This window comes from Balaenoptera musculus, chromosome 1, assembly GCF_009873245.2.
Source record: "Balaenoptera musculus isolate JJ_BM4_2016_0621 chromosome 1, mBalMus1.pri.v3, whole genome shotgun sequence".
NCBI classification, from domain to species: Eukaryota; Metazoa; Chordata; class Mammalia; order Artiodactyla; family Balaenopteridae; genus Balaenoptera; species Balaenoptera musculus.
The window spans coordinates 162,091,051-162,163,139 of NC_045785.1; the positions used below are offsets into that span (position 1 = coordinate 162,091,051).

The 72,089-nt window shown below is 39.1% G+C and overlaps 1 protein-coding gene and 2 pseudogenes across 1 annotated transcript; 2 read left to right on the forward strand and 1 right to left on the reverse strand.

The window, feature by feature from the left end:
- Nucleotides 1-14,503: 14,503 nt before the first annotated feature.
- On the reverse strand, nt 14,504-38,175 carry DNAH14 (dynein axonemal heavy chain 14). The gene is made up of 4 exons (XM_036827686.1): nt 38,164-38,175; nt 33,539-33,729; nt 28,544-28,704; nt 14,504-14,700 (listed from the first exon to the last, which is right to left on the reverse strand). The coding sequence occupies exons 2-4, from the start codon at nt 33,706-33,708 to the stop codon at nt 14,504-14,506; spliced, it is 528 nt and encodes a 175-aa protein (XP_036683581.1). The 5' UTR covers nt 33,709-33,729; nt 38,164-38,175.
- An 18,699-nt stretch (nt 38,176-56,874) lies between these two features.
- On the forward strand, nt 56,875-60,004 carry LOC118905350 (annotated as a pseudogene).
- Nucleotides 60,005-68,037: 8,033 nt separating this feature from the next.
- On the forward strand, nt 68,038-68,838 carry LOC118882271 (annotated as a pseudogene).
- Nucleotides 68,839-72,089: the final 3,251 nt, after the last annotated feature.

Consider the following 72,089-nt stretch of genomic DNA (forward strand, 5'->3'; position numbering starts at 1 on the left):
GGGCATTCAAAAGTATAGAGTTCTGACTCTGTTTGCTTAGAAGCATTTGGTCTTTCAGCAGAAATCTGAAAAAAAAAAAAAAAAAGTCCAATAGTCAAATTGTATATAGTTCAAGTAAACCCGTGGCTCACATTTTCTTTACACTAGATTTGGGGGGTTTGTTACAAATTGAATACTTTTAACTTTAGATGATTATGTGGTTATGTAACTGCATATGGAAATTATGCCTGAAGAATTTAATATTTTAAAGAGTAACTAGTATGGCTTTATGGTACATATTCTTAAGAAATCACACTGGATGTTGGTGTAGCATCTATTTTAGATTTTAGCAGTATTTGGGGCTATTTTACCTGTTTGTAGTCTGAAGTATATCAGCCAATCTCCCTAGTGAAATCATAAGAATGGGAAGTAGAAGGAAGGAATGTTTTGTATTACTGAGGGAAAACTCAGTGGTTTAAGACTTCGTGATAAACATTTGGGTGGTTACCTTTGTTGGCAAGAAGTATATTTCAGGAAAATCACAACGTATCTCACAAGGCAGCGAGTCTTCTAGTATTTTTTCTTCATGATTCCACCTTGCCCCCTCAATGAATAAACCAAAGACGTGAACTCCAATGTGTGTGGGGTCTGTGCCCTAAGATCAAAGAGAGGTGTTGTCAGTGGGTCCCAGATAGGACCTTTCCTTTAATAGAAGCTGCATCTGGAGGAAGGTCAGGGAGGAGGTCAAAGAAGAGGAGGTGCGCTTCTCTGCCATTGCCGTGTGGGACCACCCCGTCCCAGGCCTGTTTTCCCAGGTTCTAGGGTGAGTACTTCATTCTTTTCCTACTCTGAGAGCATAAACAATTTGTAGTCTTTGGTCTATATATGATGATCTGGGATTGACAAGTATTTCAAATACAGTAAAACTCCAAATTTCTGGAATTATAATCCCTTAGGCCAGCGTTTTAAAAGACAGCAAAAACAGTTACAGAACGAGTCAGTCTTCTAGCAAGATGGAAGAGTAGCAAGACCCTGCGCTCACCTCCTCCCATGGCCACACCATGTTTATAGAGCAAATGTTGATGAGAACGACCAGAGGACTAGCAGAAAAGATTCTCCACAACTCAAGATACAAAGAAGGAACCAAAATGAGACAGGTTGGAGGGACAGAGATGCAGTATATAGGTAAGACCCACACCCCAGGTAGGCAGCCCACAAATGGGGGGATAATCACAACTGCAGAGGTTCTCCCCAAGGAGCGAGTGGTCTGAGCCCCACATCAGGCTCCCCAGCCTGGGGGTCCTGCACCAGGAAGACAAGCCTCCAGAACTTCTGGCTTTGAAGGCCGGTGGGGCTGATGTATGGGAGAGCCAAAGGGCTGCAGGAAACATAGACTCCTCTCTTCAAGGGCTCATGTAAAATCTCACATGCTCTGAGATCCAGCCCAGAGGCAGTAATTTGAAAGGAGCCTGGGTAAGACCCACTTGCTGATCTTGAGGAACCTCCCTGAAGGGAGGAGGCAAGTGGGACCCCCCCTGGGGACATAGGTGCTGGTGGCAGCTATTTTGGAGAGCTCTCACTACCATGAGGGCTCTGGTGCTGGCAAGTGGCATTCTGGAGCCCTAGTAATAGCTTATTAGTGGCGGTGGCTTACCTGCCCACCAGCAGACTGCCCCAGGACCCAGACCCGTAGGCTTGGGGCCAGTTCTGCCTACCAGTGCCCAAAGCAGTCAGCCCCACCACAGTAGAAGGGCCCAAGTGGCCACCTAGGGGGCACCCCTAGAGAACACAGCTCTGGTGACAAGAGGGGAGCGTGCTGCTGCGCCCCATAGGACATCTCCTACATAAGGCCACTTCTCTAAGAACAAGAAATGTAACCAATCTACCAAATGCGTAGAAATTAACACGAAGAATTAAGCAGAATGAGAAGACAGAGGAATGTGTTCCAAATGAAATAAGACAAAACCCCAGAAAAAGAGCTAAATGACATGGAGAGACGCAATCTACCTAATAAAGAGTTCGAGCTAATGATCATAAAGAGGCTCAACAAACTTGGGACAGGAACTGATGGACGCAGTAGAAATTTAACAAAGAGTTAGAAAATATAAAGGAGAGCCAAACAGAGCTGAAGAATACAATAACAAATAAAAAATACCCTAGAAGGAATCAATAGTAGATTAGATGATGCAGAGGAATGGATCAGTGAACTGGAAACAGAGTCGTGGGAAATCCCCCAAGCTGAACAGAAAAAAGAAAACAATTTTAACAAATGAGGATAGTTTAAGAGACCTCTTACATCAAGTACAACATCAAGTGTACTAACATACATATTATAGGGGACACAGAAGGAGAAAAGAGAGAGAAAGGGGCACAGAACTTATTTGAGGAGATAGAGATAATAGCTGAAAATTTTCCTAACCTGGGAAAGGGAGCAGACATCCAGGTCTAGGAATTTACAGAGAGTCCCAAACAAGATCCACCCAAAGAGATCCACACCAAGACATATTGCAATTTTAATTGCCATATTAATGGCAAAAATTAAAGAGAGAAAGTTAAAAGTAGCAAGGAGAAAGCAACTGGTTATGTATAAGGGAACTCCCATTAGACCATCAGCTAAATTTTCAGCAGAAAAAAACTGCAGTCCAGAAGGGAGTGGCACAATGTATTTAAAGTGATAGGAAAAAATCTACAACCAGGAGCGCTGACTGGTGACGCTCTCATTCAGATTTGAAGGAGAGATCAAGAGTTTTACAGACAAGCAAAACTAGAAGAGTCCATCACCACTAAACTGGCTTTACAAGAAATGTTAAAGGGACTTCTTTAAGTGGAAAGGAAAAGACCACAACTAGAAATACGAAAATTATGAATGAAAAAATCTCATTGGTAAAGGCAAACATACAGTAAAGCTATTAGCAGAAGAACCACATAAAGCAGGTAGGAAGGTTAAAAGACAAAAGTAGTAAAATCATCTATATCCACAACACAGCCAAAAATAAATTTAAAAATAAATAAATAGCTATGTATTACAAAAAAACAAAACAAAAACGGAAACAAAAAAAACCCCCAAAGTTAGTAGAAGGAAAGAAATAAAAATCAGAGCCGAAATAAATGAAATAGAGACTAAGAAAATAGAAACGATCAATGAAACTAAGAGCTGATTCTTTGAAAAGTACCACAAAATCAATAAACCTTTAGCCACACTCATCAAGAAAAAATGAGAGAGGGCCCAAATAAATAAAATCAGAAATGATAGAGAAGTTACAAATGACACCACAGAAATACAAAGGATCATAAGAGATTACTATGAACAACTATATGTCAATAAAATGGATAACCTAGAAGAAATGTATAAATTCCTAGAAATGTACAGTCTCCCAAGATGGAATCAGGAAGAAACAGAAAATATTAACAGACTGATTACCAGTAATGAAATTGAATCAGCAATCAAAACACTCCCAACAAACAAAAGTCCAGGGCCAGATGGCTTCACAGGATGTTAAAGAAGAGTTAACACCCATCTTTCTCAAACTCTTCCAGAAAATTGAAGAGGAAATAATGCTTTGGATCTCATTCTACCAGGCCAGCATTACCCTGAAACCAAAACCAAAGATATCACAAAAAAAGAAAATTACAGGCCAATATCACTGATGAACATAGATGCAATAATCCTCAACAAAATATCAGCAAACTAAATTCAATACATTAAAAGGATCATATACCATGATCAAGTGGGATTTATCCAAGGGATGCAAGGATGGTTCAATATCAATCAATATATATATATAGTGGACTATTAGCCATAAAAAAAGAATGAAATCTCATCATTTGCAACAACATGGATTGACCTGGAGGGTGTTATGCTAAATGAAATAAGTCAGAGAAAGACAAACATTGTATGACTTCACTCATATGTGGAACCTATAAAAACAAATGAACAAACATAGCAAAATAGAAAGAGACTCACAGATATGGAGAACAAACAGATGGTTGCCAGAGGGGACGGGGGTAGGGGTTGAAAAGAAAATAAATGTAACTATGTGCAGTAATGAATGTTAATTAGCTTATTGTGGTGGTCATTTCAGAATTCATATTTATCTGAAACCATAAGGTTGTATACCTTAAATATATACAATTTTTTGTCAATTATGCTTCCATAAAATTAAAAAAAGAGAAAAGATGAACCATGGTAAAAACAAAAAAAAGATTTCACTCTGTTCAAACTTTCTTATTTACTTCTACCATTGTGGCTACAATGATTCATTTAGGCTCTTGAAATTTTAAAAGGTTGGGAAGGGTTCTGTATCATATCTTTGAATGGTATGAAAAAGGCTAAATGAGTTTTGATAAGTAGAAATTTTAGTTGCTAGCAGCTCCAATTCTGGGTAACTCCAATTGTGTGTTTGTTAGGAAGGCTCTTACTTCTCTGGTCAGGCAGGTCACGTGGGAGAAGGGATGAGCATAGCTGTCCTAAGCTCAACACTCCAGGCCCCTGGGCCAGCTCCTTTGCAGGTGAGCTGCAGTGTGGAACAGCCAGTGCTGTACTCACTGACATTATCTGAGCTCAACTCTGTGGAACACAACTGTATCTGAAGGTGCAAACTGAACTTATAGAAAACACCTTGAAATCGTCTTATTCTATAAAAGACTCTTACTGGAGATTGCTTTGTATAATGACTTTCACTTCTCTTTAACTCTCATGTAAATCCAAAGTTTCTTATACTGCATTTGCTCTAGTATTGTCCTTTCATATAAATCTTGGAAGAAGTTAATATAATGCATTTGACAAAGTGACTTCCATTTATACTTGACTTGTATCACTTGGCCATGGCATATGGGGGGTCTTTCCTCTTGAAAAACTCAAATCATAGGTAATTTGTAAATAGCTCAGATTTAACTCTCCAAAGAGCCACTCAGAATAAATGGAAGTAATCTTACTTTACTTAAATCGAAGCTGGTTCTTGGTATAAAGCAGAAATAACTGAGAACATTATTGTGAGGTTAGAGACAAATGACAAAGTTGGGAGGTCAGCACATACTCCCTTCTCACCCTCTGTGAGGCGTAAGAAAAGGCACCAGCAAACACCTGCTTCTCTGCAACATTTGCATGTCCAATGGGCTGTGTAGAAGAGGTTAGGATATGGGCTATCGAGTCAGCTAGACTTGGGTTCAAGCCTTATGATCTGAGCTCTAGTGATCTTGAGAAGGCCCTTCACCCTCTTTGAACCTTAGTTTCCTGATCTATAAAATGAGGATACTTTTTGAGGATTAAATAATACAGATAAAGAGCTTAGCACAGTATCTGGCACATAGGAGATACTCAGTAAACGTTGGCTAATAAGCATCAGTGCCATCAATCACAGATAGATAGATTGTGATCTTCTGGAGGGCAGGAGCCTTATTTTGTTCATCTCTACATTTGCACCACCTAGCACAGCACTGGACACACACACACACGCACACACAGGTATATGACATGATACATGTATATATTGCAAAATGATCACCACCAATAAGTCTAGGTAACATTCATCACCATATATATTTATAATTTTTTCTTGTGATGAGAACTTTTAATATTTACTCTCTTAGCAATTTTCAAATATGCAATACAGTATCATTAACTATCATCTCCATGCTGTACATTACATTGCAGGGCTTAATTCATTTTATGACTGGAAGTTTGTACTTCTTTGACCACTTTTACCCATTTCACTCACCTCCCTATCCCAGCCTCTGGTAACCACCAATCTGTTCTCTGTATCTATGAATTTGGTTTTTTTTTTTTTTTTTTGGATTCCACATATAAGTGAGAGCATACGGTATTTGTCCTTCTCTGTATGACTTATTTCACTTAGCATAATGCCCTCAAGGTCCATCCATGTTGTTGCAAATGGCAAGATTTCCTTATTTTTTATGGGTGAATAATATTTATTCCATTGTATATTAGAGAGTAGATCCCAAGAGTTCTCATCACAAGGAAAAAAACATTTTTCTTCTTCTTTTTGTATCTATGGGTGTTAACTAAACTTTTTGTGGTAATCATTTCACAATATATCTAAGTCAAAAAGTCTGAGAAAACCATAATTCAAAAAGAGTCATGTACCACAATGTTCATTGCAGCTCTATTTACAGTAGCCAGGACATGGAAGCAACCTAAGTGTCCATCGACACATGAATGGATAAAGAAGATGTGGCACATATATACAATGGAATATCACTCAGCCATAAAAAGAAACGAAATAGAGGTATTTGTAGTGAGGTGGATGGACCTAGAGTCTGTCATACAGAGTGAAGTAAGTCAGAAAGAGAAAAACAAATACTGTATACTAACACATATATATGGAATCTAAAAAGAAAAAAAAAGGTCATGAAGAACCTAGGGGCAAGACGGGAATAAAGACGCAGACCTACTAGAGAATGGACTTGAGGATATGGGGAGGGGGAAGGGTAAGCTGGGACAAAGTGAGAGAGTGGCATGGACATATATACGCTACCAAATGTAAAATAGATAGCTAGTGGGAAGCAGCCGCATAGCACAGGGAGATCAGCTCGGTGCTTTGTGACCACCTAGAAGGGTGGGATAGGGAGGGTGGGAGGGAGGGAGATGCAAGAGGGATGAGATATGGGCATATATGTATATGTATAGCTGATTCACTTTGTTATAAAGCAGAAACTAACACACCATTGTAAAGCAATTATATTCCAATAAAGATGTTAAAAAAAAATCAAATCATTGTGCTGTATACTTTAAACTTATACAGTGCTGTATGTCAATTATATCTCAGTAAAACTAAAAAAAATATTGCATTCTATGCATATATACCACATTTTCTTTATCCATTTATCCATCAGTGGACACTCAGGTTGTTTCTATATCTTAGCTATTGTAAATAATGTTGCTATAAACATGGGAATGCAGATATTTCTTAAACATAGGGTTTTTGTTTCCTTTACGTATATTCCCAGAAGTGGAATTGCTGGATCACATGGTAGTTTTATTTTTAATTTTTTGAGGAACCTCCGCATTGTTTTCCATAGTAGCTGCACCAATTTATATGCATTTAAATAAATGTTTAAGATCAACATAAGCTACAGAAGTTTTAAAAGATCTAAATAAATATTCATGATTGAAAGTCTCAATATTGCTAAGATATCAATTCTCCAAAAATCAAGACAACTTTAAGGAAAAAGAGAAAAGTTGGAAGACTTTATACTACCAAACATTAAGAATTAGTATAAGCTACAGTAATTAAAAGAGTGTGGTGCTGGCACAAAGATAGGCAAATAAATCAATGGAACAAAATTGAGACTCAAGAAATGGGCCCAGGCATATAAAATTACTTGATCTGTGACAAAGATGAAGTAGGGTAAGGATGACCATTTCAATAAAAAGGAAAAGGTGCCAAGTCAATACTTGGATACTCATATGGAAAAAATGACTTTTGACCCCACCTCATTACACACAAACTCAATTCCATGTGGATCATAAGCCTAAATGTGAAAGGTAAAGCAATATATAGCTTCTAGAAGATAACATAGGAGAATACTTTCATGACCCTGAGATAGGCAAATATTTCTTAAAAAGGACTCTCAAAAATACTAACCCCCAGGGCTTCCCTGGTGGCGCAGTGGTTAGGAATCTGCCTGCCAGTGCGGGGGACACGGGTTTGAGCCCTGGTTCAGGAAGATCCCACATGCTGCAGAGCAGCTAGGCCCAAGCACCACAACTACTGGGCCTGCGCTCTAGAGCCCGCGCGCCTAGAGCCAGTGATCTGTGGCGGGAGAGGCCACCACGGTGAGAGGCCCGTGCACAGCAATGAAGAGTGGCCCCCGCCCACCGCAACTAAAAAAAGAAAGCCCACGTGCAGCCACGAAGTCCCAACGCAGCCAAAAATAAATAAATTAATCAAAAAAAAAAAACTAACCCCCAAAGAAAAGATGGTTATACTGGATTTTATTAAAACAGAGAAAAAGAAGACATCATAAACAAAGTAAAAAGGAAAGCCACATACTGGCAGAAGAAACTTCTGATACATATATCCATATATATATCTGACAAAAGACTTATGTCCAGAATATATAAAGAACTACTGTAAATCAATAACAAAAAGACAGCCCAATTAAAACGTGGGCAAAAGACTCAAACAGGAATTTCACAAGAGAGGATATTCACATGTCAATAAGCATATTAAATGGTGTTCAACTTCATTAGTCACCAAGGAAATGCAAATTAATACCATGAAGAGATATCAATACATACCCACGAGAATGACAAAAATTAAAAGATAAACAATACCAAATGTTGGCAAGGATGTGGACTAATCTTACACATTACTGATAGGTCTGTAGATTGGTACAATCACTTTCAAAAATGATTTGGTAGTATCTACACTTAAGCTAAATATGTGACCCTCAATTTAATTCCCAGGTATATATTCAAGAGAAATGAGTATTTATGCCCATCAAAAAGACATATACAATAATGTTAAATCACCTTTAATCATAATAGCTCTAAACAGAAAACAACCCTAATGTCCATCAGTCAGAGTACAGATAAGTTGTGGAACATTAACACAGTAGAATACTACAGAGTGATGAAAAAGAATAATTACTGTATGCAAAATAAGGATGAACCTCACAGATGTAATGTTGAGCAAAAGAAACTAGACACAAAAGAGTACATGCTGCATGATCCCTTTTATAGGAAGTTCAAGATAGGAAAAGTAATTGATGATGATAAAAGCCGGAACAGTGATTACCCTTGAGGAGAGCATTAACTAGGACGGGATGTGAGGGAGCCTTCCGAGGCGGTGACTGACAGTAGTCTTATAGCCTGATCTGAGTAGCTGAGTGGAATACTTAATATTTGTGACCTTTACTCTGTATATGTTATACCTCAGTGAAAACAAGCAAAAAGAAACAAGTAAAAGAGCAATAAACCCAAAGAAAGCAGAAGGAACTAAAAAGATAAACAGAGGTTAAAGAAAGGAAAGCAAATGAACAAGACACCATTAGAGTTAATTAATAAAGGCAAAATTTGGTTTATATGAAAAAGTAAATGAAATAGACAAACTTGGCCAGTTTAAATTAGGAAAAAAAAAAAAAAGAGATGAGTAAAAGGATGTATAATAAAGAATTTGGCTAGCCTATGTCCCTGGTTCCTGGAAGGTGACCTCTAAACCCTTGGAATTTGTTATTCATGGTGGGCTCCTGGGACTACCCCTGAAGGTTTATGCTAATGAGATGACTCAGGGTGGGAGTTGGTTATGCCAGAAAGAGCCACTGTAATATTAGAGGTTTGTGACATTGAGCCAAATGATAGCAGCGCAACCTCTGGGGTTGAGAGAAGACTGAAGATTGGATTCAGCCATGTGAGCAGTGATTCAATCAAACATGGCTACATAATGATACCCCAATCGAAAACTGAACACTGAACAACCCAGGTGAGCTTCCTGGGTTGGCAATACTCCATACACACCTAGCTACACCTCAATACCAGGAGGGTAACACATCCCTGAAGATGTGGAAGCTTTGTATTTGGAACCCTCCCAGTCCTAGACTCTGCCCTATGTGTCTCTTCCTTTGGCTGGTTCCGATTTGTATCCTTTTGCTATAATAAAACTGTAATTGTGACACTTTCCTGAAGCTCTATGAGTCTTTCTAACAAATTATTAAGCCTAAGGGTGGTTTTTCATTTGGTGTGAGGAGTCTTGGGCAGAATTAGTCTTAGACAACTGTGCCCTTAACCTCAAGTTTGGCTAACCCCAGGTAGAGGACAAAGAGTAATTTGGAGGGCATTAAAAATCCTATTCACAAGGGCGCCCCCCTACACTGATGATGGGAATGTAATTTGGTGCAGTCACTATGGAGAACAGCACAGAGGTTACTTAAAAAGCTAAAAATAGAGCTACTATATGATCCAGCAATCCCACTCCTGGGCATATATCCGGAGAAAACCATACTTCGAAGAGATACATGCACTCCAATGTTCATAGCAGCACTATTTACAACAGCCAAGACATGGAAGCAACCTAAATGTCCATCAACAGAGGAATGGATAAAGAAGATGTGGTACATATATACAATGGAATATTACTCAGCCATAAAAAGAATGAAATAATGCCATTTGCAGCAACATGGATGGACCTAGAGATTATCATACTAAGTGAAGTAAGTCAGACAGAGAAAGACAAATATCGCATGATATCACGTATATGTGGAATCTAAAAAAATGATACAAATGAATGTATTTACAAAACAGAAACAGACTCACAGACTTAGAAAACAAATTTATGGTTACCAAAGGGGAAACGTGGGGGGTGGGATAAATTAGGAGGTTGGGATTAACATCTGCACACTACTGTATATAAAATAAATAATCAACAAGAACCTACTGTATAGCACAGGGAATTGTACTCAATACTCTGTAATAACCTATATGGGAAAATAATCTGAAAAATAATAGATATATGTATATGTATAACTAAATCACTTTGCTGTACACCTGACACTAACACATTGTAAATCAACGATATTCCAATATAAAATAAAAATTAAAAAACTCCTATTCACAATAGCAACAATTATAAACCACTTAGGAAAACAATCTAACAAGAATTTTCTAAGACCAATGTGAAGAAAACAAAACTTACTAAAGAATACAAATGATGACCTAAGTAAATGGAAAGACAAACTATGTTTCTATTTGGGTTGGCCAAAAAGTTCCTTTGGTTTTTTAAGTAAAAATAAAAGACATATTTTTCATTTTTACCAAGAACTTTATTGAACAGCGTATTCACCGTTTTGTTCCACTACCTTCTGTCATCTTTCAGGCAACTTCATAATTCCATCTTCCCAAAACTTTTTATCTTTTTGAGCAAAGAACTGTTCCAGGTGCCTTTTACAGTCTTCCAGGGAATTGAAATTATTTCCATTAAGAGAATTTGTAAAGACCAAAATTAATGGAAATCCCAAGGTGCAATACCTGGTGAATAGGGTGGTTGAATCAGAACTTCCCAGCCAAGCTGTAACAGTTTTTGCCTGGTCTTCAAACAAACATGCGGTCTTGCATTATCCTGATGGAAGACTATGCGTTTTCTGTTGACTAATTCTGGACGCTTTTCTCCCAGTGCTTTCAGTTGGTCTCACTGGGAGCAGTACTTGTTGGAATTAATCGTTTGGTTTTCCAGAAGGAGCTCATAATAGAGGACTCCTTTCCAATCCCAGCATATACACAACATCACCTTCTTTGGATGAAGACCGGCCTTAGGTGTGGTTGGTGGTGGTTCATTTCGCTTGCCCCACCATCTCTTCTGTTCCACATTATTGTACAGTATCCACTTTTTATAGCCCATTACAATTTGTTTTGAAAATGGAACGTTTTCATTACGTTTAAGTAGAGAATCACATGCGGAAATACGGTCAAGAAGGTTTTTTTCGCTTAACTTATGTGGAACCCAAACAGTCAAAGCGATTAACATAGCCAAGCTGGGGCAAATGATCTTCAGCGCTTGATTTGGATATTTTGAGTATGTTGGCTCTCTCGCGCGTGGTATAACGTTGCTTGTTCTCAATTAATGTCTCGATCTGATGGCTATCAACTGGTCTACCCGACTGTGGAGCATTGTCCAGCGAGAAATCTCCAGCACGAAACTTCGCAAACTACTTTGCCACGTTTGATTAGTCACAGCACCTTCTCCATACACTGCACAAATCTTTTTTTGCGTTTCAGCTGTGTTTTAACCTTTCTTGAAATAATAAAGCATAATAAGCCAGAAATGTTGCTTTTTTTCTTCCATCTTCGATATTAAAATGGCTACACAAAAATTCACCAATTTTGATGTTTTTTAAAAAATGCACCCTGATATGACAGCTGTCACAATACAATCTAACAAAATTAAGCACTACTAGAGCCATCTTACGGAAAAAACCAAACTTTTTGGCCAACTCGATATTGGAAAAACTCAATTTTAAAAAGATAGTAATTCTCTCCCAGATTTATAGGTAAATGTACTGTAAGCTGATCAAAATCCCAACAAGTTGTTTAAAAAGTGAAATGTGGTTGGCCTATTCTCAAATTCACCTAGAAGAGAAAGGGTACAAAAGTCAAGATAGTTTTAAAAAGGAACAATGAGTTCATGGATTGGATGACAACACTGATGCCAATACTACCCAAAGTGATCTACAGATTCAACATAGTCTCTATCAAAATCCCAATGATGTTTTTGGTAGAAACAGAGAAATCCATCTTAAAATTCATATGGAATCTCAAGGATAACTGAATAAACAAAGTAATATTGAAGAACAAAGTTTGAGGTCTTACACTTCCTGATTTCAAAGCTTATTACAGAGCTACACTAATCAAAATAGTGTGCAACTGGCACAAAGACAGACAATAGAACAATGGAACAGAATAGAGAATGAACCCAGAAATAAGCATGTATATGCTCAAATGATTTGCAACAAAGGCGCAAATATTCAATGGGGAAAGGACAGCCTCTTCAACAAATGGTGTTGGTTAAATTGGATATCAATGTACAGTATGGACTGTTACCTTACACTATACACAAAAATTAACTCACAATGGATCAAAGACCGAAACTGAAGAGCTAAAACTATAAAACTCTTAGAAGAAAACATAGGGGAAAAGCTTTATGACACTGGATTTGTTAATTATTTCTTGGTTATGGCACCAAAAGCATAGACAACAACAATAAAAAATAGATAAATTGGGCTACCTCAAAATTAAAAACTTTTATATATCTAAGGACACTATCAACAGAGTGAATTGGCAATCCACAGAATGGGAGAAAATATTTGCAACTCATATATCTGATAAGGAATTAACATCCAGAATATATAAGGAACTCCTACAATTCAACAACAATAACCAAAAAATCCTGATTAAAAATGGGCTGAGGACTTGAATAGATATTTCTCCAAAGAAAATATACAAATGGCCAATAAACACATGAAAAGATTTCAATACCACTAGTCATTAGGGAAATGTAAATCAAAAGCACAATGAGATACCACTTCACATCCTTTGAGATGGCTACTATCAAGAGCCAGAAAATAACAAGTATTGGTGAGGATGTGGAGAAATTAGAACGCTGTGCACTGTTGGTGGGAATGCAAAATGGTGCAGCCACTACGGAAAAGAGTATGGCATTTCCTCAAAAAATTTAACAGAATTACCATATGATCCAACAGTTCCACTCCTAGATATATACCCAAAAGAACTGAAACAGGGACTCAAACAGATATTTGCATACCCATGTTCATAGCAGCACTGTTCACAATGGCCAAAAGATGGAAGTGACTCAAGTGTCTATGGACAGATGAGTGGATGAACAAAATGTGGTGTTATGGACTGAATAGTTATACGCCCCCCCACCCCCACCAATTCATATGTTGAAGCCCTAACACCCAGTGTAGCTGTATGTAGAGATTGGGCCTCTAAAGAAGTAATTAAAGTCACATGGATGGGGGTCTTGATCCAATAGGATTAATGTCCATACAAGAAGAGACATCAGAGAGCTTGCTCCCTCTCTCCACACATGCACACCAAGGAAAGGTCATGTGAGGACATAGCTAGAAGGCAGCTAGCTGTCTGCAAGCCAGGAAGTGCTCTGCAACAAGAGAAGCCACTGCAATGAGAAGCCCACGCACTGCAACAAAGAGTAGCCTCTGCTCGCCACAACTAGAGAAAGCCTGTGTGCAGCAATGAAGACCCAGCACAGCCAAAAAAAAAAAAAGAAGTAGTTAAAATGGTAAATTTTATGTTATGTATATTTTACCACAATAAAAAATAGTAAAAATGTAATAAAAATTTGATTAAAAAAAAGGAAAAACGAGGACTGACTTGCTCTACCAAGTCTCCACATATAACTTTACAGCTTCTAGACATGTGTGGTGTTGGTCCTGGAATAGACAAATAGATTCCTAGAACAGATTGGAGTTTAGTAAACAACAACAATGGCCTTCAAACCAGTGGGGCAATGGTGGGAGAGTGACTGGGCTGGGGGTGGCCTCGGGCATCTGGCTGTCTGCACACTCACACTCCCCGCCTAAACTGCCTCTGTTCATAATCAGCACGTTGCCCAGTGCCCTGAGTTTCACTGCAGGCTGGCTGGGGGTGTCTCCTTGAACCCAACTGAACTCTGGAATGAGTAGGTTGCTGGGTGGCAGGCAGTTCCGCTGAGCCACCCTCAGGAGAGGTTTGCCCCACTGGTTTGAAATACCACCTTCAAATCCCAACCTAGCAGCGTTCAGTCTTCATTTGTGTCAGGGAGAGTTATAAAGTTCATTTATTGTACTTATTTAAACCTTTTATTCCTTTAACTTCTTTATAATTCTCTCCCACCCCCTAGAAGAAGAGTGGGAGAGACGGCATTTGATGGCATTTGGATTTGATGGGGACTGCACCGTGCTTCAGTGCCTAGTATAGGGCGGGGCATGTGGTAAATGAGGAACGAAGGTTTGTTGAGGGACTGATTGATGGATTGATTGAATGAACGAATGATTACTCTTTCCAACTTTTGAAGTACTCCAGTACCTTAAAGGCTCTCCTGACTATGCTGAGTTTCTTCTGGATGATTATGGAGAACTCCTCATCTTTCATGTCAGTGGTGTCAGAGATCACATGATAGGTAAAAGTCAGGTCATCTGTAGAGATTCCTTGGGACCTTCCATAGTCTTGAAGCACAGCAATAAGAAAGGCTTTGGAGAAAAACATACACCAAGTTCCTTGTGAGTCTCAGGGATTTCAGGGTTGTGCACATCCCAACGTTTCCCTTGGGAATTAGCAACATTGATATCTCATGGGAAGGGAAGAGTGGAGAAGAAAGAGTAAGGAAATGCAAGAGGTGGGTGTGAGACTGGGCTGGGGGGGAGGAGAGTGTAAATCCAGCTGCCTCGCTTGGGCCTTGGTGATATCAGTCTGGCCAGCAGCATGAGCTTCCTGGGGAACTCAGGTTCTTTTGTAGGACCAGTGCCCCTCCCATATTCAATATGGGTGTTGAGGGGCTATGGGTCCTGGGACCTTACCCACTTTTGACCCAATCTTGGCAACAATCATAGTACCTCATCTTCCTGGCAACAAACATGGATCCCAGGGGCAAGGCCAAGACCCATGTGTGTCAGAGCCTTTCTCAAAATGACACATGGGTATTGGGAAAAGGAAGGCTCTTTTTCCTCTGGAGTTGCTAAACTGCTTGTGGCCATTTATTGCCTTGGTTGCATGGAGAAAGGCTATGTACAGCAGCAAAAAAAACAAAAACAAAACAAACAAACAAAAATGAGACCAAGATATAGTGGAAACAGAGCTAAGATATGAGGAGGCAGGCTGAGAGTGACATGGAGGATGATTGACTACCTGAATCCAGCCATGCCTGAAGCCAGACCCCCTTGGCTTCCTTTCCACTTATATGCACCTATAACTTGCCCTCTTTTGCTTAAGCAAATTTGGATTACATTCTGTAATTTGATATCAAGATACCTAACACAACTCTAAACTGTTCTCCTTGCCATCAGTTCCTCTTTCCCTTGTTTAATCCATTCTGCATAAATTGCCAGTTGAGTTAACTCCATTCTACTTTTTTCTTTTTTTTTGGCCGTCCCGCATGGCATGCCAGATCTTGGTTCCTCAACCTGGGATCGACCCGTGCCTCCTGCAGTGGAAGCATGGAATCTTAAACACTGGACCGCCAGGGAAGTCCCTCAAACTACTTCTTGATCATGTAATGCCTCTGCCTAGAAGCCACCACACCAGTGCACACGGAGTGAATTTTAGTTTCCTTAACTGGGTAATTAGCACCCTGCCAGACTGGCATATCTCCTCTACTCTGCTGCTACCGAAATACCCACTAAGACAGTGAGCCTGACTTAGTGTCTTTGCTCAGCCATCTGCCTTAGATGATCTTTCTCAAATTTCCCTACAATTCTTCAAGGCCCAAGAATCTATCTCTACTGGCCCAGAGAGAAGTGACCTTCTCCTCTGTGCCCCTCTCAGAAGGCTAAAGGCTCCAGGAGACAAGACCTGGGTTTCGGCCGCCTCTGTGCCTGTGGCAGCAGCTGTCGCACTGCGGCCCTGTCTGGGTGCTCAGTGACTGCTGGCCGCACTGTCTCTGTCCAGCCAGACGTATGTCCTGAGCTCCAGGCCTGTAAAACCAACTGCTTACTGGACATGGTGTTGGTGTTCTCCAAACATCTCAAACTTGACATGACTCTCATTTATCAGTTTGCTCCTCTCTCTGAGTTCCCCATTTCAGTCAATGACATCAGCCTCCACCCAGCTTTCCAAGCCAGAAACCTGGAGTCATGCTTAGCTTCTCCCTCCCTCTCACCCCATCCTCTCAAACATGGAGTCCAGCTGGTTCTGCTTCCTAAATGTCCTTCTAGTCAACGACTTCTCTTCGACTCCACCACCACTGTCCACATCCAGGTCACCACCAGCTTCTGATTGGAGAATAAAGCAGATGCCTAAGTGACCAGGACCCAGACTCCGGTCCCGAGCTTCTGCAGTCCGCCTCGCCCTTCTTCCATGCTGCAGCCACCAGACCACGGGCTCCTCGCCTGGAGCGCGGCAGCGGTTCCCACTGCCGCTGGAGGGCGCAGGCTCCCTGGGAGCCGGCCTGCGCTCATCTCTCCAGCTTCACCCTAACCATTCTCCCTTTGTCGGTCTTTGGCTCTGGTCATGATGAACATTTGGTTTCTCTAGTGTGCTTTTTTTCTCTCTCACCTCTGGGCCTTTGAATGGTATTCTCTCTAATAAAAATACAATTCCCAGTTTAGTGCAGTGGTTAAACATGTGAATTTCCAAGTCAGGCTAAATTCAAATCTTGGCTCAGTCCCTTAGTAGCTGTGTGACTTTGGACAAATTACTTAACTTCTCTCTGCCAAGGTTTTCTTGTCTGAAAATAGGGATAATAATAGTAACAACACCATAAGATTGTCATGAGAATTGAATGACTTAATATATCCAAAGTCCTTAGAAGAGTGCCTGGCACCTGGTAAGTACTCTACAGTAAGTACTAAGGGTGCTAATTACTCTCCTCTTATTTGGTCTCCACCTGGATAATGCTTAACTGGTAACAATCTTCAAGTCTCTTCTTAGAAGTTATTTCCTTAGTGGCCTTCCCTGACCCTTAGTTCTGGTCCCCCTGTTTCAGGCTCCAAGAGTATTCATCTATTCTTACATTCATTCAGAAAGTCATTTGCTCTTTCTTCAAATGTTGAATATTTATTGAGAAGTTTTTTGCTGGTGAGGGCTGCATTAGGTGCTTGGAATACAATAGGGAGTAAAAACAGACCTGGTTCCTGCCTTCATGGAGCTTACAGTCTAGTGCTGCCCCTTTACAACACCCATTATACCCCAACCATACATTATTGTAACAGGCTCTTGCTGGATATCTGCTGGATGTTTGTGCCAAGCTGGTGGGGCCTAGGACCCGGCAAACATTTATTTATTAATTCTTATTAAATGAATAAATGAATGAAGTGGCTGAAGCACAGAATCAATCCCTTGGGTGGGTGCCCATCTCCAGGAGTCCACTCTTTTTTTTTTTTTTTTTTAATACATTTATCTAATTTTTGAACTCCCTGTCTTCCTGGGGTTTTTTGTTATTTATTTATTTATTTATTTATTTATGGCTGTGTTGGGTCTTTGTTTCTGTGCGAGGGCTTTCTCTAGTTGCGGCAAGCGGGGGCCACTCTTCATCGCGGTGCGCGGGCCTCTCACTATCGCGGCCTCTCTTGTTGCGGAGCACAGGCTCCAGACGCGCAGGCTCGGTAATTGTGGCTCACGGGCCTAGTTGCTCCGCGGCATGTGGGATCTTCCCAGACCAGGGCTCGAACCCGTGTCCCCTGCATTGGCAGGCGGATTCTCAACCACTGCGCCACCAGGGAAGCCCCAGGAGTCCACTCTTAAACTGTAGGCGCCTTTGGGAGGAATCTAGTGTTGTTGGTCTCTGACCTCATAGAATTAACGGCATAGAGGTGAGAAAGTGAGACACCTGCTGGGGTGCAGGTGAGGTCTGACAAGGATGTGGGTTTATTTTGGTTCATGAGGAGATAGGGCGAGGGAGGGATGTGGGTGGGGAGGGAGAAGAGAGACTGCTCTAGTGCAGGCAAGAGGTCTTGGTACCTGTTGGGGGGCGGGTAGGGATGTCATAGGGGCCTCTAATCCTAGAGGGGAGGAAGACATGGGGGAGTGCTGGTGGAGGGACTGGAGACAGACTTGTCTGGACCAGGTGTCTCTGGTCCTAGTTCTCATGCTCATCTTGTGGAAAGAAGAAAGCTGGGAGCCAATATCTTGCAGGAAATCCTTCAAAGAACTCCTTCTTTTGATCAGTGGGTTGTTGGGGGTTTTGGCTAGGTGATGAGCTGGAGTGCTTCCAAGCTGTGACAAGTCTCATATACCTATTGGAAGGCAGATCACAGGTTGGTGTAGTTAAGGGCATAATAACTGCACATTTTCAGATGATCTGAGCAATTTCTTCCAGCCTCTCCTAGATTTCTCCTTTCCTTTTCATCTCAAGCTCTCCCCCTTCTCTGGACCCTAGTCCTGTACTTTAATGAAAACCAGCTATGGCTTTAAAGCTTTTGAGACCACAAAACACTGGAACACATTGGATTTGGGTAATAAGGGATGTTTTTATTACAGTAGGAATCCTGGCTGGGCCTTGTGGAATCTTGTGGATTGGTTTTGAGTTACTGCCTTCAAACAGTAACACTTACTTACTGTTCAGTGGTGTAAGAGACAGTTTGGTACAGACTTTGGAACTAGATTTTCTGGGTTCAAATCTCAACACTTCCACTTTCTAGCTGTGAAACCTTGGGCAAGTTACTCCATGCTTTTGTATCTCAGTTTCCTCGTCTCTAAAATGAGGATGATAAATAATAGTACCTACTTCATATCATAGGGTTACTATGAGAACTGAGTTAGCATGAGTAAAGCACCTCGAAAAATGTTTGATACCCTGTGAGGTACCCCTTAAGTGTGAACTACTCTCATGCCTTTCAAATTATTTGTATTATGTATTAAATACACTTAAAAATTACATGCGACTATTTTTTATTTCTTTTCACATTTCTTCCTGCTAGCGTCACAAACATAATAGAAAGAGGAAAGTACCAGGTTTTGTTTCTACCTCTGTCTCTTAGGGCAGAGTGACCTTGGAAGAAACTCTCAACTTCTTAGGTCTCCATTTCCTCCTTCTACACTGAAGATAAAAATCCCTCCTTTGCTTAAATTCACATGTTGCTATGAGAACCCAAAGAGGCCAAGCATGGGAAATTATGCTGTAAAACCATTAAGCTCAAAACAAAAATGAAGAAGAAATGTAAAGCAGCTTTCATACATACGGTATTAAAGAAATTCAGCCTCTGGATGAGATCATTAACCCAGGAACTTAGGGGTTTACTTGACTTGTAGGCATGTTTCTGTTGGGATTTAGAAACAGGCACATAATTTTTAAAAGATTTGTCTTTGGGATCATTAAGAACATATCTGCAAACTTTGGTGACAGTCTCAATTGCCAGGGTTAAATAACTTGGCAAGAGGATGCTGTTTTCCAACTGAAAGTACTTAATGAGAAATCTAAAGACTAATACCAAGGCAAATCAGCATAATCTTAAAAGTGCTTTGGATAAAACACTTGCAAGTTTCCATCCTGGCTAGTCTTTTATCATTTTTCTCAAGTTCTTTAATCCATCTTCTTTCCTGCCACCACTCTTCCTACCCATCTTTTTCCCCTTATCTGGGAAGATTACCTTCACAGGCCATTAAGTATAAGCAATCTCAACTTTCTGGCCTTCCTCTATACAAAATTCTATAAATCTCCATCCATTGCCTCTTTTTTCCCCTCTTTTCCTTCCAGTTCTGAGTCAAGTTGATTCCTGCCCCTGTGCTCTGCATAGCTCTTTTGGAGTAGTTTTTCTTTTCTGTAGCTTCAGCTTCCCATTTTCCATCCCTTTGTTTATTAACACACTCTTCTATCTTAAATACACAAACCACCTAACACTTAATCTTACTTGTTTGATTCTCAAAAAAATAGCAAACTAAATTCAAGAATACATTAAAAGGATCATAAACAGTGACCAAGTGGGATTCACCCCTGGGATGTAAGGATGGCTAAACATATGAAAATCAAAAAATGTGATATACCACAATATAAGTATGAAGGATAAAAATCCTATGATCACTTCAATAGATGCTCAAAAAGCAGTTGACAAAATTCAACATCTTTTCATGATAAAAACTCTCAATATTTGTTTGTCTGTCGATGGGCATTTAGGTTGCTTCCATGACCTGGCTATTGTAAATAGTGCTGCAATGAACTTTGGGGTGCATGTGTCTTTTTGAATTATGGTTTTCTCTGGGTATATGCCCAGGAGTGGGATTGCTGGGTTATATGGTAATTCTATTTTTAGTTTTTTAAGGAAACGAATGGATAAAGAAGATGTGGTACATATATACAATGGAATATTATTCAGCCATAAAAAGGAATGAAATCGGGTCATTTGTAGAGACGTGGATGGACCTAGAGACTGTCATACAGAGTGAAGTAAGTCGGAAAGAGAAAAACAAATATTGTATATTAACGCATATATGTGGAATCTAGAAAAATGGTACAGATGAACTGGTTTGCAAGGCAGAAATAGAGACACAGATGTAGAGAACAAAAGTATGGACACCAAGGGGGGAAACCAGGGGTGGGGGTGGTGGTGGTGGTGGGATGAATTGGGAGATTGGGATTGACTAATACACTAATATGTATAAAATAGATAACTAACAAGAACCTGCTGTATAAAAAAAATAAAATAAAATAAAATTTTAGAAAGAAACCTCTCAACAAATTATGTACAGAAGTAATGTTCCTCAGCATAATAAAGGCCATATATGGCAAGCCTGTAGCTAACATCATACTCAATGGTGAAAATTTAAAAGCCTTTCCTCTAAGATCAGGAATAAGACAAAGACTCCCACTTTCACCATTCCTATTCAACATAGTACTAGAAGTCATAGTCATAGCAATTAGGCAAGAAAAAGAAATAAAGTCATTCAAATTGGAAAGGAAGAAGTAAAATTGTCTCTGTTTGCAGATGACATAATCTTATATGTAGAAAATCCTAAAGATCCCACCAAAAAAATGTTAGAATAAATGAATTCAGTAAATTTGCAAAATACAAAATTAACATACAGAAATCAGTTGCATTTCTATACAGTAACAACAAACTATCTGAATGAGAAATTAAGAAAGCAATCCCATTTATAATAGCATTGAAAATGATAAAATACTTAGGAATAAATTTAACTAAGGAAGTGATAGACCTGTACACTGAAAACTGTAAGACATTGATGAAAGAGCTTGAAGAAATAAATGGAAAGTATTGTGAAAATGTCCATACTACCCAAAGTGATCTGCAGATTCAATGCAATCCTGATAAAAATTCCAATGGCAGTTTTTACAGAAATAGAAAAAGCTATCTTAAAATTTGTATGAAACCACAAAAGACCTTTAATAGCCAAAGGAATTTTGTGAAAGAAGAACAAAGCTGGAGGCATAACACCTTCTGATTTCAAGCTATATTACAAAGATGTAGTAATAAAAACAGTATGGTACTGGCATAAAAATAGTCACATAGAATAGAGAGCCCAGATATAAACTCAGGCATATACAGTCATCTAATTTTTTTTTACTTTCTTTTTCTGGCTGCGCCACATGGCATATGGGATCTTAGTTCCCTGACCAGGGATCAAACCCACGCCCCCTGCATTGGAAGCTCAGAGTCTTAACCACTGGAGCACTAGGATAGTTCCCATAGTCAGTCAACTAATTTTTGACAAGGGCACCAAGAGCATGAAATGGGGAAAGGATAGTCACTTCAGTAAATAATGTTGAGAAAACTGGATATCTACATGCAAAAAGAATGAAACCAGACTCACAAAAATTCAGCTGAAATGGATCAAAGACTTAAATGTAAGGCCTGAAACCATAAAACTCAAAGAAGAAAACATATGGAAAAAATCCTTGATTTTGGTCTTGGCAGTGATTTCTTAGACACCAAAAGCAGAGGCAACAAAAGCTAAGATAAACAAGTGGAACTATGTTAAAGAGGTTCTTCACAGCAAGGGAAACAATCAATAAATTGAAAGTCAACCTACAGAATTGGAGGAAACATTTGCAAACTGTCTATCTGATAAGGAGTTAATATCCAAAGTATATAAGGCACTCATACAACTCAACAGCAAAACAAACAAACAAACAAACAAACAATCTGATTAAAAAATGGGCAAAGGATCTGAAAGAACATTTTCCCAAAGAAGACACACAAATGGCCAACAATACATGGTACATGAAAAGGTGTTCAGTATCACTAATAATCAGGGAAATGCAAATAAAAGCTACAACGAGATATTACCTCACACCTGTTAGGATGGCTATTATCAAAAAGACAAGAGATAACAAATCTTGGTGAGGATGTGGAGAAAAGGGAACCCTTAAAAATTGTTGGTGGGAACGTATATGGTAGAGCCATTATGGAAAACAGAATGTTGGCTCCTCAAAAAATTAAAAATTGAACTCCCATATGATCCAGCAATCTGACTGCTATAAATGTGAAGGAATTGAAATTAGTATCTTGAAGAGATTATGTGCAATTCCATGCTCATTGCAGTGTTATCCACAATAGCCAAGATATAGAAACAATCTAAATGTCCTCTGATAGATGAATGGCTAAAGCAAGTGTGGTATATACATACAATCAAATATTATTCAGCCGTAAAAAAGAAGGAAATCCTGCCATTTGTGGCAACATGGATGGATTTGGAGGATATTATGCTAAGTGAAATAAGCCAGACAGAGAAAGACAAATACTGTATGTATCATTTACATGTGGAATCTAAAAATAAAAAAGCCTATTTTACAGAAACAGAGTAGAATGGTGGTTGCCAGAAGCAGGGAGGGAGGGGGAAATGGGGTAATGTGGGTCAAAGGGTACACATTTTCAGTTATAAGAACAACTTCTGAGGATCTAAAGCACAGTGACTATAGTTAATAATATGGTATTTTATACTTGAAAGTTGCTGAGAGTAGATCTTAAGCAGTCTCACCACCATAAATAAAAAAAAAAAGTTAACTATGTTAACTATGTGAGGTGATGGATGTGTTAATTTTCTTGATCTTGGTAATCATTCTACAATGTATATGTATAACAAATCATCATGTTGTACACTTTAAATATATACAACTATAATTGTCAATTTTTCCTCAATAAAATTAAAAAAAAAAAACCCTACTTGTTTGTTGCAAGGGAGGCAAAAAAAAAGACCCCTTGTAGCTCTCTAGGCTTGATCTTCTTTTCTTTACTCAGGCTTCTTGAAGAAGTTCATTGACTCCTGTCCCCTCTTCCCATTGCCTGCCAAACCTATTGTCATTTGGTGTCTTTGTTAGAAGTCATCAGTGACCTTCTACTTTCCGTATTCATGATCCCACCCTATACTCATCTCTCCCACTTGTCTTATTTGTATTCTCTGCAGCTTTTGACTAAGTTGATTACTTCCTCCTTCTCTCTTGCCTTGGCTTCTGTGTCCACACTCAATCCTAATTTTCTCTTGAATTCTCTACTTCTTAGGTCTCATTCCTTGACTACTCTTTTCCTTCCCTTCCCTCCTTTTTTTTTTAAAAAATTTATTATTTATTTATTATTTTTTTATTTTTGGCTGTGTTGGGTCTTCGTTTCTGTGTGAGGGCTTTCTCCAGTTGCGGCGAGTGGGGGCCACTCTTCATCGCGGTGCGCGGGCCTCTCATTATCGCGGCCTCTCTTGTTGTGGAGCACAGGCTCCAGACACGCAGGCTCAGTAGTTGTGGCTCACGGGCCCAGTTGCTCCGCGGCATGTGGGATCCTCCCAGACCAGGGCTCGAACCCGCGTCCCCCGCACTGGCAGGCAGATTCTCAACCACTGCGCCACCAGGGAAGCCCCCCTTCCCTCCTTTTAAGGTGGTGTTGCCTAGAACTCCTTCAGCCTTCTTCTCTCCCTACTTTACATTCTCTCTCTCAGATCTAATCCACAGCTGTGGTTTCCACTACTTTGTCTAGGCTGATGATACCAAAATCTTGCTTTGCATTCTTACCCACTTTCTCTTGGATAGCTTCACTTGGAAGCCCCTCTAGCTCCTCGAGATGTTTCATGTCCAAAACAGGATGTCAGCATCTGCCCTCAAACAGCCTCTGTTTCTGCCTGTTCTGTCTCTGAATGTCACTACTGCCGAATTGTCCAAGCCAGACATTTCTCCCTGGCTAATTTCAGCTCTTGCTTTTCAGTCAGGTATGCCTTCACCTCAGCCACATGTAACTATACTTAGAAGATTCCAACTGGGTCATATTCTCCCAACTTAACTTTGAACTCATGTGACTCCCAGCCCTTTCACTAATTAGCTTTCTTAGTAAGTCATGAAGCCTCTCTGTTCCTCAGTTTCCATATCTGTAAAATAAGGGTATTTGAGTAGAGGATCCCCAAGATCCTTTCAAGCTCTGAAGTCTTACGATTCTAAGTGTGTGAAGCTTGCAGACACAACATCTCAATTTTCATCACAGTTTGCATTCAGTGTTTAAGTATTATAATTGTCATTGCTTTCTCTAAACTGTATGTTTTCTACCATAGGTTTTTAAAATAGCTTTATTGAGATATAATTCACACACAATTTATTCATCAGGATTTTGTCCATTCTTCAGGAATATTTGAGTTGCCTCCATCTTTTGGCTATTATGAGTAATGTTGCTGTGAACAATCATGACAAGTTTTTGTGTGGGTACAGTTTTAACTTCTCTCGGGAATATACCTAGGATTGGAACTGCTGGGTCAAATGGCAACTCTACGTTTCACTATTTGAGAAACTTAGAGACTATTTTCCCAAGTAGCTACATCATTTTATCATGAGCAGTATATGAGGGTTCCAATGTCTCTGTATCCCTGCAATGTTTATTATTATCTGCATTTTTGATTCTAACCATCCTAGTGGGTGTGAAATTAGATCTCATTGTGGTTCTGATTTGCTTTTCCCTGATGATGAATGATGTTGAGCATCTTTTCATGTGTCTGCATACATTTTGGTTACAAATAAATTTTAGCAAGTAGGCAAATTCACAAAGATGTAATTCACGAATAATGAGGATTGACTGTGTGTGACCGTGTGTGTGTGATTTCATCATTATTTGTAAGCATTATCCTGCTGATGCTTGTAGCTGTAGTTCATTTACTTTCACTACTTGTATAGTGTAATGTATGAATATACCATGTATTTTTCCATCCTATTGTGGATGACACATTTGTGTCTCCAGCATTTTACCATTATAGATAATGATGTTCTGAATATTTCTGTACATGTCTATTGATACTCATGTGCAGGGGTTTACATACTTTTTATGTAGTTGAGATAATACTGTATATGCCATTTTGAGTTTTTAAAAAATTCTTTAGTCACAAAACAATATAACAAGCATCTCTCCCTCCTCTGCAATTGTGGAAGTTATGTGATTTGTTTCAATTGTTTTAGTGGTTACCCTAAAAATTACAGCATGCATACTTAATTTGTAAAAGTCTATGGGTTATTATTACTTTTAACTTCCTTCCTTAAGACCTAAAAAGTCCATATACTCCCCAACCCTGGCTCATATGGTATTGTTGACTGTTTTTATTCTTGGTCTTTCCATTTCAAAATGTTCAATATTCTATTCTTCTTTAAAAAAGAATCCCACTGGACATTAATATTGCTGTTGTTTTTTATTTTTGTCAGAATTTATTTACCATCTCATTTACTACTTTTTTCCCCTCTTCGTTCCTTCTCACATCTCAGAGTTTCCCCCTCATCTCTTTCCTCCTGCCTGATGGAAATGAGGAAGGACATTCAGGGTTTCCCTTAGCATTTGCTAATGATGAACTCTCTCTGCTTTTTCTCTTTTTGGTCTGTTTTATTTCATCTTCATTTTTGAAACAAAAGTTTGTATATACAATTTTAGTTTAACAGTTCATTTCCTTTGACACACTGAAGATACCATTTCCATTCCTTTGAAAGTTACCTTTTTTTTTTCCCTAGCTGCTTTTAAAAAGATTTTTTCTTTGATTTTCTGCAGGTTCATTAGGATGTATCCATGTATAAGTTAAAAAAGCTGTATAATGCTTGGGTTTCATTGAACTTCTTGCATCTATCAATTCTGGAAAATTCTCAGCTCTTACTCCTTTAATTATTGCCTATGCTTTATCCTCTCTCTTCTCCCCCTCTGAACATCAATCAAACTTATGTTGGACAGTCTGTTTGCCCTCTGTGAATCAATAGCTCTTTCATATTTTCCATTCTTAGTCTCTTTGGGCTGCATTCTGGATATGTTCTTAGGATCTTTTTTTTTCTTTTTTGCCTATAGAATTTTTTTTGGCCTATAGAAACAATTTATTGCCAGGGGGCAACAGGGGCAAGAGAGGCCAGAATTTTGCAGCCAGTACACACATCACCCCCAGCTCCTACTTTACAAAAGAAATTTTTACAGCCGCCAGCCCTCTGCACAAGCTGCATCCCGTCACCCCCCGTCTCACTGAATACAGCTTCCTGGTTCCCTCCAGTTCCTGGTTCCCAGCAGACCTGGGCCTGCAGCCACCTGACCTTGGAGTTGACCTGGGCCCTGAGCTCACCTTGGTGCTGGGTACCAGCTGGCCCCTACCAGGCCTGTCCTCTCCTTGTGGACCTGTCCTCAGCCCCATCTCCCTTGATGAGCCTCTTGGAGGCCCTAGTGGGGACAGAATGGGCTGTCAGCCCAGTTCTGCTGGCTTTTTTCCAAAATTTTAACTTGGGTTTCTTGAATCTAAAACATATGTGTTTTTATAAACACTTATGCAAGCATGTGTTTTATAGAAGTATATATATGTTTTTATAATCCTTAAAAATGAAATATTGTTCTAAAACTTAAAAAAAAATTTAACAATACATCTTAGAGATCTTTCCAGTATATCAGCACATACCTTATTATTTAGATATTTCCTAATTTATCTAACCAGATTCCTGTTAATAGATATTCAAGTTGTTTTCAGCTTTATGCTATTATAAATAGCCCTGTGATAAACATCTCTTAGATAAATTTATTTAAGTAGAATTGCCAAATTGCCCTCTAAGAGATTTTATTAATACATACTCACACCAGAAGTATGTCAGCATCTTTTAATGGATACATAATATTTCATCATGTGGATATACCATAGTTAACTTACCCCTTCCCTAGAACTGGGACATTTATTTCAATCAAGCCAGTGACTAGGAAAGGATAATTGCTTACCTGCCACAATTTTGGCACTCTTGTATTAAGAAAAGAGTCATATATTTCCTCTAATTCTTGGGTGAGGATGATCTCTCCTTTTACAGCAAGTTGAAGATCTTTCAGAGATTTATGTATAATCGATAATAACTTATCAAATCTTTCAATTTCTTGGATCAAAAAGTTTAGCAAGACGCAGTGGATGAGGGGATCATAGCCTGGATTTAAAAAAGAGATGAAATTGTGCTATCTTTCAGATATAATGAGGCTTTACTTGGAGAGATATAGGTTTGGAAGTTAAAGGAGTTTCATGTGTTGAGTCCAGGGGTTGAAAAATATTTTCTGCAAAAGGCCAGTTAGTAAATATTTCTATTTACTAACTTTGTTAGTAAATAGGCTTTGTGGGCTGTACTATCTCTGTCACAGCTCAACTCTCCCACTGTAGAGTGGATGCAGGCACAGACATGTGAAAGCAAATAATCATGGCTGTATCCCAATAAAGCTTTATTTGTGGGCACTCAAATTTGAATTACATAAAATATTTGTGTGTCACAAAATATTATTCTTGTTTTTTTTCCAACCATTAAAAAGTGTGAAAACCATTTTAGCTTGTAGGCTGTACAAAAACAAACAGTGGGTTGGCTTTGGGCTGCAAGCCCTAGTTTGCCCACCATTAATCTAGACTTAACCATAATAACTATTTCGACAGACTATTGCTCAACTTTTGGCTCCAAAATGAATCTTTTTAAAGGGCTAAAATCTGGATGTTGAAAATGTAACAGGGCAAATAGCTGGGCATGAAACTAACTCTGGACAATGAGGTTTGCTCATCTCCTCTGGACCTGCCCTCCCTCCCTCCCCTTGGTTCTGTAGACTCAGGACCTCTCCTATCAGAGGGCCCATCTAAACCTCCCTGCCCAAAATGCTGTTCCAGAAGGCAAAGAAGCAAAAAGTACAGAGATCTAGAAGCTCTGTGGAATCTCTCAAGCAGAGTCTCTCCTTTCTGGTTTGCTACATTATCACTTCTTCACTTTTTGTCTTGGGGTCATGGACCACCACCACCCCCCCCCATCCGCCCCCATCCTTTTCTCCTCTGCTCCTCATCTTCCAACTTGGAGACAGAAGAGGGTGTTAGGGCATTAGCTTTCCCATCTCATGTCAGCCTTTTTACTTCTGCCGTAACTTTTGTCCTCCTGATGCCACAGTCCTTCTCTGAGGAGACTGGGGTGAGGGGGAGAAGTTCATGGCCCATGTTTACCTTTGAGATCTTTGTTAAAAGACTCCCAAATGGGGCTGAACATGATGCACTTCAACGTGCTTGGAGTTCCAGCACATTCTTCCTTCTCCACAGATAGTGGCAGCCGTTTTACCACGTCAGATAAAATTTCCATCACCAGCTCATCCTCACTCTGCTCCCGACTGAAAAAGAAATCAAGAGAAAAAGGAGATACAGACCTGTCTAATCCGGGAGAACCCTCTATTTAGGTCCCATCTGAAGGTAAACACAGCTTCACAGAACCACAGAACTGCACAACTCACATTAAGATGACATCTGATTGGATTCTGGCTATGGCTTTGGTTATTTGGTCATAGCTGCCAAGGTCATTCTATTGGCACAAAATAGACCAGTGAACTCTCATTTCACTGACTGAATGAACATATACTATCTGTGACATAGAAGGAAAGCTGACATGTAGAGAAAGAAGAATACCCAATTGGGAGACCATGGAGACTTACAGAGACCACGGAGTTCATTTCACTTTACAGGTGAGAAAACGGTCCAATGCACTTCAGACATTTGCAAGGAAGTACATATTTTAAAAGTTTTCTTAAGATTTCTTTGAAAACTATTTGGCCAAATGCATCTGCATGAAGGAAGAACCAAGACTGAAATGGAAAAGAGGAGGCAACCAGACAGAGGATGCCTCAGTAGCTTTATAGGTTATTCAACTGCGTGTCAAATTCCTCTGTGTTCACACACAGGGTTTCCTGGTAACACACTCAGTGGGTGGTGGTAGAAGAACAGTGTATGTATGGGTTGGGGTGATATAAGCAAAGTCACAAAAACACTAGAGCTGGAGGAGCTCTTTGGAATCCTTTCACAGATGAGGAAACCAGGGTTCAGGGAGTGATAGAACCTCCCTAAACAGTGGATGAGGAGGGAATGGGGCCCACCTCTTTTGAGTTCCCTCTCTCTGTTACTCTCTATACTAGTAGGAACTGGTTTTCCAGCAAACATCCCAGGTTTCACACGGCCAAATGAATTTTGTCCTTCAAAGTAAGTGATAATCTGGTGATAAGGTGTGTATTTAGGTTCATAGCGCTGCTTCTGAGACAGCTTATAACTCACATGAAATAATACATTTGCTAACTTTGTCATTACACTTTGTTTTTGACTTTAAAGTAGGGTTACTCAGTGGAATTCATCCAACATGGCTTCAAATGATTCAAAAGATCAAAAGATTACAAAAATCAAATATATCTTCAAAGTGCAAAGATTTGCTTCCACTGAAGACATTACCTTGAATGTGAGAGATCTTTCAAGTCCCACAGACAAGTTTCTTTTTTAAATTTTATTTATTTTTTATACAGCAGGTTCTTATAGTTATCTATTTTATACATATTAGTGTATACATGTCAATCCCAATCTCCCAATTCATCCCACCACCCCCACCCCCACCACTTTCCCCCCTTGGTGTCCATACGTTTGTTCTCTACATCTGTGTATCTATTTCTGCCCTGCAAAGAGGTTCATCTGTACCATTTTTCTAGGTTCCACATATATGTGTTAATATACGATATTTGTTTTTCTCTTTCTGACTTCACTCTGTATGACAGTCTCTAGATCCATCCACGTCTCTACAAATGACCCAATTTCACTCCTTTTTGCGGCTGAGTAACATCTTCTTTATCCATTCATCTGTCAGTGGACATTTAGGTTGCTTCCATGACCTGGCTATTGTAAATAGTGCTGCAATGAACATTGGGGTGCATGTGTCTTTTTGAATTATGGTTTTCCCTGGGTATATGCCCAGTAGTGGGATTGCTGGATCATATGGTAATTCTATTTTTAGTTTTTAAAGGAACCTCCATACTGTTCTCCACAGTGGCTGTATCAATTTACATTCCAACCAATAATGCAAGAGGGTTCCCTTTTCTTCACACCCTCTCCAGCATTTGTTGTTGGTAGATTTTCTGATGATGCCCATTCTAACTGGTGTGAGGTGATACCTCATTGTAGTTTTGATTTGCATTTCTCTAATAATTGGTGATGTTGAGCAGCTTTTCATGCGCTTCTTGGACATCTGTATGTCTTCTTTGGAGAAATGTCTATTTAGGTCTTCTGCCCATTTTTGGATTGGGCTGTTAGTTTTTTTTAAATTGAGCTGCATGAGCTGTTTATATATTTTGGAGATTAATCCTTTGTCTGTTGATTCGTTTGCAAATATTTTCTCCCATTCTGAGGGTTGTCTTTTCATCTTGTTTGTAGTTTCCTTTGCTCTGCAAAAGCTTTTAAGCCCACAGACAAGTTTCTAATAGGTTTTGAGCAAAGGCAGCATAACTGTGATAATAATACCCTCCCAAAATGACCAAAGGGACATTAATACACATATTTGGTTTGCTTATTAAAAGTATTCCTTAATAATCATCTCATCTCTTACTGGTGTATTTGTTGAATGCTAAAAGTGCAGAATTGGACTTCCCTGGTGGTCCAGTGGATAAGACTCTGCACTTCCACTGCAGGGGGCACAGGCTTGATCCCTGGTGGGGGAACTAATACCCCCCACATGCTGCGTGGTGCGGCCAAGAAAAAGCATTGTTGTCAACGTCATTTAAAAAAAAAAAAAGAAAAAAGAAAAAAAAGTACAGAATTAACCTTTAGAAGTGTAGGGCCTGCAAGGAAATTGAACCTGATATTCTGGGGACATACTGGGGGATTTCCAGTTGGGTACTTTTCTTTGTCTACATGTGCAGCTTTCCTTCTATGTCACGGATGATTAGTATATTTTCATTCCGTCAGTGAAATGAGAGTTCGATGATCTTATTTTGTGTCAGTAGAATGATCTTGGAAGATATGACCAAATAGCCAGCCAAAGCCATAGCCAGAATCCAATCAGATGTCATTTTAATATGAGTTGTGTAGTCCAAAGAGACAGGAAGACTGTAAAAGAATGCAGGATTTCAGTGGGTTCAGAGGTTTTAGAGGTAAGTGGAAAAAAATGTACATGTATGTGTAGGTAAAGACATGTAAAATCTGATCTATGAGTACACAGAACTCTTAGGTAATGTATAACTGGAAACTAGGGTGATGTGGGCGTCACGACCATCACCTTATGGAGTTGTTGAGTTATTATCTTAAGGACAACTATAAACAAGGTTCAAAGCATCCTGTGAGTGTTGCCAAGAATGGATTCATGTTTTGGTTAAAATCTCTTTTTTGTTTAGTTTATTTGCTTGGTTTTTTCAGCCTCAAGCAAACTGAGAAGGCAAACTCAAAAATCATGGAAAGCGATAAAATTGGTCCCTGGTAAGCATCTTTCAATTCTGGGAAGATTTAGAATTAGATATAGATAGGGTTAACAGAATCAAAATCATCATAAAAATTTTTTTGTGTTGAGAAATCTATACATGTTGGTATTTTAAATATTTGTTACATTTAAGAGAACTGGGGCTCTTAAAGCCTTGTGACTCCAATTTAAAACAGATAATTGAGAAATTGGTTTAAATTTATGATTTTAAGTTGAAATCTAGCTTAACTGATATAACATATTGAAAAATATGGGAAAATTTAAGACTTGTCATATTTATTTGTTCAATTATTATATTTATAAGAATTACTATAAGGCTTGAAAAGTTTTGGCAGCCAGATAGCTGAAGTATATTAACTTTATAATGAATGTTAATATATTTGAAAGTGTTTAAGTTTATAAATGGAACCAAACACTATTCAAAGCCTTTTTAAAGTGACTGTTGGTCTTCCCTGGTGGCGCAGTGGTTAAGAATCTGCCTGCTGATGCAGGGGACATGGGTTCGAGCGCTGGTCTGGGAAGTTCCCACATGCCGCGGAGCAACTAGACCGTGTGCCACAACTACTGAGCCTGCGTGCCACAACTACTGAAGCCCACGTGCCTAGAGCCCATGCTCCGCAACAAGAGAAGCCACCACAATGAGAAGCCCGAGCACTGCAACAAAGAGTAGCCCCCCTCGCTGCAACTAGAGAAAGCCTGCACACAGCAACGAAGACCCAATGCAGCCAAAAAAAAAAAAAAAAAGTGTTATAGTTTGTTGGGCTTATAAATTGAAAAACTAGATTTCTACACTGAACTTAAATGCATAAGGAAACAACTGTATTCTTAACACTGCCCTGTGAGGAAAGTACTGTTATTATCTCTGATTAAAAGGTGATGAACCTGAGACAGAAAAACTTAATTGACTTCCCCTAGTTCACAAAGTCAAGTGATAGATAGAGCTGGGATTTGAACCCAGACATAACAGGGTAAGCAGAGACAGAAGTGTGCATGTGTGTGTTACTTTCTTCCTGAGCAGATATGAATGACCACTTTGGGAGATGTTTAGAAATAGCAGGAACACACTTTGTTGGGGCAGGAAGAGTAGGAACATCCCTTTGGCAGTCAAGCCATTGGGGGTTTAAGCCATGTAGTTCTGGCATTAAACATGATCTTATTTTATAGTCACAGGCTGAGGGGCCCTGAAAATTTGGGTGATATGTGCTGCATCATTTAAACCTCACAATAGCCTTGAAGGGCAGACAGATATTATCTCCACTTATGGATAAGCAGGATAAGGATACTGAGGCAGTGTGACCTTGGATACAGAGCTAATAGAAGGTGGTTACAATATGTTGGTTACAACATAGGTGTCTAAAAGTAGGGCCAGCTCCTCTTGACTGCACTGTCCTCTTACTTATTATGATGGCTATTTTTTTCCTGTCCTGTAGAAGTAAGTATAACATTTCACATTTATACAAATTCAGTTAAAATACACCACTCATCAGGTACAATTCAATCACTCACTCAACAAATATTTATTGAGAACCTACTACATGCTTGGTATCAATAATTACATATATATGTGTGTGTGTGCTCCTATGTGTATAAACTTGCTTCTCTGTCATTTGGAGAATTTAGTTTCTGTATTTTTAGACTGTATTTTTCTATAAGTTCTATACTGTATCTCTTCAAATGGATATTTAATAATTTTCACCTAATATTTTTTCCTAGTGCGTTCTTACCTGAACATGAGGCCGGTTGTGGTAGGTCTTGGTTGCATGGCAATGAGTTTATCAATGAACTTCTGGCCCTGGATCTCCCTGAAGCCCCTTGTGGTCTCAGGGTGTAATTCCAAGAGCTCAGGAGGGTCATCGTCAGGTAAGGACTGGAAAATGTGTATGTAACCCTTCATGCTTCCAGATTTTGGCACTGGCTGACATGTGTGAAAATTTAAACACTGTTAGTTTTTGCCTACATATTTACTTTTCGTAATGTATGAAGATGATATTTCTCCATGAAATTTTATACATTATTTTATTCTTATTTGTTGGTGCTATATTCTAGACACTTCTGTCAAAAGCTGCATTTGGGCTATATTGTAAAGTGCAGTTGCATAATAGGCACATATAACTTTCTCACTGGGAAAAGAGAGAAAGAAAAAAAGAAAGGAAAAAAACACATTTCAAAGGCTAGCGTGATTCTGACTACCCATTGCCTCAATGAACTACACCCACAGATAATGGATGCAATCAAGTTTAACAAATCATTTTACTTTGGTAAAACCTATACAAGAAACATGAGAATTATCTTAAGAATAACTGACCACTGAGGGGATGGGGGGTGGGTGGGCAAAACTGGTGAAGGTGGTCAAAAGGCACAAACTTCCAGTTATAAAATAAATAAGCAAAAAAATAATAAAGTAAAATAAATTAAAAAGTTATCTAATAGGGAAACAAAAAGTTCTTTCTTCCTGTTTACCAGCTATATCTCCCACTTGATAAGTTATAACTAGGTACTGATTGGATAAAAGCTCTGTAAGAGCAGTTATTCCTTTGGCTGATCCCCAAGGTCACAACTAATTAGGAAAAAATATGGCTTCAAAAACCATTAAGTGATAATGATAAATGTGGCTGTGCTGGTTAAAAATATGTCAAGTTCTTTAACATTCCACCCTTCAAAAGATGGAGTCTAATTCTCTTCTTGACTGGAGGCTGGACTGAGCGACTGCTTCTATCAAACAGAAATAAAATGGAAGGGATGGAGTGGGACTTTTTTTTCTTAAACTTTAAAATCAAATTTTATTTAAAAAAATTCAGCTCATAAAGTATATATTATTCTACCCTCTGTCTTTTTTTCCCAGCTTTATTTAGGTATAATTGACAAATAATACTATATATATATATTTAAGGTGTATAACATGATGATTTGATATAAATATATGTTGTGAAATAATTACCACAATCAAATTAATTAATACATCCATCACCTCATATTCTCTAGCATATTTCAAGTATACAATACAGTATTATTGTTAGGGGAACCACTGACTGAAGACACCCGCCCTGGCCAGGCCCAATAGCAGCCACTAGCGTGAGTCATCTTACAACAGGAGGTCCTGGTAAGGAACACGGAACTAACAAGCTATCACTAATCGGAAGAATTCAGGAAAGGTCAAAAGGAGAGAGGAGATTCCAGTCCATATATCCTACCAACCTCCCAGAGTCCTCCTCGCTGGAAACCATCTTGGCTGAATGATGTGCGGTACCACCAGGAAAGACCCTGAGTCAGAGTGATTGGCCAGAGGCAACCTGGAAACTAACCCCATCACCATGAAACCTGAGACTGCAAGCCACGTGGCAGAGCGGTTCTCCTGGGGTCCCTTACCCTGCTGCTCTCCGCCCGGGCGCCCCTTCCCAATAAAGTCTTTTGCTTTGTCAGCACGTGTGTCTCCTCGATAATTCATTTCTGAGTGTTAGACAAGAGCCCACTCTCGGGCCCTGGAAGGGGTCCCCCTTCCTGCAACATTATTAACTGTAGTCCCACGCTATACATTAGATTCCCAGAGCCTCTTTATCTTATAACTGAAAGTTTGTACCCCGTGACCAATATCTCCCCATTTCTCCCTAAAGTGGGACTTTGGAGACTAGGTCTTAAAAGGCACTGCAGCTTCTTTTCTCTCTCTTAGTTAACTCACGCTGGGGAGTGACAGTTGCCATGTTTTGAGGACAATCAAGCAGCCCCGTGGTCCTTAATGTTGAGGCACTAAGACTTCTGGCCAACATATGAGCTTGTGGGTTTGGGAGTAGATCCTCCTGCCTCAGTTAAGCCTTCACGACAGCAGCCCCAGCTGATATCTTGACTGTAACATTACGAGAAACCTTGAGCCAGAACAATGCAGCCACGCTGCCCCAAGGATATATGTTGGTGCAGTTTTTGTTTATTAGATTATAAATCGATTCATAAGGAACCCACAGTGTTTAAAAATGAATTGTATCAGCCTGGACTAAAAGGAACAGAGACAGTAAAACATGAAGAGAGGGCACTTCAGATAGGAAGTACAACTACAGACAGGAAGCAGCTGAGAAAACTATTTAGCTGCAAACATGGGCTACTTCCTATGGAATTGGAAGGCTAACTCAGAGGGTGGAACCAAGATCCCAGTGGAGGGAGGCAAGAGCCTCTGAGTCCTCCCAGGAAGTAAGACTGAGTCCTAATCAAGGAACTGCAACATTTACCCATTTGGATTTCAGAATTTCTGTGGACTAGTGAGGGCTACGTGCCTTCCACTTTCCCCTCTTTGAAGGGAAATGTCCATGGAAGCACAGTCCTATGCTTCTCCCATCACTCCCTGTGATATATATGGTGGTGGTTGGACCAGATCAAGTGTCTTTAATTCAAAGATCTTCATATGAAGAGGAACCACTTAAGGAGTTACACCCAAGGACCTGCACCAAAGAGTCTCATCTGCTCCAGGACCTCACAAGATCCTTGACCTTAACACTGCAATGAAATGAGAACTTGCAGGTGTCTGAGAGGAGGTGAGCATTTTGCATATGGAAAGAATGTAAAACATTTGTGGCTAGAGGGTGGATTCTGAAAGTTTAAAAACCTTGCGCCAAATTCTTTAACTCTCCTCCTCTCTATCTGATTCTGTGGTTGCTTGACTAATAGAACACTGTACAGAATACTCATTCTGTGTCATGTCTGGTCCTAGGCCTTAAGTGTTAGAGAGAAAAAAAAAAGAATAACTGATCACTGACAAAGAAGACAAATGTTCATAGGGCCAGGAAAGTGGGTAGAAGTGGCTTTCTTGATATCTTCAAGGAAAACATTGACCAATTAATGAGGGCCACAGGGAAACATCAACTAACAAGCAGAATCATTGATAAAAAAATTTATCTGCAGAAACTAAGATTTTGACAAGGAACAGGAAGAGGTGGCAAGTTGGAACTGTCATAAAATTGCCAATGTTTAAAGCAACTAAGTAACTGAAATATACGGTTTCAGAATCCCATTCTGTAGTCTGATAGAATTCTGCCAATGGAATTGTATGCTGCATGTTACTGTATTTCTTATTCTCTTGTGCATACTCAAAGTAACAGCCTGTATACAAAAACCATGCCCACTGCACTTTTTTTCTTTTTTGCATTTGAAAGATTTTCAAGGATAATTTTACCTTAAGGGTTGACTTTAGACTCTAAACAACTAAAACGTTAAACAGTTTTTTAGAATGGAAATCTTAAAAGCAACAACTTCTAGCTTTTCCTGCCTTAACAGGAATGCTCACCCAGATGGCGTCGTCTTCCTTCTCATCTTCCATCACCTCCCCTATGCAAATTCCCACCCATCACACTGATGTCAAGTCCTCCCTCCACGTTTTCAGGCCAGAGGTCTGCAGGATTTGTGCCTCTGCTAGCAACCATCTGCCAGGGGCACAACTGCTGTGTGTAAACTGGAGTTTCTTGCTCCACAAAGATGGAGGTCTAGATGGAATTTAAACACTAAGTAGAGAGAGGACAAGGGAAGATGCAGAATTGCATCTTCTTGGGTGCTTGGGGTTGGGGTAAAATCCTTGAATCCCAGCTCTCCTTACTGTATGTGGCTGCACCCTGAGAACCTCAGTTTCCTCATCTGAAACTGGGGATAACATCTGTTTCACATAGTTGTTTTGAGCATTAAATGAGAAACAGACATCAATTGACAAGCGTGGATCAGATCAATACAAGTTAGCTTTCTTCTGCTTCCTTGTGCTCTGTATTTTATACTCTAGGTTCCTGGAGGGCATGAACCATTTATCATTCTTTTTATTTACTGGCCAGCATAATGCTGTATTTAATACTGTAGACTCCAGGTTGTGCCCCTGTGGAGGGTCTTGAGAGTATGGATGGGTAGACGAAATGGTAATTAGTAGAGTAATGGCAATTTACTTTTGTAATACTGAAAGTTAATAACAGCCATTAAAAGTGAACATTAAGGGGGCTTCCCTCGTGGTACAGTGGTTGAGAATCTGCCTGCTAATGCAGGGGACACGGGTTCGAGCCCTGGTCTGGGAAGATCCCACATGCCGCGGAGCAACTAGGCCCGTGAGCCACAACTACTGAGCCTGCGCATCTGGAGCCTGTGCTCCGCAATGAGAGGCCACGATAGTGAGAGGCCCGCGCACCGCGATGAAGAGGGGCCCCCGCTTGCCACAACTAGAGAAAGCCCTAGCACAGAAACGAAGACCCAACATAGCAATCAATTAATCAACCAATCAATAAATAAATCTTAAAAAAAAAGTGAACGTTAAATACAGATTTTAAATAATGCAGCAATATTTAGTTAAAAAATAATCAAGTAATGTTAAGAAATGAAATCCTTTTCTTACCTCATCAGTAGAGAAACGGAAGTCATCTTTCAGCACTTCAGGATTGCAAAATTTGTAGAGAAGGGTGTTTAAACATCTCCTGTCCCAGCTGTCAGTCACCCGGCCACCGTAAACCACCTCCCCAATCAGGTAGCGCAGTGTCTGCCACGGAATATTGGACTGTGCGCTCAGGAAATTTTCCAACACTTTTATGGCAACCTTTAGAAAATCCACTAGTTTTCATTATTTTAGTACGTGTTTTCAGGTTGCTTTCATGATTTAACATAAAATCAACAACTCAAACAGCTACACATATTTTCACTTTAACAATATGTGGAAATAAAAAGAGGAACAAAAATATTAGGCTATACATTTTTATCCATTGATTCTTTTTTGTTGTTGAACAAACACTGAAATAGTTAATTGATTAATATTATTATTTTTTGAACAGACAAAACAAGCATGTAGTACTGAATTCAGAAGATACAAAAGGATAAACAAAGGAATGTAAGTTTTCTCCTGCCCCCTACTCTAGCCATCAGATTCCCTCCCTTGAGGCCATCACCGTTAACAATGTCTTTGGTACCCTTACATAGATATTCTATGTAACTTTATGCACATAAATTGATTTAATTGTTCCTTTTCTCCCTCCTTACCTCACCTCCTCTCTCCCTCCTCCTTTCTACCCTCCCTCTGTCCTTCAACTATCTCTCATCTCTCTTTCTGTCTCATCCATCTTTTTTCTGTTTTCTTGTCTTTATACGCACTGTCCTGCAATTGAACAATATATCTTGGCTATTGTTGTTCAATGACTGCAACAATTCATATTTCCACTAACAGTGTGTGAAAGGATTCTTTGCTATGGTTCTCTCTTCCCTTCCACTACTAGGAGGTGTTGCCCTATGTAATTTTTTGTACTTTGCTGTTAGTTTAATTTGTATTTCATTTGCTACTGGTTATTTTTAGCATCTTATGTCTATTGGTCAACAGTTGATCTGTACATTTACCTATTTTTCCTTTGGATTGTTTGTCTTTTTCTTGTTAATATGTAAGAGCTCTTGGTATATTATAGACATTAACTCTTTGATAGTTATTTGCATTGCAAATATTATCCTAAATCTGTGATTTGTCTATTGACTTTATTTTGTCACCATTTGCCATATAGAAGTTTTTATAATCAAATATGCCTATCTTTTCTTTTATGGTTCTGGGTTTCCAATTTTAGTTAAGTTGTCCCTAACTCCATGATTGTATATGTAATCTCCCAAATTTATTTTTAAAGATTTTTATTGTTTTATAAGACATCTAAAATTTACTCCATTCTGCAATTTATTTTTGTATATGGTATAAGATAAAGGGCCAAACTAATTTTCTCCCAGCTGGATGGCCAATGTAACCAGTAACTTTTACTTTTTAAAAAAATCCTTCATTACTGAGTTAAAATACTTTCTATGTCGAATATTAAAATTTCATATAAACAGATATTTGGAGAATACAGAATATTTCTGTATTCTCCATTATGTCCCACTGATTTATTGTCTACTTCTGCCAAACACTATTGGATTTAGTATAGTGGATTTTTTTTTTTTTTGGTATGTTTTGATATCTGGTGAAGGAAGACTCTTGCAGTATTTTAATTTTTTGTACATTTCTAGTTTATTCTTCAGTGTGTCTTCGTCCGTGTGAATTTTATCAATTCCAAAATCTCCCTAATAGGGTTCTGATGACATTAAATTTATTCGTATTTTTGGAAGAATTGGTAGTTTATGATATGGGAAGTCTTCCCATCCAAGAGAGAAGGCAGGATTAAAAAAAAGAGCTGTGGAATCAGACTGCCACAACTGTGTAACTTTGGTGAGTCTTTTAAGTGTCCTGTGGCTTCATTTCCTTATCTTTAAAATGAGGATAATTAGTGTACTCACTTCATAAGGTTGTTGTGAGAATTAAATAATTCATATAAAGTAATAAGAACATTTTAAGCTCTCAGCAAATGTTATTCTTCTTTTTTCCTCCTAATTTACAGTGTTCATTATTTAGGACACATACAGTTCTTGTTAAATTTTTTCCTGAATATTTAAAAAATTTTTATCATTATTGTGAATGTACTATGTGTTCTCTACTTCCATTTCTAGGTGTTCATTGCTGGGGAAAAGTTACTGGCTTTTATATGTTTATGTTTTTACCCAGCCACTTTACCAAATTCTCTCATTACTTCTAATAGGGTGGCTTTTATTTTCTTTTAAACTAGTCTCTCAGGTTTTCTAGATATAAAATTATATCATCAACAAAAGGTACTTTTTTCTCTTTTTTCCCTCTTTTTACAGCATTAATATGAATTATGTATTTTCTTATCTTAATGCATTTATTAGAACTTTTAAGGCAATGTTGAATGACAATGGTGATAAAAGGCATCCATGTGTGATTCTTGATTTTATTTGAAACAATTTCAGTGTTTAGCTATTTAGAATAATATTTGCTTTAGTTTTTTGGTAGTCGTTTTCATAAAGCCGTTCCTTTGAATCCTATAAGAGTTCTTACTAGGAATGGTGCCTGAATTCGTAATAAAGCCTTTTCTACAACTATTGATCTGATCATTCAAATTGAGATTATAGATTTCCAGATAATGAGCCACTCTTACATTCTTGGAATAAACCTTACTTGGTCATGGTGTATTATCTGATTCATTGCTGAAACCTATTAATAGTTTAATATAGAATTTTTATATCAAGTCCTAAGTGAAATTAGCCTATAGTTTTCTGTATTATCCTTACCAATTATTCATATTAAAATTTTGTTAGTTTCATAGAATCAACTGGGGAGATTGCCATCTTTTTCTAAGGTCTGGAATAGTTAAAATTTTTTTTTAATTAATTAATTTCTTTTTGGCTGCGTTGGGTCTTCGTTGCTGTGAGTGGGCTTTCTCTAGTTGCGGTGAGCAAGGGCTACTCTTACTCTTCGTTGCAGTGTACGTGTTCTCATTGCGGTGGCTTCTCTTGTTGCGGAGCACAGGCTCTAGGAGCTTCAGTAGTTGTGGCATGTGGGCTCAGTAGTTGTGGCTTGCGGGCTCTGGAGTGCAGGCTCAGTAGTTGTGGCACACGGGCTTAGTTGCTCCGCGGCATGTGGGATCTTCCAGGACCAGGGCTCGAACCTGTGTCCCCTGCATTGGCAGGCAGATTCTCAACCACTGCGCCACCAGGAAAGTCCTGGAATCGTTTAAATAATGTTAATATATCTGTTTTTTAAAGTTCAGAGTGAACTAAGTTGTGAAACCATTTCATTCTGGTGTTATTTGAAATTTCTCATGGCAATTGGTCTACTCAAAATTTCCATTTCTTTTTGAGTCAGTTTTGATAATTCATATTTTTCAGGGAAATCATTGGCTTCATCTAGATTTTCAAACATTATTAGTCTCATCAAAAACCAATTATTAAATTTATTTTTCTTTCCTACTTTTTTGTATATTATATATTTCATTAATATTAAAATTATATTTATTTTTACTTCTTTTTGTTGTTTTTTTCTAATCTCTTAAGATGAATGTTGATTTCTTGTATTTCTTCTTTAATAATGAATATTTGAGGTAGGTTTTTGTTTCTGTTTTTGTTTTCCTGAGCATAGCTTTTGTATCTCACATTATTTTTGGTATGAAGTAGTCTCATTTCTATTGTGTTTGAGATATTTTGCGACTTCCCTTTCTAATATTCTCTTTATCTTCCCTTTTAATATTCTTATCTAGAGGCGTGTTTCTTACTTTCCATCTTGTTAAGATATCTTGGGTCAAATTTTTACTATTTATTAGTTTATGATTAGAGAATGTGACATAAAATCATTAAATATTTTTCTTTGTGGCCATTTTATTTTATTTTTATTTATTTATTTATTTATTTTTTTAACATCTTTAATGGAGTATAATTACTTTACAATGGTGTGTTAGTTTCTGCTTTATGACAAAGTGAATCAGCTATACATATACATATACATATATTCCCATATCTCCTCCCTCCTGCATCTCCCTCCCACCCTCCCTATCCCACCCCTCTAGGTGGTCACAAAGCACCGAGCTGATCTCCCCGTGTTATGCGGCTGCTTCCCACTAGCTATCTATTTTACATTTGGTAGTGTATATATGTCCGTGATTGTGGCCATTTTATGATTGAGTTTTCTAACAGTTCCTTAGCTATATGAAAAAATATGAACTGTCTATTAGAAAGACGTTAGGTTCTATATACATCTGTTCTATAAACATCTGTTAATCAAGTTTGTTGATTATACTATTCTATTCTTTTTCTTATTTTTGCTTATTAGAGCTGTCTAATTCTGAAAGAGCTTTTTGAAATTTCCCACAATAATCACATTTATATAATGTATATGTACACATATACATGTGTCTATATAGACATACATGTATGTATATATGTGCTATAGTGTACCACTCTCTGATTAATCTAGAGACCACATAGTGAAATAGCTGAGAGCACAAACTCTGAAGCTAGACTAACTGTGACTGAGTTGTGTCTGTTCTGCTCACTCATTAGGCAAATTGCCTAACCTCTCTGTACTTCATTTGTAAACTAAGGATCATACTGCCTTCTTTATAGGGATGTTGTAAGGTCTCAGTTAATTAATTCATAAAGTACTTAAAACCATGCCTAAGAGAAAGCACTATAAAAGTTAACTGTTTTCACGACTCTTATATCTTCATAAATTCTTTCTCTTGCTACTGTTTTGTGCTTTTTCAGCTTAAATTCCATTTTGTCTGATATTAATAATACCATTCCTGCTTTTTGCTGTTTTTATTTTCTTGGTAGTTTCAAGCTTTTTCATTAATGTAAGGGTTTTTCATATAAATTCCGTATAGTTGAGTTTTGTTTTGTAACCCACTGTAATAATTTTGCCTCCTAATAAGAGAATGCAATCCATTTACATTTAATGTAATAACTGTTAATATTCCTTTCATATTGCTTTACATTATTGTTTATTTTAGTATGTTGTTTCTCTCCCTCCCTCTTGTTTTTAGTAGGTTGATCAAATTGTTATTTATTTGCCTTTTTCTTCTTCATTAATTTAGACATTGTACCATTTCCATTACAGGTTACCTTTCCTTTCCTTGAATTCATATTAAAATAACATTTCTTTTTTCAAATGAAGAGAAGATATCAATTATTTCCCTACCAAAATTTTCCATTTCCCCATTTTTTTCCCTCTGCCCTCTCTAACGTTAAAACCAGTAATAAGGTGCAACATTTAGAAAACTTCTACTTCCCTCCACTCCTCTTTCCTTTCCTCACATAAACACTTCAGAAGGTTTTCACTGTCCTCTTCACTCTTCACGTACATGCTTCCCTCTACTCCAACTCCTAGGCTTTGTTGAGATAATTTAGTACTCTTAGCTTAAGACTATTAAGGGAATTTTTCTTGTAGTATGACTCTTCCTCTTAAATAATCTATATTTAGCACTTAGACTACTCACTCTCAACTGTTTATTATTATCCATTTAGATTTAATAATGTACTGAAAGGCTTACCAATATACTGCTCACCACAGTTTCTACTTCTTTTCATTTTCCTTTATTTTGTGTCTCTATTTTCATATATTTGTACATAGTATAGATCTTACTCAAGCATTTTCCACAGACAGAGAGCATGAATTATATATTATCTAGGTCCTAGCTGATATGCAAATGTCCTTCTTTTACCTTGACAAAGTGAATGACATCTTGGCTGGGAATAAGATTCTTGGCATGCAGTCTTAAGTCTCCCAGATTGTCTAGATGTTATTCCACTATCTCCTAGCTAGTGACATAGATGACAAGTCTAAATGTCATCACTGTTCTTATAAAACTTGTCTTCAAAGCTTGGAGTTCAGGAATTTTCCAGCTTATGTCCAAATGTATGTCTTTATCACAACTCTCCCTGAATTAGTAAGGATTTTCAATCTGTAAACTCAAATCTTTAATCAGTTAAGAGACAATAAAATAGATTTCTTCTTAGTTTGTTTTTTCCATCTATTCAATTTCCTCCTCAGGAATTCATATCACTTGAATGTTAGGGGTTCCCTTTAAATACCTTCTTAATTTTTGCCTTATGATTTCCATCTTATTGTAGCTTTCTTCCTATGCTCTGAGTTATTCCTTCTATTTGATTTTTCTAGCCATTAACTCAAGTCTCAACCATGACCATTTTTTCCTTCAATTCTTCTACCTCTTTTTTTTTTTTGGCTGTGTCAGGTCTTAGTTGCAGCACGCAGGGTCTTTGTTTTCACTGAGGTGTGCGGGATCGTTTGTTGTGGCGCAGGCTCTTTGTTGTGGCACATGGGCTTCTCTTTAGTTATGGCACACGGGCTTCTCTCTAGTTGTGGCATGTGGACTCCAGGGCACGTGGACTCCAGGGTGCGTGGGTTCTGTGGCGCACGGGTTTTAGTTGCCCTGTGGCATGTGGGATCTTAGTTCCCTAACCAGGGATTGAACCCACATCCCTTGCATTGGAAGATGGATTCTTTACCACTGGACCACCAGGGAAGTCCCTGCCTCATTTTTTTTTAAGTTCAAAAATCACGGTGTGTGTATACAACTCCAATTTGTTGATGACAATACATGGAGACTATGCACTAATTAACACCTCTTGCCACGTGTGTGTAAATGAGTCATGCCAAAACACAGTGATGCTGGCCCTTTTTTGTGATAATACATAATCTTTGGAGATAGTTTATAATCATAAACTGAGCTAATAAGACAAAAATAAAAATTCCATAATTTGGAAAAAGGCAAAAGGATGACCACATTATCTTTTCAATGTCCTACTGAAACATTGTCTAACATGCTCATTTAAGGATTATTAAATACTTCAGGAGTATCTACTTTTGTTTTGACTTACTATTTACTATTGATTAGAGCACTTTACAACTCTGTGAGAGTATATGTTAACTTATGGAAAACTGTTAGCCCTGTATCTGTTTCTTTCTGATAACAATGCAAATGAAATTTTGTCCTGTAGAAATACAAATGGTTTCTGGCTCATAAAGAATATTACAACCCAAATGTTACAATTTTATTGCTTGTAGGGCATTTACCAGTTTTATACGTAATTTGGTAATCATATTTCATTACAATATCTTTCAGTAACTATAAATATTTCTGTTCTCTTATACTTTTTAAAAAATAAATTTATTTATTTTATTTTTGGCTGTGTTGGGTCTTTATTGCTGCATGTGGGCTTTCTCTAGTTGGGTGAGCAGGGGCTACTCTTTATTGCAGTGTGTGGGCTTCTCATTGCAGTGGCTTCTCTTTTTGCGGAGCACGGGCTCTAGGCACGTGGGCTTCAGTAGTTGTGGCACGCGGGCTCAGTAGTTGTGGCTCACAGGCTCTAGAGCGCAGGCTTAGTAGTTGTGGCACAGGGGCTTAATTACTCCACGGCATGTGGGATCTTCCCAGACCAGGGCTCCAACCCGTGTCTCCTGCATTGGCAGGCAGATTCTTAACCATTGCACCACTAGGAAGTCCCTCTCCTATACTTAAAAAAATCAGTTTAAACATCCTGCTGGTTCTTTTATCAATAAGAGTTAAAAAAATATTTGACAAGTGCTCATTTAAAAAAATTGTGTGTGTAAAATGTGTATGTGCATGAGCATTTGTATCCTCATGGGCTCTTATAATTTTCTATTTCTTGTGTTCTTTCTCTCTTTGTCTATGGGATTTTGTTAGATATGTTATTTTTCCCGGTCTTGTCTTTGGAGCTTAGGTCCAGGTTTTGGGGAGCTTTCAGTGGTGATAGCCTAACATATGGTGGAAAATATATTGATGTTTAGTCCTATGGGTTGGTAGATAGCACCAGTCAGATTGTCAGTCCCCTGAGGAAACTCTCCAAGTTGCCTGACAATAAGCTGGCTGGGCCTGGAACTCCCCCTAGTGGGAGGAGCTGTGTCCAAACTCAACTCACTGAACCAGAAGTTCCTACTTCCTTAATGAGAGGGCTGTGCATGAATCCAATTTCCCACAGTTTCAAGGTGCTAGCATTTGGAATTTCTAGACAACTCCCTGAACATCAGGTACCAAAACTCAGACATCTTGGCACCAAGGCAGTCTCTTTCCCACTGGCAATGATGCTCTCACATTTGCCACATTAAAGGGGAGAACAAAGCAGGGGAAGGGTATTTCTTTTGGAGAGCAGTGCAATGATGTAACCAGCTGCTTCTGGCTTAATGAATCCTCTCTGCCAAATGCCAAAAGGAGAGCAGCATCCCGTGAATTCCAGCCTGCACCAAGTGATGCTGCTGGTATTCACCCAAGCTCTTTGCATGACAAAATACCCTGCCATCACCTAGCCATTCATAATCCTCCATTTATTATTTCCCTTGCAGATGGTTTAGTATATATTGAAAAAAATATATACTATAAATATATGTGCAAAAATGAGATCATACTATACATGTTCTGTTATAACCCAATTTTAGTAATCAATCTTGTAAATGTGACTAACTTCTTCTATATCAATAATAACAGGAATTCTTTAAAGGCTTTTGAAATATATTATCAAATTGTCCTCTGGAAAGTTAGGAAAAATTAAATTCTCAATAGCAGTATGAGATAGTGCCTGTTTCTCTGCATTTTTTAAATTTATTTTTTTTAATGGTTATTTATTTAATTTATTTATTTAATTTTTTTGGCTGCATTGGGTCTTCGTTACGGCACGTGCGGGCTTCTCTCTAGTTGTGGTGTGCGGTTTTCTCTTCTCTAGTTGTGGTGCACGGGCTCCAGGACGTGTGGGCTCTGTAGTATGCAGCATGCAGGCTCTCTTGCTGAGGTTCACAAGTTCAGCAGTTGTGGCACTAAGGCTTAGTTGCCCCACAGCACGTGGGATCTTAGTTCCCCCACAGCATGTGGGATCTTAGTTCCCTGACCAGGCAACGAACCCGCATCCCCTGCATTGGGAGGTGGATTCTTTAGCACTGGACCACCAGGGAAGTCCCTATTTCTCTGCACTTTTGTTTGTTTATTTTAACCACTGTGGTAGTGAAAGGTGGTATCTCATTGTGGTTTTAATCAACATTTCCTTGGTGATAGTATTTGGCAGTGTTCTCCAGAGAAACCGAACCAATAGGCTGTATATACATATAGAAAGAGCTTTATTATAAGGACTTGGCTCACACAATTGTAGAGGCTGACAGATCTCAAGATCTGCAGTTGGCAGTGGGAAATCCAGGAGAGCTAGTGGTGTAGCTCTAGTCTGAAGGCCAGCAGGCTCGAGACCCAGGAAGAGCCAATGTTTCAGTTCAAGTCCAGAGGCAGGAAAAAAGACCAGTATCTCAGTTCAAAGGCAGTCAGGCAAAAGGATCTCCCTTTTTGTTCTATTTGGTTCTTCAACTGATGGGATGAGGCCCACCCAGTTTAGGGAGAGCAGTCTGCTTTACTCAGTCTACTGATTTAAATATGAATCTCATCCAAAATCACCCTCACAGACACACTCAGAATAATGTTTGACCAAATATCTGGGGATCTTGTGGCCCAGTCAAGTTGACACATAAAATTAACCATCACAATAACTAATGAAGTTGAGCAAGTTTTCACAATCTTTTTGCCTTTTTGTATTTATATTGTGAATTGCTTATATTATAACCATTTGTCTAATACATGGTGCAAGTATTTCCTCCTCAGTATATCATTTGCCTTTGCTTAAGCTTTGAATAAGGTTTGGACAGACGTGTGCTTGAGCTCATGTTCCTTGACAAATACCCAGAATGCATCTGTTTCATGTTATGTTCTGGTTACGTGCAGAAGCACATACTCTGATAGGCAGTGTGGCTTGCAGTGAGTATGACAGCCCCTTGTGAAAACTGAAAAGCATAATGCACACGTAGGAGAGATGGAAGGGTACCCATCTAGGGTGGGTCTAGGAGATAGACACCCAGAGGCAGAATCAAGATTTTCCTCAGAAAGTTTCTTTTGGATCTGCCCTTACATATAACTGAGTGGGTAATCAAGGCAATGTTCTGCACTGAGAGCACCACTGCAAGAAAATTAACCTGGTAAAAATTTAAGCAGGTGCTACCCATGTTTCCTTTAGCAATAAAGAAAACACCCTGCTATGGAGAAAAGATAACCCTCCTCCACTGTTGGTGGGAATATAAATTGGTGCAGCCACTATGGAGAATGGTATGGAGGTTCCTCAAAAAGCCATATGATCCAGCAATCTCACTCCTGGGCATATATCCGGACAATGTTAGAATTTGAAAAGATGTGTGTACCCCTATGTTCATAGCAGCACTATTTACAATAGCCAATGACAAGTGAATGGATAAAAAAGATGTGGTATATACGCACAATGGAATACTTCAGTCATAACAAGAATGAAATAATGCTATTTGCAGCTACATGGATGGACCTAGAGATTATCATACTAAGCAAAGTAAGTCAGACAGAGAAAGACAAATACCATATGATATCACTTATATGTGAAACCTAAAATATGACACAAATGAACTTATCTACAAAACAGAAACAGACTCACAGACATAGAGAACAGGCTTGTGGTTGCCAAGAGTCGGGGGCAGGGGAGGGCTGGATTGGGAGTTTGGAACTAGCAGATGCAAACTATTATATATAAAATGGATAAACAACAAGGTCCTATTGTATAGCACAGGGAACTATATTCAATATCTGGTGATAAACCGTAATGGAAAAGAATATGAAAAAGAATAGTATATATAACTGAATCATTGTGCTGTACACCAGAAATACAACATTGTAAATCAATTATACTTCAATTAAAAAAAAACAGCCTGCAATATTAAACACAAATAGAGGGTTCTATATAGAGAATAGTGAAGAAAGGCTCTTAAGCTAAAGTTTTTCCCCTACAATGGGTCAATGTAATCTTTCTTGCTTTAAATGAATAAGTAAAAACAACAAACACTTTTGTGGTGATTTATATGTATCAGACACTGTTCTAAGTGCTTTGCCTCTAGTGACTAGTCTGACTCTTATAATGCCCTTTGGCCTAGGTACTTTTTTGGCCAAGGAAACTAAGACCCAGAGAGGTTAATAAGCTTGCTCAATGGCTTGTAAATCCTTGTTCAGCTACAAGCGGAGGAGCTGTAATTTGATTCCCGAAAAGAGGCCTTCCAAGTCCATGCTTTAAATGTTAGCCAGCCCTTATTGCCGAGTTACAGAGTTCATTATCTTAGAACCATGAAAAACACTTAGTATTTGTGTAGATACACACTAGGCTTTTCTGTATCTTATTGTTATTTATTTGTTGTTATTATTGTTTAAGGTACCACACTTACCTCCAAGTCTGAAGAACTAAACGCGTATGCAAAATTCCAGCCCAACATTCCATAAATTTTTCTTTCATTGATCAGAGCATTGAAGAAACATAAGCTGAATAAAAGTTTTTTCCACCATGGTCCACAGTCTGGTTTTTCAAATATCTCCTCTGTTACCTCTCCACTCCCACTATATCCAAATGTCTGAAGTAAATTACTTTTCAACCCCTGGGGATTTTCCACTGCAATCTTTAAAACAGATGTGAGTAAAAATAACATGTGAGGACAGATACAGGCACTAGGACTAGGGGGGACTCTTCTTTGCATAGAGAACTACCTAAGAATATAACTGTTTTTAAGATTCAATGGCAAATCAAAAATCCTGTGTTATTCTTTTCCCATTTGAAAACTTCTGTAAAAGGATTGTATCAGATTTCCTATTGCTCCAATTCATACCTTAAAATAAGTACAACATTGTCATTAAAAGCACTCCTGTTTGCTCTGGAAGCCCAGCATTTTAGAAAGTTTGACAGCGAAGAGTTATTATATTCTAAATGCTCAATGGCAGCTAAATGGCTGTAACAGAATCAGGGTTGCATGGCCTCAGCAAGGCAGCAGATAGAGGGGGCTCCAAATTATAGGAAACAGAGAACTCATGGAACCAACAAAAGTATCTAATCATAACAGATAATTTGGTGTGTTACTAAAGTGTTCTGCTTGAATTGAAAATCACTTTGATTGATTTTTTAACTAGGAAAGTTGAAGTGAGGAGGTACAGGAGGTGAACTGGGGAGAGAATCACTTGGAGGGCTTTTTTTTAAAGAGTGTGGCTGTAAGTCCGATCTGGCACACATTCTGCCTATGCCATTGGTGAGTTTTCTTTGCTATTGACTCCATTTTTTGGTCAGCTGGACACTTGTTTAACAGAATCGACCAAGTCTTAGTATTTATTCAAATTTAATGGTGGATATGATTAGAAGTCACAGATAATTTTTAATTAGGACTTTTTAGTCAATAGTTTCAACCTGCTTTTTGCCAGACCTTTTTCAGAGAATTAATAACAAATTATGAAACAGTTAGGGGGGGTCAGAGACAGGAAAAAGCTAGAGAAGCAAAGGGCAAGGAAAGGACACAAATTCTATACTCTGTACTCCGCTTTATAAGAGTTGGAAGCCTAAGCATCCTTGTTTGAGAAAACAAACATCTAAACTGTGAATCACTTGAAAGCAAGGACCTTGTCTATACTTTTGCATCCTTCCTGGTCCACAGTGCAGGGCTGAGCACAGCAGAAATTTAGCATACTACAATTAGCACTCTCTTCTTAATTCAGAATTATGAATGCAAGATAATTTACATTCAAATAGTGTTTCTGAGTCAATATTAAAATCTGTTATACCTTTTCCTTACCTTTAAATTCTTTTGAAGAATAGGAATTGGGAAAGAACTGTCTGATTTTGAGCTTAACCATAGCCTAAACCCAGGCTCTATTGTCACATTTGGACTATTAAATCTGCAAAATAAAAAATTCATAAATATTTTAATGTGAAAAATTTAAATGAAACCAACGTGTTCTAAGAATCATAGTTATTTTAATGTTTGAAGTGGTCTTAGATACCCTTTTAATAATCAAACCATAAGAACTTTCATGTTGCATAAGAATTTGCATAAGACCCATTAATTCCCATTTTGAAAAAGTAGTTTTCCCTCCCTTAGGTACAAAAATGATATAGGCTTATTGCAAAAAAACTTGGAAAAAATTACAAATTAAGGACAAAATGACGAGTTCTACTGGTTAAATCTGGCACAATTGAACATCATAATAAACAATGATGGTAAAAGTTTATAATCCATTGAATACAATAGAAATCCATGAGTCCATGCTGTTATAAATAAACAAATAAATAAATGGGGAGAAAGAAAATTCCCTTATAGTAGAACATAATTTAATAAATTTAGAAGGAATTGTGGAGTTAGAAAGTTACCATTTGGCAAATAATTCAGTAATAATTCAGTCAAAAATTATCAATGGAAGTGAAAAGTAGTGGGTGAAAGTTTGAGATGTACAGATCATCTGAAAGTCCCTACAGTTGGTAGATACCACTTTAATTAAATGATCAAAATTAATATTCTATACTTCTATAAACCAGAGTATAGAGTATAGAATTTGTGTCCTTTCCTTGCTCTTTGCTTCTCTAGCTTTTACCTATCTCTGGCCCCCCTAACTCTGTCCAGAAGTGGGACAGATTGACGTCTTGTGCCTCTTGCTATGATGTACCAAGAAGGATACAACTTCACTTCTGTGGTATTCCTGCAACACTGCATAACCTAACTCTAACCATGAGAAAATAGCAGACAAATCCAAACTGATGGACACTTTACAAAATAACCGGCTTGTACTTTTCACAAAACATTAAAGTTGTGGAAGACAAAAACAGACTGAGGAACTATTCTAGAGCAAAGGAGATTTAAGAGACATGACAGCCGAATGCAATGAGAAATCCTGAATTGGAACCTGGACCTAACTTTTTCTTCTTTTGCAATAAAAGATATTATTGAGACAATAGGCTAGACATGATTAATTTCTGTTGATTAGATAATCAGTATACACGCTGCAGTACTTAGAGGTCAAGTGGCATTATGTCTGCAACTTACTTTCAAATGATTCAGAAAAAATTACATATACATGTATGTACATATGAAAGAAATGAGAGGGCAAACGTTAACAATCATTAACTCATTTAAAGGAAGAGAGGTTAAGGGTATAGTTTGTGTATCATTCTTGCAATTTTTCTGCAAGTCTGAAATTATTTTTTTAATTTAAAAAACAAACCAAAAACAACAAAAGCAAAAAAACACTAAACAAAAAATTAAACAGAAAAACAAAAACTAATCTGAAATTCAACAGAGTAGGTGTAAGTATACTTTTCTCTTTTTCCCCTCTCTGTCTGCATCTCTCTCTCTCTTTCTGTCATTTTTAAAATAAAAATATACTGTACATACATGTACTTTACAGGCTACACATCTGTAGCCTGCTATTTTCCTCTAATACCTATAAGGTATAATTTTCAGCACTATTAGTAGTGGATTGAACATTAAAACAACATTACATTTCAAATGTTATTAAAAATCAAAACAAAATATATACTATTTAATCTGCAAGCAAAATATTTCCTTTTAATAACCACTCCATCATGAGAGTGGGAAAGAGAACTCTGTGTCATGGTCTGTTACATCACTACTCAACGTTGGGATTATATATCAACATCTTACAACCCTTTTAGAATTTGGATTCCATGAGAGGGGGTTTCAGGTCTCTTCATTTTCAATTACATATGTGAGCAACCACATCCAAAGATCTTACCTAAGCATGATTCTGACTACTCTATTCATTGTTTTCTATACCCAGTCCATTTTCTACCTTTACCCCAATTTAATGGAGGCCACCATGAGGCCATCTGAAACAACAGATTTGGTGGCAAGGCAACACCTCAATCTGATTACCTTTGTTGTTGACCTGGCTCCTATCTAGAAGAAAGCATTTAATGTGAAGCTCCTGAGAAAAACCTAAGGCCACGGTCTTATCTTCTGATGTTTGGGAGAAAGAAATAGCTAACATTTTTAAAACTGTGAGGGCCCAATTTAGTGGACTCTCAATTTAGATTGTAGGCTTAAAGTAGAGGGATCCTCCTTTACCAGAGTGATTATTTTTCATCTTTGCTTACAAACTAGTTTTGTTTTTTTTTTAATCAAAGTTCATCTCTCTCTTATAGGACTTCAGTAAAAGTGGCAAAAAATCCACACCAAATTTCTGGCCACTTTTCCTAGAGCTACATGCTTGGTAAGCATGTGGTCTGCTTCCAAGATATCACAGGTAGCAGTTCTGCCAAGTGGTTAGCCATGGCGTAACAAGGCTCATCAGCATTCAGGTCTTTAACTTGAGTCCTTACTGCCATCATCTGACTTTTAAGTCGGTGTCAGGTATTTTAGGATTTTTTTCATGTCACTGCCTTATTTATAGGTACTAAAATCTATATTAATTGTGATACAAGTTCTGTCTGCTCTAGCAAAGATACAAATATAACAATGGCTTTTAAAAGGTGGAATTTTATTCTTCTCTTACGTAACAGTCCAGGGCTTATATGTAAGCTCCACAGTATTAGGAACCTAGGCTTGGCTTCTTTTATCTTTTTTTCTGCTATCCTCAACATGCACTTTCCATATCTAGGCCCCAGATGGTTATTTTAGGTCCCTGGGACTCCCTGAGCCTCAGTCCCACCTACCAGCAGGCCTAAATACCAGCTCCAGGAACCCTGGGCCCTGTAAGCCAGAGACCTCGAGTTCTGGCATTGCCCACCAGAGGGCCAGCATGTGACCAGCCTCACACACCAGTTGGCTGGCGTCAGAGCCAGGACCACTGCAGTCCCACAGCCTGCCATGGCAGGACCCAGACAACCCGCCAGTGGGCCAACACCAGCCCTAAGACACATTGGGCCCCTCAGCCAGCTGTGTCAGGTACCAACCCTGCCTGCCAGCAGGCCAACACCAGCTCTGGGACACTTTGGGCCCTTCAGCCAGCAGCCCCAGGATCCAGTCCCACCTACCATCAGGCTGACACCAGCTTCAAGTCCCCCAGGACTCTACAGCCAGCCACCTTGTGACCCCAACCCACCAACCAGTGGCCAGCAACCTCTACACAAGGCAGGGACTGCCTGGCAACCAACCAGGCCAGCGGCCAGCCACGCCTACTAGACCACCCACAGTAGTCAGCTCATCACAACATAAGGATTCATGCCGCCCACACAGGGGGCACCCCTAGACAATACAGCTCTGGTGACTAGGGGCAGGCTCTGCTGGGATACACAGGACATCTCCTACAAAAGGCCACTTCTCCAAAGTCAGGAAATGTAACAAACCTACCAAACACGTGAAAATAAGAGCAGCAAGTTAGGCAAAATGAGGAAACAGAGAAACATGTTCCAAACAAAGGAACAAGATAAAACCCCAGAAGAAGAACTAAATGAAGTGGAGATAGGCAATCTACTCGAGAAAGAGTTCAGGATAGTGATCGTAAAGATGATCAAAGAACTCAGGAGGATTTTGGATGAGCAGAGTGAGAAGTTAGAAGTTTTTAAAAAAGAGTTGTACAATATAAAGAAGGACCAAACAGAGATGAATAATACAATAACTGAAATGAAAAATACACTAAAAAGAATCAACAGTAGACTAAATGATACAGAGGAACAGATCAGTGAGCTGAAAGACAGAGCAGTGGAAATAACTGAAAAGGAACAGAAAAAGAAAGAAAAGAGGACAGTTTAAGAGACCTCTGGGACAACTTCAAGCATACTAACATTCACATTGCAGAGGTCCCAGAAGGAGAAGAGAGAAAAAGACAGAGAACATATTTGAAGACATAATAGCTGAAAATTTCCCTAACTTGGGAAAGGAAACAGATATCCAGGTCCAGGAAGCAGAGAGAGTCCCAAACAGGATGAACACAAATAGGACCACATCAAGACACATGTAATAAAAATAGTAAAAATTAAAGATAAAGAGACTACTAAAAGCAGCAACGGAAAAGCAACACGTTACATACAAGGCTACAAGGCTATCAGCTAACTTTCAGCAGAAACTCTGCAGGCCAGAAGGTAGTGGCATGATATAATTAAAGTGATAAAAGGGAAAAACAAGAATAATCTACTTGGTAAGGCTTTCATTCAGATTTGATGGACAGATCATAAGTTTTACATACAAGCAAAAGCTAAAAGAGTTCACCACTACCAAACCAGCTTTACAAGAAACATTAAAGAGACTTCTCTAAGTGACAAAGACCACAACTAGAAACATGAAAATTACAAAAGACAACATGTCAAATCAGTGGGAAAAACTGATCTCGAAAAAAAAAAGATCACATGGGAATAAAATGAAATTGAATATTTCCTGATTCACACCAAATATACAAACAAAACAAAAAAAAATTTAACTCCAGTGTAATTAAGTACTTAAATGTCAAAATTAAAACTTTAAAATATATTCGAGTATTTTTCTGGTTTGGGGGTAAGGAAAGATTTATAAACAAGAGCACAATATAAAAGTCTATAAACTGAATTGCATTAAAATACTTTTTTGCTAAAACCTCACATTTAATGAAGACAAGCTGTATACTGAGAGATATCTGAAAAATATATGTGGTACATAGTCTCCAAAGATAACCACCATTAATTCCTTCCCTCCTTGTACATGCATGCCTCTCTACTCATCACAAAATGGAGTCTATTTCTCCTCCTCTTGAAGCTGAGTTGATCTTAGTGACTTCTTTTGACCAACAGAATGCTGTCAAAATAACTTTATGCCAGTTCCAAGCCCAGCCCTTAAGAGCTGTCAACTACAAATTGGCACTTGCCATGGGCACTTGCCATCTACCTCTACAAGGATTAAATCAGGTGCCACTGCAGCTGCTGACCTTCAACACCCCCTGAAAGGGATTCAGGGTGGAGATCAGGAATGAGGCACTCTGTGCTCTGAGAAAAACTGGCAGAGCAGGTCTTTACATAGATATTTTCAGGAGCTGATTTTAGGAGCCCAATTCTTGTATCTCCTCATATCTAGAAAAGCACTAAACTCCTTCATGGTGACGTCTGCACCTCGTGACTAGCAGAAATCTTCTGCAAAAAAATATGTGCTTGATTCAATATACTCCCCCCTCACCAAAATCACATGTATACTGACCTTCCCCCCTGCTTCTCTGGAACAGTTTCTCAGAGCTATCTGAAATGCTACCTCCCTGGCTATAGTCTTCATTTTGCCCCAAATAAAATTTAACTCGCAGCTGTCACATTGTACATTTTTTTACGTCGACAGAGCCCTGCCAGCTTCCACTTTCCCCCTTGAAGCCAACAACTGTGTAAGAAATCCAACTACCCTGCTGAGACAACCATGCTCCAAGTCAGCCACGTGGAAAAGCTCTGAAGCGCCAGACATGAGTGAAGACATTTTGAACCTTCCAGCCGAGCCCAGCCATCAAATAAATGTAGTCAAATGAGTGACCCAGGGCCACATGAAGCAGCAAAAACACCCAGCTCAGCCTAGAGCTTAGAGAAATAATAAATCATTCTTGATTTAAGCCACTGAATTTTAGAGTGGTTTGTTAAACAGCAATAGATAACTGAAGTGACATCTAACATACATATCACAAAGGATTAGTCTCAAGAACCTAAAAAGAACTCCAGCTGCCTGCTGGGAACCCTCGCTGCACTCTGTCTTCAGCCAAGGAGCTGCTCATCCGCCAGTGATTGGGAAGGTAAAAGAAAGGTCGGAGGAGGAAAAGGAGGCAGGGAAGAAGCCTCAGCGGCTGTGTGACTCCAAAAATTTTGTCTCCCACAGGCCCCTGTTGAGGCTTCACTTGGCGGCACTGTCAGCGCGGTCGTGGAGCATCGTGGGTGGGAGGGAGATTTGGTCTCGCAACTCCGAAGGATGGAGGACGGTTTCCGGGATGAGCTCTTCAGCATGTTTGGGGACGACTCGACCACTGCGCCAGCAGCCAAAAAAAACAAGGAAAAGGAGAAGGGGAAATGGAAGGGGCTGCCAGGGGCTGCGGAAAAGGCTGGAAAACGTTTTGATGGTAAAGTACAATGAGTCAACTAATATTGGAAAAAAAAAGAGAGATGCAGACTTCGAGGGCACAGATGAACCCATTTTCAGAAAGAAGCCCAGGGTAGAAGAGTCAATAACTGAAGACTTAAGTTTGTCAGACTTGATGCCAAGAGTCAAGGTACAATCAGCTGAAACTGTAGAAGGGTGTACACATGAGGTTGCACTTCCTGCAGATGAAGATTATCTACCACTTAAACCTCGAGTTGTTAAATCTGTAAAGGAATACCCATCCATTCTTGATGCTTTTCAAAGAGAAGCCATTCAGTGTGTTGATAATAATCAGTCTGTTTTAATATCTGCACATGCATCAGCAGGAAAAACTGTAGGCGCTGAATATGCCATTGCATTGGCCTTAAGGGAGAAACAGCGTGTAATATTTACTAGCCCAATTAAGGCCCTGAGTAAGAAATACAGTGAAATGTATGAAGAATTTCAAGATGTTGGTCTGATGACTGGAGGTGTTACTGTTAATCCTACGGCATCTTGTCTTGCTGTGACCACAGAGATTTTGAGATGTTTGCTGTACAGAGGTTCTGAAGTTATGCGAGAAGTTGCTTGGGTCATATTTGATGAAATTCATTACATAAGAGATTCAGAATGTGGTGTCATATGGGAAGAAACTATTATTTTGCTTCCTGATGATGTTCACTATGTCTTTTTTTCGGCTACTATTCCAAATGCCCGACAGTTTGCTGCGTGGACTTGCCACTTACATAAACAGCCTGGACATGTAATTTACACAGATGATCTGCCTACTCCATTACAGCACCACATTTTTCCAGCAGGGGGAGATGGTCTGCACCTTGTAGTTGATGAAAATGGTGACTTCACAGAAGATGATGCAAGTACTTCGAGATGCTGGTGATTTGGCAAAAGGAGATCAGAAGGGGCGAAAAACAGGAACAAAAGGACCATCAAATGTGTTCACAATTGTGAAGATGATTACGGAAAGAAATTTTCAACCTGTAATTATTTACAGTTTTAGTAAGAAAGATTATGAACCGTATGCACTTCAAATGACCAAATTAGATTTCAACCCAGATGAAGAAAAGAAGGTGGGTGAAGAAGTATTCAGTAATGCAACTGACTGCTTGTCAGATGAAGATAAAAAGCTACCTCAGGTTGAACATGTACTTCCTCTCTTGAAGTGAGAGATTGGTATTCACCATGGTGGTTTACTTCCTATTTTGAAAGAAACTATAGAAATTCTCTTTTCCGAAGGATTGATAAAGGCCTTTTTTGCCACTGAAACTTTTGCTATGGATATTAACATGCCAGCAAGAACTGTTTTATTTATGAATGCCCAAAAATTTGATCGGAAGGATTTCTGATGGATTTCCTCTGGTGAATACATTCAGATGTCTGGTTGTGCTGGAAGGAGGGTAATGGATGATAGAGGAATTGTAATTCTTATGGTAGATGATTGGAAAACAACTACTTAAGGGCTCAGCTGATCCTCTAAATAGTGCTTTCCGTTTGACCTACAACATGGTTTTGAACTTACTACGAGTTGAAGAAATTAATCCTGAATACATGTTGGAAAAATCCTCCTACCAGTTTCAGCACTATAGAGCAATTCCAGGAGTAGTAGAGAAGGTAAAGAACTCAGAAGAACACTAGAATAAAACAGTAATACCAGATGAAGAAAGTGTAGTCATCTATTACAAGATTAGACAACAGCTTGCCAAATTGGGTAAATTGAAGAATATATTCACAAACCAAAATACTGTTTACCATTTCTATGACCAGGTCGTTTGGTAAAGGTAAAGAATGAAGGAGATGATTTTGGCTGGAGTGTAGTAGTGAATTTCTCAAAAAAATCAAATGCTAAGCCTAATTCTGGTGAACTGGATCCTTTATATGTAGTAGAAGCACTTCTGCACTGTAGCAAAGAGAGCTTGAAAAATTCAGCTACTGAGACTGCAAAACCAGCTAAACCTGATGTGAAAGGAGAGATGCAGGTTGTTCCAGTTTTGGTGCATCTCCTGTCTGCTATCAGCAGTGTTAGGCTTTACATTCCTAAAGACCTTCGACCATTGGACAACAGACAGTGTTTTAAAATCAATACTGGAAGTTCAGAAACGTTTTCCTGGTAGTGTTCCCTTATTAGATTCTATTGATGACATGGGCATTCAAGATCAAGGACTGAAAAAAAGTCATCCAGAAAGTAGAGGCTTTTGAGCGTAGAATGCATGCTCATCCACTTCACAATGATCCAAATTCGGAAACTATGTATACACTTCATGAAAAAAAAGCACAGATTGCAATAGACTTCAAATCTGCAAAGTGAGAACTAAAGAAAGCAAGAACTGTCCTACAAATCGATGAATTCAAATGTCGCAAACGTGTTTTAAGGAGTTTGGGATTTGCTATGTACATCTTCTGATGTCACAGAGATGAAAGGATGAGTGGCTTGTGAAATAAGCAGTGCTGATGAGCTCCTTCTAACTGAGATGATGTTTAATGGCCTTTTCAATGACGTATCTGCAGAACAGGCAACCTAAGCTGCTTTGTGTTTCAAGAGAATTCTAGTGATATGCCCAAATTAATAGAGCAGTTAGCAGGACCACTTTGTCAAATGCAGGAATGTGCTAAAAGAATTGCAAAAGTTTCAGCAGAAGCCAAAGTGGAAATTGATGAGGAGACTTACCTAAGCTCATTTAAACCTCACTTAATGGATGTAGTATATACCTGAGCAGCTGGAACTACATTTGCCCATATCTGCAAAATGACGGATGTCTTTGAAGGCAGCATAATTCATTGTATGAGGCACCTGGAAGAACTACTTTGACAAACGTGTCAAGCAGCAAAAGCCATTGGAAACACTGAGCTGGAAAATAACTTTGTAGAAGGAATCACCAAAATCAAGAGAGATATTGTGTTTGCTGCCAGCCTCTACTTATAAAGAGTCAGCTAAAGGAACGTGGGATTTTAAATTGTTCACCACCTGTCTGATTACAGTTGACTACAAATGCAAAAAGTAAAAAAATAAAAATAAAAATAACTCCAAAGAGTAAATCCACTAAAAAAGGACTAAAACAATTACACAGATAGGCAAATGACATGTACAGGCATTTCACAGAGGAAGAAATAAACATAAGAAGAGATGTTCAATATCATTACTAATCAGAATCATGCAAATTAAGATCACAAGTTAACCATTCTGTAATTCAACTGGCAAAAGATAAGAAGTCTGACAGCATCAAGCAGAGAGGAGGTACATCAGTAATATCTCTTTTATTGCTGGTAGGAGTGTATAACCACTCCAGAAAAGTTTGCCGTCTTCTTTAAAAACTGAACATTAGCGTACCCTATAAATAAGCAACTACATTCGGATATACCTACATACACAAAAAAACTTTTCCACATGTGCAATAGAAGAGACACGCATAAGACCTTCCACAGTAGCCTTGTGCGTAATATCTAAAAGCTGGAAACAACACTAAAAGCCCATCACTAAGAGGGTAAACAAATTATGATCTAGTAATACAATGAAATTTTATACTACACTGAATATACAAATTAATCTTGGTAAAATATCATTGAGGGGAATTATTAGAAAACTCATTCAGAATATTATTCTTTTTTGTAAACTTCAAAAACAATTAAGCTTAACAATATACTGTGTAGACATACATATGCGTGATTAAAAAATTTTTTTAATACTGCAAGATAATTTGAAAGGAACTAAATCAGGAATGATGGAGACCTGAGGACCTCCATGTTTGCTGCCCTTGCTGAACTCTTGCTGAACACTCTAAAATAAAACTGCTGAACAGTTGCTGAGTTGCCAAAATAATGTTGAGAACTGGATTTCTTCTGAACTAAAGAAAACATACCTTTCCCTAGTAACAGATGAGATGTGCTCAATAACCCAATCGTATATATAGAACAGATGTGTCTTCCAATTCAAATTGTTGGTAAACAATTTGTTTAAACATGCAAGAACTTCCCCTTTTTTCCCATAAAAATCCCTACCCATTTTCCTCCAGTGGGACACTATTCTGGCTTCCTCCAAGTCTGTGATCCCCCAATTGCAATTCTAAGACCCCCAAATAAACTGCCTTTTTGCCTCTTGATAGTTTGTGGTCCTTCCGGTTGACAATAATAAACACAAAATTCATGAGGAGGTATAGGAGGCAAGGAGATAAAATAAGGGAGATATTTGTAGACAAAAGTTGCTAATATCCTAATTTTTGTCTTACGTGGTGAATTTGCAGGTGTTTGTTTTATAATTTGAACATATAATTTATTAGTTTTAAAAGGCCCATGCAAGGATCAATGATGACAGGGTGCCATCAATACAGTACAATACAATACAATCTGGTGCATATGAAAGTCCTACCCATTCTGTCAAAAAAGAGGCCACAAGTTTATCAGTTTACTGGTTTGTTAGAAAAGTTGCCAGAAGACAATAGATTAATATCTTAAAAATGCTGAGGAAAAAAAAAACTGCCCCTCAAGAAGTTTAAAGTGTTGTTCAACATATAAAAAGATTGAGATTATCATCCACAGACCCTCACTAATAGAACAATTAAGGATGTACTTCAGTACAAAGAAAAGTGACACAGAGATGAGGTATGAAATAATACTAATAATAGTGTAGACTTATACAGGGTGGTAGACTAAACAATGGTCTCCCCAAAGATGTCCACATCCTAACCCCCAGAACCTGTGAATATGTTACCTTACAAGGTAAGAGGGACTTTGCAAATGTGATTAAATTAAAATCTCAAAATGGGGAGATTATCCTGGATTATCCAGTGGACCCAACATAATCAGAAGGATCCACCTAAGAGGGTGACAGGAGGATCAAAGTCAGAGAAAGAAGACGTGAGGATGGAAGCCGGGGTCAGAGGAGAGAAGATGCAATGCTGCTGGCTTTAAAGATAAGAGAAAGGACTACAAGCCAAGGAATGAAGGCAACCTCTGGGAGGTGAAAAAGGTCGGGAAATGGATTCTCCCCGAGAGCCTCCAAAAGGAACGCAGCACACACATTTTAGACTTCTGACCTCCAGAACTGTAAGATAATAAAATTTGTGTTGCTTTGAACCACTAAATCTGTGGTAATTCCAGTAACAATAGGAAACAAATACATAGTTACATATATCCACTTATTAAATCCTCACAAAGTCTCTCTGAGTTAGGCACTAGTCTTAAACCCACTTTACATGAGTAAACTGGTATTATACTCACTCCACATGGGGAAATCAAAGTACAGAATAAATGGTGGACATGGGTGCAAATCCAGGGTCCACACCTTTAACCATCATAAAAGTGGTCTTTTAAAAGAAATAATGCTGTATTAGAAAAGATTACAAAAAAAATTTTTTTTAAATATGTATTATGTCAGTAAACATAATGAACAATTACATTTTAAAAGTTAAAATTAAAATACTAAAACAATAACAGCATTGGGCGGGAAGAAGTTCAATGAGTATTGTACATAAGATCCTTGTTACAGGCAACAGAAACAAATACTAAAAAAATTACTGACTTAGTCAGAAAAATTTATGGACAAATATGTATTAAGGGTACACACTAAAATAACATAATCTATGGGGCCTAAACAGAGGTGGAAAAATAAATAATACATAGAATGATTGACTGACAGATAGACAGACAGGAGGGGTACAGATGACGCAGAAAATTGTATCAATCCAACAGAAGACAGGGAAGTGTGGTGTACAGAAAACACAAAAGAGAAGTTAATTTGGCCTGTTTCTTCAGTAATCACAATAATACAAGTGGATTCATCCCATTTATTTAAAGACAGATTGAACAATCAAACTAGATGATATAGCTATATACGCTGCTTACAAAATACATCCATAAAACAAAACCATATCAAAAAGTTAAAAATAAAGAAATGGATGCTGGTGAGAATAGAAAATGGTGCAGGTGCTATGGAAAAGAGTCACAGCAATTCCTCAAGAAATTAAACAGAGAATTACCACATGATCCAGCAATTCCACTTCTAGGTATATATACCAAAAGAATCAAAAGCAGTGATTCAAACAGATATTTGTACACCAATGGTCACAGCAGCATTATTCATAAAAGCCAACAGGTAAAAACAACTCAAATGTCCATGCACAGATAAATGGTTAAAGAAAATGTGGTATATACATACAATGGAATATTATTCAGTCTTAAAAAATGATATTCTGACACATACTACAACATGGATGAACCTGGAAGACATCATGCTAGGTAAAATAACCCAAACACAAAGGACAAATATTGTATAATTCCACTTGAATGAGGTTCCTAGAATAGTCAAACTCATGGATACAGAGTAGAATAGTGGTTATCAGGAGCTGGAGGGAGGCAGTAATGAGGAGTTATTGTTTAATAAGCACGGAATTTCAGTTTCAGATGATGAAAGTTGTGGAGATAGATTGTGGTAATGGTAACACAACAATGTGAATGTACTTAATGCCACTGATATGTACACTTAAAAATGTTATGTTATGCATATTTTACCACAATTAAAAAAAAAAAAACAAGAAACAGAAAACACTATACCATGCCAATAGTAATCAAAAGAAAACTGGTGTAACAATATTCTATCAGACAAAATAGAGTTTAAAGGAAAAGCATTAATAAGGAGAAACTGAGACTCAACATAATAGAGGGGACAATCCATCAAAAAGCTACAATACTTGTAACTTTCATGTACCTAAGATTGCCTCAAAATATATGAAGCAAAACCTGACAGAATTACAGAAAACTTGACATTTCACAAAAACAGTCATAGTGAGATATTTTAACACACTTATCTCAGTGATTTATAGATCAAGTGAACAAATAAAGTAGAATGTATGCACAAGATTTGACCCTCAAAATGAATAGGCTTGACCTAATAGATATATAGAGAGCCCTGTACATAATAAATAAGGAATTTACTTTCTTTTCGAATCACATAAAATATTTATAAAAATCGGCCACATCCTAGGTAACCAAAGACAACACATTTCAAAGAAACAATATTATGCAGACCACATTTTGTAATATAGTGCAAATAAATAAGTCAACAATAAAAATACATTTTTTAAAACCGCCTTGTTTGGAAAGTTGAAATAGCACTCCTAAATAAACCATAGATTAAAAATGTTAATTACTCTCCAGTTAGAACCATCCGAAAATTAAAATATCACGTATTCAAAGTCAGTGCACTTACTTCACTCTGTATAACACACTCTAGGTCCATCCACATCTCTACAAATGACCCAATTTCACTTCTTCTTATGGCTGAGTAATATTCTATTTATATATATGAACCAGATTCATTCATCTGTCGATGGACATTTAGGTTGTCATACAGAGTGAAGTAAGTCAGAAAGAGAAAAGCAAATATCGTATATTAACGCATATATGTGGAATCTAGCAAAATGGTACAGATGAACCTATCTGCAGGGCAGGAATAGAAATGCAGACATAGAGAATGGACGTGTGGACACTGTGGGAGGGAAGGGGAGGGTGGGATGAATTGGGAGATTAGGTTTGACATAAATACACTACCATGTGTAAAACAGATAGCTAGTGGAAACCTGCTGTATAGCACAGGGAGCTCAGCTCAGCTCTCTGTGATGACCTAGATGGGTGGGATGGGGTGGGGAGGGAGGTCCAAGGGGGAGGAGATAAAGGTATACATATAGCTGATTCACTTCATTGTACAGCAGAAACTAACACAACATTGTAAAGCAATTATAGTCCAATAAAAAAAAAAAAGTTGGTGGTTGCAGCTTTAGCAGTTCTTAGAACTTAGAAATTAAAATTTAGAAGAGCATTAAATGCATTTAGTATTTTAAAGACTGAAAATAAAGTACTCAATAAAGAAGCCAGAAAATGAACAAGCTCAAAGGAGGAGAAATTAATAGAAAACATTCAAGATCAATAAAACTGCTGAAAGCCGATGAAGGAAAAAAAAGAAACAGTACACAGAAGGCTCTCACTTACCCCCAAAAAGTAAAATACACAAGGCCAAAAGAGTTTTACAGGTGAGTTTTATCAAACATGCAAAGAACAGAAAATCCTTATAATATACAAACTCTTCAGAAATAAAGAAGGAAAGCCACTCAACTCTTTTCTTGAAACTACAATAGCAATGATTCCCAAACCAGACGAGTACCGTATACTGCACCAAAAAAATTATAGGCAATAATACTTATGAACATAAACACAAATATCCTAAATAAATTATTAGCTAATCAAATCCAACGTGTCAATGTGCATATGTGAGGCATACACATATACATGTACATATCTTAGTGGAGTTTATCCCATGAATGCAAATTCAATATCTATGTATGTTAGTAATGTAATTCGATATATTAACTTCTTCGAAGATAACAGCTACTTACATAAAATCACATATCTACTCATCTATATTTGTGTCGTGTGTCTACACATATGTGTTATGTATATTTTATGCAATAAATGGTGTCAACTAAGGAGTTCATCACTCACTTACTGGGGAAAAAAACGCCAAACTCTCATTGAGGTGGGAATAGAAGAGAGCTCACTGACAAAGAGCCACCAACAAGCCCTGCGCCAGGAAGGCAAGCTCCTGGAGGGCAGGGACAGCTGTCCGACTCGTGCCTGGGCAGCGCGGTGCTCAACCACTACCTGCGGCGCGAATACTGAAGGCGGTATTCAGAGGCTCGGAGCTGGGGAACTTCGAGGCCCTCCGTTTCCAGGCAGCCCAGCAAACCAACGGTCAGAGGCCCTCTCGGCCCCTCGCCCGCCGGTGCGTAAGCGGGGGGGGAATCCCCGAGGCCCTTACCTGCTGCGCTGTGGTCCGATGGCCACCTGGGCCCGTCTTAGGGCTCAGCGGCGAAGGTTCGGCCTGCACACGCTGGAAAGCTCCAGGCGAGGACGACCCTGAGGGACGGAGGAGGGACGGCCACACTGCCCCCGGCCCATTCCCTTCCCTGCTGTAACCACCCCGCAAGCCCGCAGCCGCCCGAGCGGCCTCAACCCCAGCCTGCAAACTCTAGGCCCGCTCGGCCAACGACTTCCGGGGGCGGGGTTTCAAGGCCCGCGCAATGGATGCTGGGGGCCTGGGGCGGGGCCAGGGCACGAATTGAACCTGCAGACGAGGAGGTGGCCGGCTCCTTCAGTAAGACGTCGCCAAAGCCCCAAAGGGTATCGTGACACTGACCGTACAGGAAGAGGGGTGGGGACAGAAATGTGCACCAAAGGCAGATCTGATATCTTGCACAAGTTAAAGACCCCAGTCTAGCATAGCTACCACTTGCACAAGAAAAACGGGGACTTTGCAGAAAGAGTGCCTCTGGGGACCTTTGAAAGGAACGACTTATGTTTAATCTTTTCACAACCTGTGGGCATAAACTTATCATTTAAAAGTCTCAGTTATGAGTAAAAGGTTATATATGGAAATATAATATGAATCTCAGAGTTTGTGGACTGAAAGAAATGCACAAACGAGTTGTGAGTTAAGTTTTACTTGGGGCCTTATGAGGACTGTAGCGCAGGACAGAGCCTCTCAGATGGCTCTGAGAAACTGCTTGGCAGATTATGGGGGTCTCGGGGAGGGCATATATATGTGATTTTGCTAAAGGTGGATACTTGCAGTCAAGCACACATTTTGGCAGAGGCTTGCTGCTAGTCACGAGAAGGTTGCTGCTAGTTACGAGGAGCAGATGTCTCTGTTAATGATTTTAGTGCTTTTCTAGATGTGAGAAGATGCAAGAAATTGGGCTCATAAAATCTCCTGAAAATATCCAACTATCTGAAGGCCTCTTCTGCCAGTTTGTCCCAGCGCACAGAGTGCCTCATTCCTGATCTCTGCCCTGAACTCCTTTCAGGGGGTGTTGAAGGTCAGCGACTGCTCCATTCTTGTAGAACCAGAGGGTGAGCAACAATTTTTAGTTGGCAAGCTATAGGAATTCTAAGAAATAATTGTATGTTTGTGTGTCTATATAAAAATACCTCGTTTCTTTTTAAATGTCTTAGTAGGTGAATGTCCTATATGTCACTCACTCAACTATTTATTGAGCACTTACTATGTGCCAGGCACTGAGCTAGGCACACAGGACACATGGGTCCCTTCTTTACATTTCTTGGTAGGGGCCGCAGAAGAGAAGTAATATAGAGTTTTGCTGGATTCTACTATAGCTAAAACTGTGTTTAATTTAAGAATAAACTTCCCACTTTTTATATTAATAAGCTTGAATATATAATCATTCAGCATGTCACAATAAAATTTGAGTATGAATTTGAGTCTGAGAAGCTGTTAAGAGTTTGAGTGTCAAGGGTGAGGAAAGATACCACTTTAAAAGGGAAAATCATTTTGGAAATAATGTTACCTTATGTGCCAATAATCATTTCTATTTGATAAACTTAGCCAAAAAGTTGAGAGTTATAACTCAATAAAATACCAGTCAACAAACTGTCTAAAACAAAATAAGATAAACAAAAAAACTATGAGGCTATCTTCTCCACCTGTCTTCTCTGTCTCAACAAATAGCAGCTTGACTGTGGAGTCTTCCTTGACACTTCCCTCTCCCTTACTCTCTACGCTAATTCAATTTATTATCAAATTCTGTGGATTCTATCCCCAAACTATGTTTTATCCGTCACTTTGCTCCACCTCTACTGTTTTGCCTATAGACAAAGAAATGGTCTTCAAACCAGAACCCCCAGAAGAAGCACAGACTTTTAGGAGTGTGAGGCTAGTGATGGTTTTAAAGGAATCCATTTATAGATCCAGATCTTTATACATACCCTTTGCTAATCGTCATGAAGATTTGCCTTTCCTAACCTTTCTTTCGAAATCTTTCTTCACCCACTTTACAAGAAAAGACAAGCCCTCTCCCATCTGGAATCCCACTGTGGTGCTTTCCAGGTGTAAAAACTCTCGAGAACACCGCAGAGCCAATGCAAAAAAAAAAAAAAAAAAAGAAAAGAAAAAAAAATTTAAAGGAAGGAGCACTTCTTTCAATGATTAATTAAAGCATGTATAAGGGCCGGGAGTTCATGTGTGCAGTGGCTCGTGGGCTCCAGGGCCCAGCGTGCGCACGGGGGCAGGGCGTGCACACCATTTACGCGGGCGATGTGCTGGACGAGGATCCCCCCGTGTACCCCGGCCCCGCCAGAGCCACCAGTCTCGGCCTGGGCCCGCAAGCCTATGGCCTCCCGCCCCCACCCCCGGGGCCCCCGCAGTACCCCGACTTTACCGGCTACTCACATGGAGTGCGCCCTTCTCTGCGCCGAAGGACGAATAAGCCCCAGCCGCCAGCCTGGCCCTGCTGGCATTTGGGCCCCCTCCGGACTTCAGCGCGGTGCCCGCGCCCCCCGGGGCCTGACCCTGGTCTCCTGGCGCTGCCCCTCGGCTGCCCAGGCACACCGTCCTCACCCAGAGTGCAAAGCCGGACACCCTGTGAGGGGATGCGGTGCAGCCTGGCGGCCAGAGGCGGCGTTGGCAGCAGTAAGACCTGGACCAAAGACAAATACCGCATGGTCTGCACTGACCACCACTGCCAGGAGCTGGAGAAGGAATTCCACTACAGCCCAGCCGTTACATCACCATGCGGCGGAAATCAGAGCTGGCCGCCAACCTGGGGCTTACTGAACGCCAAGGGAAGCTCTGGTTCCAAAGTCGGCGGGCAAAGGAGCGCCAAGTGAACAAGAAGCAGCAGCAGTCACCCCTGCCAACCCATGATGTCACCCCCACTCCAGCTGGGCCGCCCCTGCTCCGCCAGCCTCCTGGGCGCCTCCTCCCCAAAAGTGCCTGTCAAGGAGGAGCACCTGCCGTAGCTCCCTGACCAGCTCTGTGGGCTGGGGGCCTTGGGCACTCAGGTGCTGGGAATGTGGCTCATGTTGGGGCCCGGGAGGCCTGGTGTAAGTCCCAGCCCTGCAACTGACCTTCTGAGTAACCTTGGACAAATCACCCACCCAGCCCCCGCATCCCCTGGGCCCATCAGTGCAGTGAGCCTTCTGGATAAGGACCTTTTCCAGCTCTGGTGTTCTAGGCCTCAGGGGGATTAGGGAGCCTGGGGTGGGAGGTCTTAATCCCCAGGGGGCTAGGGCCACCCAGCTCCTCTTCCATAGGCTCAAAGATGGGAGGCCCCTGTAGGGACTAGACTCCTGGAGAAAGGAGATGGAACCCAGAGAAGATGGAAGGCTTGCAGACCATGACCTGAGGTGAAGGGGGGGGCGGTAGTGTGAGCTTACACCTGCCTTTTCCTGCAGCCTCACCTCTACCTGCCCCCATTGTAACATGCCTTGAACCCTCTCCAGGATGCAAAGCACAAAGCCCGCAGGATGGGCCTGAGCAAGAGGCTCTGATGACCGTCCTTTCCGCATTGCAGAGCCATATCCCCTCACTCGCATTCTCAGTGGGGTCTCCATATTGCAGGGGAGGCCCCTGAAGGGGGACACAGGGGCAGAATCCACCCTGCCAAGTTTCTGCTACCTCACCAGGCTGTCCCTCAGGGCCCAGGCCCCAGGGAACCCCCAGAGGACTTTCTCTGGATCGAGCAGACCTCACAGCTGGGCAAGCATTCCACAGAGAGTGGAATCTCTGGGATGCAGCTTCAAGAATAAATTTTTTGCTCTTTTTTTTTAAAAAGCATCTATAGACATATTCCTATTTTTCTCTATCTTTATTTCTGTGAAGAATGAAGAGTGGTGCTAGAAATGGCAACTGTTGGGACGTCCTGGAATCAGATTACTGAGCAATGTGGACATTGGATTGATTAGGACTTAATTAATGGACTCATGTCTTCCACACCCCAACCAGTGTTCAAGAATTCTTTACTCTTAATGGAGAGTCGAATGAACGCAAAACAGAGAGGATTGGTAAAAAATATTCATTACTAAATAGGGCTTTTTTTAATGTGTTTAAATGTAAGCAATATTTTCCAGCTATTTGTAATACTCATTCCTATCAGATTTCATTAGCTGGAAATAAAAGCACTTTCAAAGAGTGAAGCAGTACTGGTTAGTGACACATTCTTTTAATGTAACTAGAATATTTTACAGAACATCAGATTCTTTAAAACACACTGCATGAAACCAGAGGACTGAAATATTAAGTGATTTCTTTTAAATTCATCCATTCATACAGTAAGTTAAAACATTTAATTATATCATGAACTATATATTCCAATTACATTCAATCTTCATCTTACTTCATTTCATAATATATGTAATATTTTTTATCTGCTATAAAAAATTACTTCCTAGATGCTGGACTAAATAGATTTTTTAGCTTCATATGCTGTTCTCTCTTATTAAATACAGGGATTATTTTGACCTTGATGTATATGACATGAGCAGAGCTATTTCTGAAGTAGTGTCTATGATTCTTACTTTATAGCAAAAGCTGATGACCAGCTTTCAATACTGAGGAAATATCATGCTTTTAATCACACACCTTTCTTCATATACAATTTATATTTTAACTACATATTACATTTCATCGTTACAATTTAAGTAATGAGAAATGTGTATAGGTTTATTCTTATTTAACTTATTAAAATGAATAAATTATATCTACATTATTTATCATGATTTGACTGGTTTTATTAATCCATTTTAAAAATGCCTTCATAGGGCTTCCCTCCTGACGCAGTGGTTGAGAGTCTGCCTGCTAATGCGGGGGACGCGCGTTCGAGCCCTGGTCTGGGAGGATCCCACATGCCGCGGAGCGGCTAGGCCCGTGAGCCACAATTACTGAGCCTGCGCATCTGGAGCCTGTGCTCCGCAACAAGAGAGGCCTTGATAATCAGAGGCCCGCGCACCGCGATGAAGAGTGGCCCCCGCTTGCCACAACTAGAGAAAGCCCTCGCAGAGAAACGAAGACCCAACACAGCCATAAATAAATAAATAAATAAAATTAAAAAAAAAAAAAATGCCTTCATAATTTCTTTCCCAGTGCTTTCTATAGCTTCTGTAATGTTTATTAATGAATTTATTTGAATTGAAAGACGAAGTCAGATTTTATGATCAGAAGTCAGTCTGATTTAGCTAATTAATTTGGCAATGCTAATTACTCAGCTGACAGAATTTCCATTAGAATTCAGTGAGCTAAATCCACAGATACATGGTTTGACAAAAAATATTATTGAAAAACATGAAAATAGCAAGAGTCTTTAAAATTGTATTGGCAAATGTGTATTAAAACTTTAAAAAATACTTCCATTTTCCTAATCCTTTCTGAGAACACTGAGTTGAATAAGGTGCCTATTAGTGGGAAAAAAAGGTCTAATTAAGTAATTTGATAAAAAATCTTGGTAATATTTTGGGGAGAATACTTCTCAAAAATTGAGAAAATGAACAATTCTAATGACTAGGTGATCAGCACCATCTTTAGATCTCCCTCTTCCGCTGCACTGCTCGCCAAGGAGCAGGGAGTCCATAGGGCCAAGCTTGTGCCCTTCTCTTTTAGACTGGCCAAGCTGAATGGACTCTTTTCCTGCCACACTCCTGTATAGAACTCCAAAGAGTCTAAGAATTTTAAATTTAAATCTAGCCTTCCATGTCATTATGAAAGTAGATATAGCTATCGATAGATAAATTGACAGATATCAATAGAACATATTTTATTTAACTATGTATTAACTTGATTTACAGTCAATCCTCATTCATGGATTTCATATATATGAATTTTCTCACTAACTTAAATATATTTGTACCCCCCAAATCAATACTTGTGGTGATTTTGAGGTCATTCATGGACATGCCCAGAGTGGTGAAAAATTTGAGCATATTCCCAGCTGAGGTTGAACAAGGAGACTATCTGCCTTCTCATTTCAGCTCTCATATGGTAAACAAGTAATCTTTCATGGTATATTTAGTGCCATGTTTTTTCTCAATTTTATGCTTTCTGGTGGTGATTTTGTTGCTTGAATTGGTCCCCAAACGTCATGCTGAAGTGCTGTCTAGTGTTCTGAGTGCAAGAAGGCTGTCATGTGCCTTATGGAAAAAATAGATGTGTTAGAAAAGCTTAGTTCAAGGCATAGGTTATGGTGCTCTTGACTGTGAGTTCAGTGTTAATGAATCAA

Bases quoted from the DNA above. Each gene is read 5' to 3' on its own strand.
- DNAH14 (XM_036827686.1), bottom strand. From the start codon at position 33,708: ATGAAGGGTTACATACACATTTTCCAGTCCTTACCTGACGATGACCCT. The intron at 28,705-33,538 runs GTAAGAACGCAC...TTTCTTTTTCAG, and splicing joins ACAACCGGCCTCATGTTCAG to TCGGGAGCAGAGTGAGGATG. The intron at 14,701-28,543 runs GTAAACATGGGC...TTTTCTCCAAAG, and splicing joins TTTTAACAAAGATCTCAAAG to CCTTTCTTATTGCTGTGCTT.